Below are 72,089 nucleotides of genomic sequence, written 5' to 3'. Positions count from 1 at the left end.
TATTATTATTATTATTATTATTATTATTATTATTATTATTATTATGCAGAGTCTGCCAGGTAGTGGCCTAATCATTTATTCATTGGAGATGATGGGACTTGGATAGGCAAGGGACTTGGGCAAGGGACATAGGCAATGTTTGGCTGTGTCAGAGAGACTATATATCTGCAGCCAAGAGATGTTTAATCTATTAACTCCCACTCCCAATCATGAGTCATTGCGATGTAGGCTATGCAACAACATACAGTCTATGGCAAATATCCTTTCAGTGATGTGCCATGTCTACATTCAGCCCTCTTCAACCTCCAATATGTCTGTGATACAGTAGACCAGGAGATAGGACTAACTGTAGAAAACAGTATAATAAGTAGTAACAAACATGTTATTACTCAACTGTACTACTGTGCAACACTGTCATTGCAGGTAATGTACATGTACATAAAACAGTGATTGCATGTAATTTCTAGACATTACCCGTTGGCTACAAACTACCCACTAGGCCTACTACAGTAAATGTACTTCTATTCATGTTCTAGGCTCAATCAATTAAATAAAAACTGTTAAAACCTACTTTTATAGACTCAAGAAAGTATGAGGTAGTAGTAGGCTACTGATGGTGGCGGTGATGCTGACGATGATGTGATATGAAATATGAATAATTGACTTGAAACAAGCCAGAGCAAACACTAAACTGGTCTACTAAAGTGTGCCAATCACATTTGACCTCAAATAATCAATAGAAATGAGCAAACAGACTTTCAAGTGTCCATCAAGGGTCTATCGCAATGATCGCAGGTGAACAAAACTCTGACAGGGGTAGTCGGATTATATGAAATTTAATCCGTTAATTTGCGCACAACGTAAACACTCACCTTCCCTCCACGATTGCGTATGTATTTTCTCCACAGCACAGATACAACGGCTAGCATACACGGCTATATTCCCAGGTCATGAAGCAATTTTGACGCCGTTATGAAGTTAGTGCGTGGATTGTCCGAGACCGATTGACAAAGTTTGGTTTGGGATGATTTCGTAAAACCATCTAAACACCAACACCGGACTACAACCTCCAAGGATATAATAGTGTCCAAACTGAAATTTCCTAAAATTGACTCAACGGATTGTGACTCACCGAGGGTTTACACTTTGTAGAACAGGAGAGAACCTTAATCCGTCCAACACGGTGTGGGTGGAGCTGCGGTAGGCTAGATCCTTTGCCCCGCGCTGGTTAGTAGAGGGCGATCTACGCAAGTGATTGACATCATCGCCCGGCATTGGATAGGTAAATAACGGTCCATCATCACAGCATACGTACTGTACAACAATACATTGTACAGTGGAGGAGGAGAGAAAACAAACCATCAAACCAAACACTGAAGAAATGTCAAGAATGTATCCATTGTTTTGCTCAGAGGATAGTATTTCACTTATGGTATTATATTTAAATAGATAAAATAAATAGTATTGCCATTTAGAATGGTGTGTCCTCCATGTTTAGGACCTACAGTATACAACAGCCTAGATGACTGAGCTACTATATCAGAGGCCACACATATCACTACCACTGCATCCAGCTATCAGCTCTGAACCAACACCAGCGAATGACATCCACCAGATCTATTCCAGGCAATACGGTCAGAGATTAACTCCTGGCTTGGGAGATGATTGCGTCAACTCCAACTAATCTTGTGCAACCTACAGTAGCCTAACTAGTGGAGTTAATTGACTTCAACAAAGATGACCAGTGGAGGTCGCTTTCTACAAGTGCCAAACTGTAGCCCTGTGAAGTGAACGTCTATCACATTGTCTGTTGTGGGCAGCAGTCAGTTGTAGACCACTGTATGCTTAAGAAACTAGTGCAATGATGACATCTGAGTAGGCCTAGTGTAATCTTAAATCAAAAGAATCATACAGCACACTGTAATGCCACATTCTATGATATGGATATTTGGTTGGTCAACATTAGCGACAAATCACATTTGAAATTCACACGGATGGGAATTGGGAAGCGTATTATTTGCAGAATTATATGAAGACAATGGTGTGATTGACATGGCATGGCTGTGTTCGAAATGGCATACTAGCATACTATTCATACTAGGTATCACGTAGATTTGGAGTATGCAGTGCGTTCACACTGTATGGTATGTGGAATTTGAGTATGCGAGAAATCTAGTATGCATACTAGATTATCCAGAATGTCTGAGTATGCCTCGAGAGCATACTATTCCTACTCAACGTCCCCAAAATGCATTGCAGGTCTCTTCAGTCTCATCAAACAGCGTCATACAAAGTCATCATACAGCTGTTGTTACATGGTCCGAGAGCCTGGAGACCGAAAACTTGCAATAAACAAAAATGTTTGTATAGCTTTGAGTGCACTCTATTTGATGCTCTTCAGCTGCAGCACCTCAGCTAAGTCTGATCACGGATGAGCGGAGGTATTTTCACTATATTGGGAATTTACATGGTGTATTGATATGCACGCAGACTAGAGTTCACCATTTCAACAACTGGCCCCTTTATTACACGTCACATCCAATATATGGGATGGTGAGCTAACAGCGCCCCCTGCAGGCTACAATCGGTATACATGGTGAAATGCATTCTTAGATGTCTACGCCGTCATGATTACAAATGCCATTTGAAATGCATAAAATCCAAGTTTATTCGTGTCTTACACACACGCGCACACACACACACACACACACACACACACACACACACACACACACACACGAATGGTCCCAGTATTGTAGCTTCAGAAGGAACAAGTTGTTTTTTATTGTGCATGCTGTAGCAAGCCACACTATGGCCCAATCCCGATTCTCTTTTTTACCACTTCGGCTCGTTTTGGAGTCACTCATTTTGGAGTCACTCGTTTTGGAGTCACTCGTTTTGGAGCCAGAGCCGTAGTGGTTCCCCGGGGGAAATAGGACAACCCTTCATGGGACAACCCTAATACGTCATCCGTAGTGTAATGAATGGGTTAATTCATAGTCAGGACAGCGCATGCGCCTTAGAGCGAGTTAATGATATACCACTAGGTGACTGACAGGTGTCGAGAGAACCGATGTAAACTGGTTATACCTTTGTTGAACCCAGACTCAAGTGTCTTATTATTCTATGTCCAAGTGACATTACACATAGTATCATAGAAAAGCATTGACGCTCGCGATTCATTCACAACTTGAATGAACTTGAACGCTATCAATCGATCAAACAAGTCATCAAATAAAAAAGAATAATGCTTCATTATCATGGGGGAGAGAAGTTCTACCCGGGATTTGTGTCGTATCGACACCATTCAAATGGTTTCAGATTCCCTGTCCTCTCCCCTATCCGGACACGTTTGAATTGTTATCCTAACCCACGGTAAACCACAGCTATTAACCCGCAAAGGGTGCCTCCGGGCACCGTGTTTGTCCGTGAATAACACCGGCTATGAAGGTGGTACAAACACAATACTACTTTGCTAACTTCACCATCGGTATACGGTCATTTTGAGCCATCAACCAACCCGCTGGCACCCCGGGAAGTTATGTTTCGAACCCCGAGAGCATGCATAAATGTCTATCCGGAAAGAGTACACTCTCCTCGGCCGCTGCACGCGCCTCTCCTCGGTAACGCGGAGGAACGAAAAGCTTACAGCAGGCGGTCTCCCATCCAAGTTCTAACACGGCCCAACCCTGCTTGATTTAGGACAACAGTGCAACAACTTCGAGGCTGAACTTTAGTTACATTTACGGCGTCATATGCCATCAAAGGGAAACATGGAAAAATGCATGACTTACAGATTTCATTTTATGACGTTACGAAATCCGATGTGACAGGAACGCCTATCATGCTGTCAAACACCACAGGTAATAATTTATTTCCAAATAAACATGATTGTACATCTCTGAAATGTGAATCGCGCACCGATTTATTTCTATTGGGAGTCAGACATTAGACATTAGACATCAGACATGGAAATATGTCAATGCACGGCTGTCATGCACAAATCAGCTTGTAACGTTAGACACAGCACCGACATAAAAGCGATTTTTGGGTTATGCTTGTTATAAATAAAAGGTCTATAATGCATTGTAATGACATTAAACTAAGATAATACGATGGTTATCATATTTTTTCAAGTCTTTAATTACAAGTAATTCCAGAAAAAGTAAATGACATTTCAGGCTCGCTTCCGTATTACGAGAGCGAAAAGAACATTTCTGTAGATGTTTCGCAATGCATGCCGGAAGGGAGTCTCATGGCTCCGAATCGAACGAGGGTCAAGATTTTCTCCGAACGGAGCCAACCCTAACCCTAAACCTAACCCTAACCCTAAATGAGTAATGAATTGGGACGCCACTACGGCTACACGTGAACGCGCAAAACGGAGATTAGGGTTGAAAACAGAGCCAGAGTGGTGAATTGGGATTCACCCCAAATGTTATTGCTTATATATTTTAATCCTGTTCTTTTGCAAACTGCTAAGACAACATTATAGTAAGCTAGTTACTTTAGCTATCTAGCTAAAGATATTGGCCCCCAAGCTATTATGTTACGATGTTTCTGTCAAACCCCGCAATGAAGGTATCATGAAGCAATGAAGCAACGGGAAAAAACGTCAAATCATATATATAAACGGGATAAACTGGCCGGGAATATTCATGGTTACTTTCCCGCCTGAAAACATAATTAACTTCATAAAATGACATGTTAACACTTAGAGCCAAAATGACAACAGCTTTTAGCCCATGGAGGTCTAAACGTCTGAACGGTCGGCTGGTATTGGCATACTTATTATGAATTTAGAAGGAAGTATGCAGTACAGGGGCGGCGCTAGGGGGTGGCTACTGGGGCTCAAGCCCCGGATGTTTTCTGAAAAGCCCCGAATGTTTTACTTTAAAAAAAAAAAAAAAAAAAAAAAAAAAAAACTCTCGTGAGTAACGTGCAGTACCGGAGTCTAACAGAGAGGCAGCAGCTGCGCGACATTAGCCTGCATACTGCGTAGCCTGCCCTGCCCTGAAGAAGAAGTGATCTCAATCAGTGCCTGACTTGCACAATTGTAAGGATGGATACCCCAAAGTTGTTTTCAACAAAACAAGCGCCAAGAACTGTTGCAGCAGCCGTATCAGCAGCTGACAACAATGACTTCACCAGCAGTGATGACATAGATGATGTTTCAGGTTTGTGAATCTTATTAGAAAGGTGACTGACTCACTGACACTACTTTTCCGGTTTGCTAATGCTAGCTGGCTATCATAACATAACGTTATGTTATAATGAAAATGAAACATAGTAAGGTACTGTTACGGTACATGGTAAGAAATCAAACAAAGGATAATACTTATTCAAATAAAGTAATATTATACTTATAATACTTATTCAAATAAAGTGAATAACAGGCTGATAGTCTTTGATATCTGCACTCTGGTTGACTGAGTAACAAGTGAAAAAGAATGATGTAACGTTAATGTTACAGCTAGTAAACATGGAGTAACCACATTAAGTATGCCCTTATGGTAGTATGTATGTATACAGAACATGACTCAAATCTATCCTAAGATGTAACTCTAACTAACTAAGTTTGTTTAATGTCCCAGGGGGGATTTGATTTCACAGTACTATACACAGGCCAACAATACATGTAATATATCGTCATATAACACATAGTAAGGGAAACATATGAAAATCTGCGAAGTAAATTGTTACCAAAACATTTCTTCACCAATGTGTTTCTAAAGGTGTGTAATAACATGTACTAAAAGGTTGAAATTCAACTTCTGTGGGAAACCTCATAAAAAACTGCTCAAAGTTGGGGTACCAATAACCGATTTTTGAAAATTCGAAAATGCTTAAATTGGACTTGAGTAACTTTTGAGGGGTGAAACTAGGCATTTTTCATGATTCTGAGTTGATTGCAAGCATTTATTTGTCACCAAGACCACTTCCTGGTAGAGAAACTGCCACGCCCTTTTTTTTAGAGAGACACTCTGCTGGGCAGTAACTTACCTGTTATGGAGGCCTAAAAAAAGGGAGATGAAAGTGAAGCTGAATAGCTTCACTCTCACCTCCCATTGTGGAAGAGATGTACCAACATGAGATGTACCAAGGACTACCAGAGGTGTTCAGCTAGACACACAGCCCAGAGACAACACACCTTCCACGGGTGCTGTGACTAGGCCTGTGGCCCTATGCTGGAGGTCACATGAGCTCCAGGGCCTCAGGTCCTGCACTACCAGGCCGAGTAGGAGAGCCCTCACTGGGCCTAGCTGTCTACCAGTCACCCCTCTTCTGGTGCTCTGACCTCCAGGGCCTATGTCATACACTATCAGTCCGATTAGGAGTAACCTCACTGGGCCTAGCTGTCTACCAGTCACCCCTCTCCTGGAGCTCTGACCTCCAGGTACTATGTGATACACTGCCAGTCCGATTAGGAGAGCCCTCACTGGGCCTTGCTGTCTACCAGTCACCCCTCTTCTGGAGCTCTGACCTCCAGGCTATGTGATACACTGCCAGTCCGATTAGGAGTGACCTCACTGGGCCTAGATGTCTACCAGTCACCCCTCTTCTGGAGCTCTGACATCCAGGCTCTATGTGATACACTGCCAGTCCGATTAGGAGAGCCCTCACTGGGCCTAGCTGTCTACCAGTCACCCCTCTTCTGGAGCTCTGACCTCCAGGACCTATGTGATACACTGCCAGTCCAATTAGGAGAGCCATCACTGGGCCTAGCTGTGTACCAGTCACCCCTCTTCTGGAGCTCTGACCTCCAGAGCCTATGTGATACACTGCCAGTCCGATTAGGAGTGACCTCACTGGGCCTAGCTGTCTACCATTCAACCCTCCTCTGGAGCTCTGACCTCCAGAGCCTATGTGATACACTGCCAGTCTGATTAGGAGTGACCTCACTGGGCCTAGCTGTCTACCATTCAACCCTCCTCTGGAGCTCTGACCTTCAGGGCCTATGACCTACCCTATAGTGCCCGGTCTAAGTGCCTCATCATCGGACTCCTTTCCTCCATAACACCCCCTGGTTCCTCCACACCCTACCACGTGCACCAGGCGGTCCCGGGCCCCCACACTTAAGCACCCCCCCACTGATAAGGACAGCCATCCGCGACTTCCAGAAGAATGCATCCCTGGTATCCTAAAAACTTTTTTAGTTACTAGTAGTACTGGCAGGACCAGTACTACAACACATGTCCTACAACACTAGGCCCAGTCTCAGAACCTCTTACTCAGCCACTCTACCTACCAGCCTCCCTGCCCTGGAGCTTAGACTCTAGTGTCCACAGACTAAGTCCCATTAAGTACCAGGCCTAGTAATACTTCCAGTACTTACATTTCATGAAAAATGCCTAGTTTGACCCCTCAAAAGTTACTCAAGTCCAATTTAAGCATTTTCGAATTTTCGAAAATCGGTTATCGGTACCCCAACTTTGAGCAGTTTTTTATGAGGTTTCCCACAGGAGTTGAATTTCAACCTTTTAGGACATGTTATTACACACCTTTAGAAACACATTGGTGAAGAAATTTCTTGGTAACGATTTACTTCGCAGATTGGTCAAATATCTGGTAAAATGCCCTTACTAACAGGACAAGACTCTAAATACAATATAAGTGGTGAGCACAGAGTCTGCCCTGATATACATACTGTAACATAACTAGCCTCAGCCCATCAATTATGTAATTCTATACAAATATAAATGATGGTGACTGACAGGGGGAGCTACGTGTGCTGACCTCCCTCTGTGCCCAGAACCACCACAATTAGTTTGCTTCATTAAAGGGTGTGAATGTATATGTGTTCTCCAGTGCCTTTTGTCCGCTTTAAGGTGGTGGTAAGTTGAAGGTTGAAGGCAAAAAATGTCACATTATATTCTCCCTCTGGGCTAAGCCCCGGATCTCCTACGATCCTAAATCCGCCCCTGATGCAGTATATACTCATTGAGTATGTAGTATGCTAGTATGCTAGTATGCCATTTCGAACACAGCCCATCTGTTCTCTGAGCTCCATTAAGATCAATATAGCTCCATTAAAACACATTTTCGCGACTTCAAAATAAAAGCGCGAGATAAGAGAATAATGGAAAGTTTCTCTTCTTGCTGAAATCAAATTAACGAATAGAAAGTATATAAATTTCGAAAAAGTTATTTTGATCTTTCCAACTTACGTATTGATGCAAACATGTAATTGAACTTGAACTAATTGTCCATATGGCTATTATATTTGTATCAACTGGACTCTCATTTTATATTTTTGGCATTTAGCAGACGCCTTTATCCAAAGGGACTTAAACAAATACATTTGTCCAAGTAAGTGAATCATATATCCATCAGTCATAGTAAAAAAAAAAAAAGTAATCTATGCTATGACCAGGGGCCATTGGCAGTTACCATGCTAGAAGAAATTAATCAGTTTTGTTCTTCAATGTAGTTCTGTGCTTGAATCCGCTTCTACATTTCAAACGATAAAACTTATTTTCCTCAGAGAGTGTCTGACTGTGTGTACACACTTCCATCCTTGCTGACCAGACCTGGTCACCCCAACTGCAGATCATGTCTGAATGTTAAAGATAGGCTCAATATTGGGCTGCAGGTAGCCTAGAGGTTAGAGAAGCCAGCTAGCAATTGGAAGGTTTCTGGCTCGATTCCCGCCTCAGGAGGGACATCTGTGAAGTCAATGCACTTCCCTTGATAACATCCTATTCCTGAGTTGATCTTTTAACATTTTCACTTTCCTATCAATACTGGCACAACTTTACTGTACAGAAATATTCCAATCATTTCAATTCATCTCTGGTACTCTACTCTGACTGCAACACTTCTAGAATGCAGAACAGGTGAGTTTGAGTCTAAAGCGATGTCTTAGTATAATGTTGCTGCTCTTTACTCGGGTCATACACCTCAAAGTACCCGATCTGCAATGTGTAGGACAGAATTGTACAGAACAATTTTTTCAATACATCTCATGTAGCACTGTACTCTGGAACACTTCTAGAATGCAATTCAGGTGAGATTGAATTGGAAGCGATGTCATTGCAAATGTTGCTGGCTATTTACTGTGGCACTACATCTAACCTTTCAACTACCTAGGATCATCCTTTCTTCCTTTCACCAGTCACTACTGCTTCACTCAGTATAATCCATACTGATTAACCTCTTTTATCTTCTAGAGGTTAGTTTCAAATCTAAATCTAAGAAGCTTTACTTTAACCTCATAGTAATTGTTTGATTTTAAATACTAAACTTTTGGAGTATAGTGCTAAAAGAAGACAAAATGCTTCCTCTTTCCAATATATATGGAGGGCACTGTAGTACTGATACTGAGCCCAGCGCCAGGGGAAATCACCAAGTGCCTGCGTGTGTGTACAATATTTGGAATCTTCCATGAATGTGGCCCCAAACCGCCACTTAACTATGACCTTCAGGGTGTTATACCAATAATTGATTGATTGATTGATTGATTGATTGAAAACCTTTATTGTCCCCAATGGGGAAATTTTGTTGTCAAACAGCTCAGTTAGGGCAGGAAACATTCAGTACAGAAAACAGAAAAACATTCAATAAAATACATAAAACAGTGCAGGCTCAATAAGTAAAAAGTTCCAAAAGTTCCATCTCCAGGTCTCCCCCACCCTGCAGGGCCTGGTTGTAGAGTCGGAGTGCAGCTGGAATAAAGGACTGTCCAAATCTTTTTGTACTTTGACGGGGGAGAACAAATCTGTGGCTGAACTTGCTCCTCATCCCTGCCAGCTCGCAGTACATCGGGTGGGAGGGATTGGCCAGCATGGCCGCCAGTTTTTTCCCCATCCTCTGTTCTGCCACCACCTCTAGGCTGTCCAGCCCGGTCCCCACCACAGAGCTGGCCTTCTTCACCAGTTTGTTTAGCTTCGCAGCATCCCTGGCACAGATGTTTCCACCCCAGCAGGCCACGGCGAAGAACAGAACGCTGGCAACCACCGACTGATAAAACATTTGCAGCAGCTTGTTGCAGACACCGAAAGACCTCAGCCTTCTCAGGAAAAACAGTCTGCTCTGCCCTTTCCTGAGAAGAGCCTCGGTGTTGTCAGTCCAGTCCAGTTTGTTATTAATTTGTACTCCCAGGTACCTGTAGGAGTCCACCCTCTCGACTTCCACCCCCTTGATGGTGATGGGGGCTGGGGTCCTTCTCTTCCTCCTAAAATCCACCACCAACTCCTTTGTTTTGCTGGTGTTAAGCAAAAGGTAGTTGGTGTCGCACCACTGCACGAAGCTCTCCACCAGGGCCCTGTACTCCTCATCCCTGTCGTCTGTGATGTAACCGACGATAGAGGAGTCATCCGAAAACTTCTGCAGGTGGCACTGGTCGGAGCTAAACTGGAAGTCGGAGGTATAGAGGGTGAAGAGAAAGGGTGACAGAACAGTTCCCTGGGGGGCACCGGTGTTGCACACCACCACCTCAGACTGACAGCCCTGCAGTCTCACATACTGACGCCTGTCTGTGAGGTAGTTGTGGATCCAAGCCGTCAGGGAGTCCTCCACACACATCACTGCTAGTTTGTCAGCCAGCAGTGATGGCTTGATAGTGTTAAATGCACTGGAGAAGTCGAAGAACATGGTCCTCAATAAAACAAGAATGATCATTTTAAAAGGTTCGTTTTTATGATACTTGATGACATGACACCATGTCTGAGGAATTATTGCTTAGGCATATGCCAAACACCTAGTTTCACCAGTCACTACTGCTTCACTTAGTATAACCCATGCGGATTAGCCTCTGAATTGTTTTGGTCTTTCTATACCTCCCCTCTCTCATCTATCCATCCTCTCTTTCAATGGTGGCTGTGGCGCAGGAGGTAGAGCTATCGGCTAATGATCGCAAAGGTCAGCAGATCGGTTGTTCGAACCCCAGCACATGTCATACTCATGTTGAGGTGTCCTTGGGCAAGACACTTAACCCCAAATTTCTCCCAATGAGCGGGCCGGTGCCTTGCATGGTAGCTTGCCGCCATTGGTGTGTGAATGGGTGAATGAGAGGCTGTTGTAATGCGCTTTGGAATAAGGTGCTATATAGCCTAAGTCAGTCCATTTATCTATCCATACAGTCAACTAACCTAACCAACTACCCAGAGAATCTTTATCAACCATGATAAAAGCTTTCGAATACCTTTTAAACTATTCATCTTTTTGTAATCCAAAAAGCTCACATCCAGTTAACCAACCAACACTACCACTCAATCAACCAACTCTATACCCTCTCCACTGAAGTACCTCTGATTTGTCCTATCGATTTAACAATTTATCCATCATGGACCTGTATGCCTCCAGGACCCGGAGGCGTGCAGGAAAGATTGTGGCCGACCCCTCTCACACACAATCTGTTTGAAACACTTCCCTCTGGCAGGAGGCTGCGGTCCATGAGGACCAAAACCTCTCGCCAAAAAACAGTTTCTTTCCCTCTGCAGTCAGCCTCACCAACAAGGCCCGGGACCCCCACTGACACTGACTCTTACCCCGCCCCCATAGACACTATATATATTGTAAATATCCATTCATTCATATTTATATCTTACTTTATCTTGTTTTTGCACTACTTGTTTTTTTCCCATTATTATTATTATTATTATTATTATTATTATTATTATGCTGCCTGTTTGCACCAATCTACCACAGCAAATTCATTGTATGTGAAAACCTACTTGGCGAATAAAGTCATTCTGATTCTGATTCTGATTTTAAGTCATTCTGATCCATCCAACCAACCAAACTATCTCTAACTTTATCCTGTACCATAAGACTATCTCTTTCTTTCGATTACTCAGGAAATCTATCTATTGACACAAAGTATCTTCTGGAACATTTTTTCTAGTTTGTAGTGGGCTTGTGAGAGGGGAGAGAGAAATTGTTATTAACTTAAGCCTGAAATCGGAGGATGGGCTCATTCCTCATGCATCAAGGACCCCAATTGAAATAAGCCAGTGGCTTTCTTGGGTTTTTATCCTGTTAGTTGACCTTGTATGTAATATGTACTCTCATGTACCTACTTCTGCAAATCTTCTAATAAAGTTTTCAATCAATCAAAAATCTCTCCAGTGGAGGCTATGGATAGCCAAGAGGGGGGTCATACAAACAATTATCGGCACATAAAATATTTTGAGTACAGTCCATTATGTGTAGAGGTAGAACTTTTAACTGTTGGGACACAGTTAAAAGTGCCAAAAATTGTTTGTACGACAGCCCTCAACTCAGTTGATATGTGTCCTAGAAGTGTTGTAGTAAAAATCATGTTTAGCCTTGGAAGATATTTTGTGTACAGTCTATTATGTGTGTTCCATGCAGTGCAGATAGGGCACTTTGAGGTGTATGGCCAGAGTAAATAGCCAACAACATTTGCAACAACATCACTTTAGACTCAAACTCATCTGATCTATATTCTAAAAGTGTTGTCGAGTACAGTGGGAGTAAAAATCATGTTTAGCCTTGGAACATACAGTCCATTATGTGTCCACTATACAGTGCAGCAAGGGTCATTTGGATATTAGAATTACAAACCCTTCAAAACACAAATAATACATTAAGAGGAATACATCTTTATTCCCAGGTATAGTTAACCATTAATTTGTGGTTAGTTTATCCATATGTAATATTTTTAAACGCTTAAACAAGTTTAACGTGGGCGCTTTTATTTTGAAGAAAAAATGTATATTGTCCGGAAGTAGGTGGGCGGAGTTCCACTATTGGAGCTCAGAGAACAGAGATGCACATAGCAGGCTTTCTGAATAATTAGCCTAGTCTTTTTTTTAAACATATTTTGAGGTATGTTTTTCTCTGCTCAGCGGCCCTGCTTTGTCATAGATTTGGGATGAAAGCACAGTGTAGTGTGAGATTAAGATCCAATTTGCTTCCTCTTGCTATTTTCTGGTGCATACAAAATTAAAGTTAAACTGTATATTCAAATACTTTATAGAACTCAGAATACTGCAAAGTGGAATACACAACTGAGCTTTGTTGAATAAACCTTTGGCCACCCTGGCCCCTGGTGGTGAGTCATAAATGGTTCCTCTCAAACTATCTTTCTGCTATTAGAACACATTCTTGAGAAATGCTCTGTTTTATCCAGCGGAGGGTGCCATTGCCTCCTGTAGCTCACTCAAATGCCTCTCTCATTTGCTTGTGCTCAGAATGGTCTACCATGAGGTAGGCCTGGGCCAGGGATCCCATTCAGAGTGCTGTTGTCTGGCAGAACCATTACATATCTACATTTAATTTAATAAACAATAATTCATTAATTAATTAATAACTGTCCTGCCACATTTGTCATTAACTATAATTTATCTTATTTTGTAATCAATCTCAATTCATATTCACCTTCCTGATGTTGGCAGCAAAAACAAAACAAAACCCCAAATGTATTATCTTTTAAGACTCTTTATAATTATATAATCATTATACCGCAAACCTTATTTGTGAGTAGGACCTGAATGAGCTGCAGTGCTGAACTTCTAGATTTTTCAAATTACATCGACAGAGGTTTGGCCAGCACCACAGCTGGAGGTTGCATCAGCATGACCACCATGAGTTAACCTCTTAAACTCCATGTCCTATTTCACTAATGTCCGCCTAATAACCAGACACAAACTAGACACAAACACAAACTGCTTCTACAGTAACATTAGAAATATGATGATCAGATGCAAAAAAGTAAACAATAATCAAATTAATATGGGTCTATGGAGCTTAAGAGGTTTTAAGTCTTACATCATGAGATCACTAACACCAACTCCTTGACTTCTTCTTATAGGCTACAGTGATTAGCATAGATTGCTTTAAGAAAAAGTTATGAATAGCTGAAATGCTTTGTTTAAAATAGTAGTTGTAGTTGATATTGCAAAGAATATAAAGCGCTTTGGCTTGAATAAATTAGAATTGTGACCAATGGGTGACCATTGTGATCAAAACATATAACAGGTCCTTCGTCCATTTCTAAACAGGGGATACTTTCACATAAAATCACTTAGTTTGATACGGCTGTAGCCAGAATGTCAAAAAGTAGTTCATTCTAAACTGCTGGAGGAGCATGGTTACTCAACGCCAGATGTCTTTGGAATGCCCCCCCCTCACCCCCATCCCCATCCTCCCTGTGTCTCCACCCTTTTGCTTCCGTGTTCGTCTGGATTTGAATCATGGCAGGCAGTGATAGGAGGTTGGACACACTGAGACGGATGCACATCCTGTTTCACTGGCTCTTTTCCTAGTGTGTTAATATGATTCCCACGCTGCTATATTGGCCATTGATACATACCTCTTGTAATGTACAGTATATCTCAAAAGTGAGTACACCCTTTAGATTTTTGCAAATATTCTGTTATATCCTTTCAAGGGATAACATTATCCTACTGAAACTTTGATATAACTTAAAGTAGTCAGTGTGCTGCTTGAATAACAGTATAGATTTATTGTCCTTTGAAAATTACTCAGTACACAGCTGTTAATGTCTAAACAGCTGGCAACAAAAGTGAGTACACCCCATAGTGAACATGTCCTAATTGTGCCCAATGATGTTGTTTTCCCGCCCTGGTGTCATGTGACTCGTTAGTGTTACAAGGATTCAGGTGTAAATGATAAGCAGGGCTGTTAAATTTGGTGTTTTGGGCACAATTCTCTCTGAATGCTGGACAACATGGCACCTCATGGCAAGGAACTCTCTGAGCGGCTGAAAAAAATGATTATTGCGCTTCACAAGGATGGCCTTGGCTATAAGAAGATTGCCAACACCCTGAAAATGAGTTGCAGCACAGTGGCTAAGATCATACAGCGGTTTTCCAGGACAGGTTCCACTCGGAAAAGGCCTCGCCAGGGTCGACCAAAGAAGTTGAGTCCACGTGCTCAGCGTCATATCCAGAGGTTGGTTTCCAAAAATAGACGTGCGAGTGCTTCCAGCATTGCTGCAGAGGTTGCAGAAGTGGGATGTCAGCCTGTCAGTGCCCAGATCATACGCCGCACACTGCATCAAATCGGTTTGTATGGCCGTCGCCCCAGACAGAAGCCTCTTCTGAAACCGATGCATAAGAAAGCCCGCAAACAGTTTGCTGAAGACAATGAATCCAAGAACATGAGTTACTGGAACCATGTCCTGTGGTCTGGAATGAGACCAAAATAAACCTGTTTGGGTCAGATGGTGTCCGGCGTGTGTGGCGGCACCCTGGTGAGGAGTACCAAGACAAATGTGTTTTGCCTACAGTCAAGCATGGTGGTGGCAGCATCATGGTCTGGGGCTGCATGAGTAATGCCGGCACTGGGGAGCTGCATTTCATTGAGGGACACATGAATTCCAATATATACTGTGACATCCTGCAGCAGAGCATGATCCCCTCTCTTCGGAAACTGGGCCGTAGGGCAGTTTTCCAACATGATAATGAATAAAACACACCTCCAAGATGACAACGGCCTTGCTGAAGAAGCTGAAGGTTAAGGTGATGGACTGGCCAAGTATGTCTCCAGACCTAAACCCAATTGAGCACATGTGGGGCATCCTCAAGAGGAAGGTGGAGGAGTGCAAGGTGTCCAACATCCGTGGGCTCCGTGATGTCGTCATGGAGGAGTGGAAGAAGATTCCAGAAGCAACCTGTGCAGCTCTGGTGAATTCCATGCCCAGGAGGGTTAAAGCAGTGCTAGATAACAATGGTGGTCACACAAAATATTGACACTTTGGGCACAATTTAGACATGTTCACTATGGGGTGTACTCACTTTTGTTGCCAGCTGTTTAGACATTAACAGCTGTGTACTGAGTAATTTTCAATGGACAATAAATCTATACTGTTATTCAAGCAGCACACTACTTTAAGTTATATCAAAGTTTCATTAAGATAGTGTTATCCCCTGAAATGATATGACAGAATATTTGCAAAAATCTAAAGGGTGTACTCACTTTTGAGATATAATGTATATACTTTGATGGTAATTGTTATATTGTGTTAATTTATGACCCTGTGAAACTGATCTGCGCGCGTGCGAAGTTAATATCTGCGCGTGGGAAACTTATATTCGCGCGTGCGACACTTATTTTCGTGCGCGTGAGATATAACACATTCCTGATTCCAGTTTATAAACTGGTAGGAGTAGAGGGGGAGAGTACCCTCATAGCTAGTTGTAACAGGACACCGTGGGAGGACCCAGCTAGCTCACTGTGCAGGAAAATCACTGTACCTCATTTAAATATTCCTTTCCCAACTTCCAGAAAGTTCTTTTCCACGGTTTATAAACCGGCTGAAGGATCTGTCCGTCTGTAAACCGAGGGGACAGACAACTTGAGTAAAACTGCTAAAAGAGACCAATAAGGTAAGAGAGATGAGGGCATAGATAAGATAGATAAGACGGGGGAGGGTGGGTTCACAAAACACTGTTTACTGCAGGAAAACTGACCCGGCATGTGAAAAGTCCCTCCATTTTGCTTCTTCCATCAATTAAAACAGAAATTAGTGTTGATTTATAATACAGCATGTAAAGCCCTAGTAGGTCATACCAAAGTTGTTTGTAATTGCAAAGTGAAGTTTAAGTATGTTATTTGTCTTCATACTTCAATGAATGAATGTTATGGTCTGGTCATAGCTGCTGCTTAACTAACGGTCCCACCCAGCCAGTTTATTTCTGTTCTGTTTTTCAGCCTGATCTGATTCAGTTGCCAGGGGCATCTCATTTTACTTTGTCAATCTAACACATACTGTCTGGTAGTGTCATTTCCCAGGGCAGATAATAGTTCATGATCTGTTAATACAAATGTTAACAATGTAACTGAATGCAACTGCACTGAATCGTGAACAACGCTATTTTTCGTCGTCCGAACTTTCGTTCTTACGCTGGGTGCACACAGGGCCATTGGGTTGCGTCGTTCTGGCGCAACCTGTTGGGATGGACTTGACGTACTTCAACGTGCGATGCAGACCAGTGGCGGCTGGTGCTAAAATGTTTGGGTGGGGCACAGGTTATGGGGGCATGCTCCACGGGGAAGAATATCAACTTTAAAATCTGGATTTACAGTCAATTTTAGCATGAGAATAGCTCTACCCCCCTGTACAGACCTCGCCATCCCCTCTACCCCCCTGTACAGACCTCTTCATCCCCTCTACCCCCCTGTACAGACCTTTTCATCCCCTCTACCCACCTCTACAGACCTCTTCATCCCCTCTACCCACCTCTACAGACCTCTCCATCCCCTCTACCCACCTCTACAGACCTCTCCATCCCCTCTACCCCCCTGTACAGACCTCTTCATCCCCTCTACCCCCCTGTACAGACCTCTTCATCCCCTCTACCCCTCTGTACAGACCTCTTCATCCCCTCTACCCCTCTGTACAGACCTCTTCATCCCCTGTACAGACCTCTTCATCCCCTGTACAGACCTCTTCATCCCCTCTACCCCCTGTACAGACCTCTTCATCCCCTCTACCCCCCCTGTACAGACCTCTTCATCCCCTCTACCCCCCTGTACAGACCTCTTCATCCCCTCTACCCCCCTGTACAGACCTCTCCATCCCCTCTACCCCCCCCTGTACAGACCTCTTCATCACCTCTACCCCCCCAGTTTTCTCTACAATTTCTACAATTTTCTCTCTACAGTTTCTACACGTCAACGTGTACCGAAACACTTGTTTCCAACGTGGTCCTACGTTTCTCCTACACCAAGACACATACAAAGAGCATAGAAACATACAAAGAGCATAGAAACATACAAAGAGCATAGAAGATACAATCAGAATACAGTCTGCCATTCCTTCTCCCAGCATCGATTTGGTTTTCCTATCATGACTGAAGGACAGATGATTCACTTACTTACACAAGTTTGACTTCGGTAATAGGTCCAGTTGCAATATCATCAAGTTGGGAACAAAAGATGCCTCCTTCTAATCCATTTGTTCAATTTGTTTACAAAGTCCGGTAGTGGTTTGCTGTGTGATTTGCTGTATAGTTCCATATTCCCCCTGCGTGTTGGTCGCACGGCAGCGGAGACGGTCGCTGATAATTAAGACCAGCAGTAGAATGTTGCCAATAGACATATTACACAAAACACAAAACGAACAAAACAAATAAAAACACGAAGCAAACATTACTAGCCGCCATAGCCATGGTGAAGCAGGTGAACGAACGTGATCTGAAAGCTACGCCGGCCGTATGACATGACGTAAGCACGTACGATTCTTTGTGCATGTCCCAAAACCCCATAGACAAATGACCGAATGGCCTGAAGTTACCAAAATAGATTTTACATGCAAGTCTACGAGAACAGCCTAGTGCAATTTCGAGTAGATTGAAAGTTGCCCTGAAAGGGGCGGGACTTGAAGCTGATTGGAACATACTCCACAGAACACTAGCTGATTGGACTATGATATACTCCACAGAACACTAGCTGATTGGACTATACTCCACAGAACACTAGCTGATTGGACTATGATATTCAGAAGCAACACTGTCTAGAAGTCATAGGAAAAAAATCTCTCTCTTCTCCCTTTGGTGGGGCATTGTCCAATTGCCCCTAATGAACCAGCCTCCCCTGATGCAGACGCAACAACTCTACTCGTGTTGCTAGCGAAGTTTCCCACAGAAGTGGGGAAAAAAACGTCAGATCAGATATATAAACGGGTTATTTTGATCAACTGGACACATTTTGTGAATATATAAGGTTACTTGCTCGCCTGAAAACATATAAAAACTTCATAAAATGACATATTAACACTTGTAGAGCCAAATTACAGATTTTAGCCAATGGCGGCCAAAATTGAGGATTTAAAATCTGAGGCGAGAGCTCCGGGCAAGAAACTACTTCCGGTTTACTTCCGGATCCAACGCAACGCAAAAAGCTGAATTTTTTTGACTGATTGCCGCACCCTGACGGTCAAGAAACGCAATGCAGAGCAAGGCAACTGATCAACGCAACGGCCCCATTGAGATGAATGACTTCCGGTGCAACGCAATGGCCCTGTGTGCACGCAGCTTTACTGTGGCAATGCAGATTACTCTTTGCAGACATTCATACGTGCGTGGGTGTTTTAATATATATATATATATAGCTCATTAACTTATTAAAAGTGTTAAGTTAGTAGTTAAAATGTCGGGAGACTGTAAAAATGACAAATGTGTGGAGGGTCTTTAGAAGTCATCTCTTTCGACTTCAACATCATCTAAACGCATAATCCCATTGTAAGACGTTTATAGCCTGTTGTCTGCTGAGACATTATATTAAGCCTCTGAAAAATGTTTTTTCAAAAAAACTTTTTTCAACTCACTTCGAAGGTCACTTATTCCATGCCGCAGCAGGACACATACCACCTTTGTGTTTAGACTCTGGTTCAGTACACGCCTGTTGCTACTTGTCGGCTAGATCTCAAGAGAGATCTCATGGGAGAATCAACCACAGAGAAAATCCTACTCACAGGCACTCACTCATGGCCACTAATTCAATCTATAGATTACTGCATTATAAATACTTATACCACATCATTGTGTGCAACACTCCCACTACACGTTTCTTGATTCTCGAAACCCAACTGGTGATTTGTGAGTAACTTTAGAAAATCCTCTGTATCATCTGTACATGTTAATCCACAGCTTCCCAACCATTTTCAAATCCCCTTTCAGGTCTCTACTCTGCTAACAACATGTGGATGACAAACCTGGTAGCCCTGGCCCTGCTGGCCACCACCACCTCCGCTGCAACAGCCAAGTCAACAGAGAAGTCAACAGCCAAGTCAACAGAGAAGTCAACAGACAACTCCACAGAGAAGTCAACAGCCAACTCCACAGAGAAGTCAACAGCCAACTCCACAGAGAAGTCAACAGCCAAGTCAACAGAGAAGCCCATCAGCAAGCACGCCACTCTCCTGGCCGACAATAGTGCCAACCTGGCTATCAGCCTCTACCAGAACATGGCCAAGGAGAAGGGCCTGCAGAACATCCTCTTCTCCCCAGTGGTGGTCGCCTCCTCCCTGGGCCTAGTGGCCCTGGGGGGCAAGGACTCCACCGCCTCTCAGGTCAAGACTGTGCTGAACGCTGGTGAAGTGAAGGACGAGCTGCTGCACGAGGGCCTGGCAGAGCTCCTGACAGAGGTGAGTGACTCCAAGGCCCGCAATGTCACCTGGAAGATCAGCAATCGCCTCTACGGGCCCAGCTCTGTCACCTTCTCTGACGACTTCATCAAGAGCAGCAAGAAGCACTACAATTGTGACCACTCCAAGATCAACTTCAGGGACAAGAAGAGCGCTGTGAAGTCCATCAACGAGTGGGCAGCCAAGTCCACCGACGGAAAACTACCAGAGGTCACCAAGGACGTGCAGCAGACTGATGGGGCTATGATCGTTAATGCCATGTTCTTCAAACGTAAGATCACCTTCCATGCATTAGATGCATTTCTTAGATGCATTTCATGTATATTATCTTTAGCTCCATTATTACCATACATTCATTCATTAGTATACTGTAGTGCAATAATAATCCACATGTGATTTCTCTCTGAGCAGCTCATTGGGATGAAGCGTTTCATCATAAAATGGTGGATGACCGTGTCTTCCTGGTTTCCCGATCCTTCACCGTGTCTGTACCCATGATGCACCGCACAGGTGAGTCACTTATGGTGCTTTTCCACTACAGGGCTAGCCCGGGTCGACTTTGTATCCGAGCCGTGCCGAGCCGTGCCGTACTTTCAGAAACGCTTCTCCATTATACGGAGCGACCCGGGACAAGGAGGAGTTACGTGTCATAAGATGCATTTGAAATGACATTAAACTAAGATAATACGATGGTTATCATATTTTTTCAAATCTTTATTAATACGTTATTACAGAAACAGTAAGTGACATTTTCCTAGAGCGAAATCTGTTGTGGTATTTAAAAATGGCGGTTAGTGATGAAATCTATGAACATGGGATGACGATTTCCATTGACCAATCAACGGTGTGCAGCGTCACAGGTCACACGCAGCCTGGCAAAAAAGTACCTTTCGGCCCTGTAGTTCCTGCTCTTGAAGGGTAGCTAAAAAAGTACCTTTCGGCCCGGTTCGGCTCGCTTCGGGCCAGCTCGGTTGGCAATGGAAAAAGGATAATAAACCGGGCCAGCCCGGGCTGACCCGGACTGGCCCTGTAGTGGAAAAGCACCATTACATGGACTGCTTTGGGGGAGAAACATGTAGCAAACATGTCTTATATTACCCAAAATAACTTACTGGTGTGAATCCACAGGTATTTATGACTTCCATGAGGACACAAAAAATAAGCTGTATATCCTGAGCATGCCTCTGGCCCATAAGAAGTCCAGCTTGGTGCTCTTGATGCCCTACCATGTGGAGCCCCTGGGGAGGCTGGAGAAGTTGCTGACCAAGGAGCAGGTGGACACCTGGATGGGCAAGCTGGAGAAGAAGGGTGTGGCTTTGTCTCTGCCCAAAGTCAGCATGGAAGTCAGCCACAACCTGCAGGTACCATCACCAGCAAACACATAACTGGCCGTAGTTAGCAGACCATTCATCATCAATGACTACTTTTTATGATTTTGAAAAGCAGATTAATATACAGACAAGATCAGAGATTCCCTTGTGATGACCTTCAGGTCTCAAGATACTTAACATTTGTGACAGGGTCTGGTGAAAAAGTCCTCAAGTAGGGCATGGTCATTTCTAGGGGTGTAACGGATCACCTAACTCACGGATCGGATCGTGTCACGGTTTTTGAGTCACGGATCGGATCATTTTTCGGATCAACACAAAACAGTTTTATTTTTATAAAAACAGATTTTTTTCTTGAATTCTGTAAAAACACCATTTTTATTATGTGAAAAAAACCAACAACATTCAAGATGTCAAAACGGGTAATATATATACTGTACATATTACCAGTTTTATAATATATAACATATTCTACACTCAAACATTACATATACATATACTGAAATACACAAATACTGAAATACACATTCAACTTAAATGATATGAGAGAGGGAGGCGCCTGGTTGCAGCAGTGAATCACTGCTCTTTAAAGCAGACGAATAAACATGTGTTATGCCACTTTTAACCAGTGGTGTAGTCTAGTTTTTTCTAGTGGGTATACTGTGATTTTTCCCTCCCAGCCTCATATCGTTCATTTAGGAACGCCATAAAAATAAATATGCGCTCCCTGTCTAACGTTATATATCTAACATTACATGTTATAAGGCTGATCTGTGCATGATAGTGGTGCATTTTGACATATTTCATGTCGCATCTCCCCCCGTTGATGGTATATGACGCTATAGTCAGTCCCAATGGTCCAAAAGTCAAGTGCTTCGTAACACAGACGGGGTGAATTTTATGAATGAAAGTGAAAGTTCTATCACAAAACACTGTTACGTATCCTCACACATTTTTAAGTGGGTATATGGAAATCCTTGGCCTTTCCTAGTGGGTATACAGCGTAGTCCTGCGTAACACGTAGACTACACCACTGCTTTTAACTAAGTAATAAAGTGAACCCTTCCCTTGAACATGGTATGAAAAAAATGCCTACATTATCAGAAGTTGTCGAGGTACCTTTTTCGTGCCTCCCGTCATAATTGACGAGGGAGGCATTTCGAGTCCTTCTCCGCCGAACAACGTAACGAGCTCGCCATGATGCACTTGGGCCGCGTTCGTAAATTCCTTTTGAGAGCGCCGGAGCGCACACTGGGTCCGACGTCATAAAGGGACCAAGTAATTTGATTGGACAAGAGGCGTTCCTTGAACGCTGATGAGATTCCAGAGCAAATTTACGAACGCAGCCTTGTTGTTGTGGATTTCCAGTTTCACGTGTAGTGAGTAAACAACGGATTCTTTTTTTTTCGCATTATCAACCTATCATTGCGCTTTAGAGTAAAACAAAGCACGCAACTGTCTCGTCTATCTTTTCATGGCAACTCTACATTGTGATTTACAAGAGATATTAACTAATATTAAGTAATATTATTACTTGTTAAAATGTTGCAATTGATCCGCGGTACACATGCGTGCCGTACCGTGGAGGGCGATCGATCCGTTACACCCCTAGTCATTTCTCAGTTTTTCCAGATTATGGACATGCAGCTTTCAAATGGTATGTCATACACTGAAATCTGAAAATAGTTGAAGAAGATATGCTTCGATTTGAATGTTGGTACACCTCAAACCAAATACCGGAGAATCTTGCTCTATGTATCAAAACACACGCAAAACAGTTGCTAGTAGCTATCAGCTAAGATGGTATATCGCTATGAACATCTAACTGCATGTTTAGCACATAACAACATGCTGATAGAACATCAACATGCTAAAAACACATAACTACACATAATTAGATGATCACACAGTCCTTGCTTTTGTTTATAAGCCATGTATCACTTACCCAGTAGCCTACAGCACACGATACAGTGTATCCAATTAAGTATTTATTGATCCTAACACTGTTGTTTGTTATATCGAGTGGGCTCTTCAACACTTAAACTATCATAACATGCAACAAAAAAATAAATAAATGTAAGAAGCTTTTTGGTCATTTGCACTTGATAATTGCCGACATGCGGACCGTTTCACCAGACCGTGTCACATTCAAGATCTCACGTTTTCTCTCCTTTGTAGAAACACCTTGGGGAGCTGGGTCTGACTGAGGCCGTTGACAAAACCAAGGCTGATCTGTCCAACATCTCTGGGAAGAAGGACCTGTACCTGTCCAATGTCTTCCATGCATCTGCCATGGAGTGGAACACAGATGGGAACCCTATTGACACCAGCGTCTTCGGCTCTGATAAACTGAAAAACCCCAAACTCTTCTATGCTGATCATCCCTTCATCTTCCTGGTGAAGGACAACAAAACCAAATCCATCCTCTTCATCGGCAGGCTGGTCCGGCCTAAAGGAGACAAGATGAGAGATGAATTATAACCTTGAGCCTTATGTCTTACTTTATAACCTTAAGCCTTAAGTCTTACGCTTAGTATTTGTATGTGTGCATGTTCAAGTGTGTTTGTGTGTATTTACCTATGCAAAGAAAAGAGAGGGAGAAAATTAAGTGTATTGTCTAATAACTCAAGACTACATTCCTTTTAATCTTAAATGAGCCAACATTATGTGGCAGTTGTTCACAATACATCTTCCAGATGTATATATATAGATATTTTTGTGTCTTCTGTCCTGTGACAAAGTAACTTTCACCATTTCCGTGTGGCATGTTTGAGTATGTAACGGTAGATCACAGGATAGCCTGCATACTTACATTAAGTATGATCTCCCAGATTATTGCCTTAAAAGTAAGCTAGCTAGTAAGCTAGTAACCAGCATTGCTCTCAGGGTTCCATTTCCTGTATCTTTGTTCACAGCAGTTAACTTGAACTGTACAGTACAGTCAAAAGTCATGTGCTGTCACATATTCGTCTGGTCCATTGTGTGACGTATACGAAGAGTTACAGTAGTTGGGTAGTGAACAACTGCTTACCAATGCTATGTTAATAGATTGTCGTGTCAACTGTCATGAATGTACCGTAATAGCCATTAGTTCAAGTGAATTGTCTGTTATTACAAATTGTGTTTCCTTTCTGTCTTTTCACAGGTTTTGCTATGCTTACGGTATAGGCAAAAGTGTGAGTTTGTGAAATGTATGTGGATGCTTACAATATTTTTATATGGTTTCACGTAAAATGCTTGTTTGTTTTTTTTGCAAACTTGCTTGGTGCTATTGTTCACTCCTCCCACTAGAGGCTGTGAGTTGTTACTGATCTGCACTGAAAGCACTGCTCTGCACTAGTTAAAGACCTAACCTCTGAGTGAAAGGTAATAGTCTGTGGAAGGCTTTTGACTAATCAGCCTTACCCGGTTTCCAACACTGTCTGGTCATGTTTTGCCACAAAAATAAACAAATAATGGAACAACGGAATGGTATGACACTGCTACACATTTCCTTTTCCCCCAAATAAAATGCTAAACCAAAAGGATATTGTGATGTGACCTTATGTGACTACCTTTAGGGTCGTTGGCCATTTCTTTCTCCTGAATTATTAATTATTATTATTAGGAGTCATGGTGATTGTAAATGCTACATTTCAGGCTTGTTTTAGAGGTGGCTTATTGGTTCCATTCATCACTTTTAATGACTACACCAATGTCTGATTGTATAAGCAGTAGTGGAATTGGTTGGGAACCCACTGCAACCGGGTTATGGGAATTAGCTTATTGTTAGTGTCAAAATACTTCCATTTCACCATTCAATTTGCTCCGAGACCCACCAAGGTTCCCCTAGTGAAATCATTCCATTTAACCACTGGGTATAAGTGGTGATAATCTTATGTTCAGGCTGTCCTTGGAGGGCATGGCAGTCTAGCCTTGGGTAGCGTTTGTGAGGTCAAGCACATGAGCCAAAAGGATTTTTTCCGTCTGACTGGCGTGAGAGAATTCCAATTGTTCCAGGGTTAGGGACAGATACATGCTCTAAGAGAGGAGTAACATACCTCAAATATTATGAACATAATTATTGTAAACAGACCATGCACCGTGTATGGGTTTACCAATGCTTATGTTATGGGTTCGAATCCCGCTGAAAAAGGTATGCACTCATTGCAATATAAGTAGCTTTGAATAAAAGCGTCTTTGCTTTAAGTCGTTAATCAGTGACAGTGAGTCTGAATTGAATAAAAGTATATCACTTTCCCAGTGCTGTTCAAAGTCCCATCTCTTGGATATCTAGAGAGAGTTGCAAGGAACTGTCAGCATGGAAAGCCAAGTGCCTCTAGGCATAAATGAGGACAACCCATTCTTCTGAGACATGAGAAGCCACCAAGGAATGTTGTGATGTAATGAAATGGTACTAAACGTGTAGCTAGAGGCTATGTTTTTCATGTAGAGGTAAAAGGTTCACCAGAGCATGGTTCTTCTCACACATGGGATTGTAATGTTCACTATTAGTCTGTTGGTTGTGTAGCCAGTGTAATGTGATATCATTTCTAACATGATACAAAAATCACAAATTCTTTTGCTATGCTATTCTGGCATGTTGAGTGATTTCCAAACCTTATTGCTGCCCATTATCTAACTACCTTTTAGAGTGCCAACATAAGTTCTTACATTGAGCACTCTGATATGCTAACGACAGAACGTTTTCCATCCATGGTGTCCATTTTAGGAAAAAGAGAGGCAAATTGTCTGCAGTTAGACATCAGGTCATAAGTCAACTGGGTAGGGCCAGACAGGGGGGCTTCTGAGCATCCTGCATCTCCCACTATCAGCCTTTCAGATCAGACAGACAGACAGACAGACAGACAGACAGACAGACAGACAGACAGACAGACAGACATACAGCTGCAAACGTGAAAGACGGTGAAACCTTCACATCTAGCAGCAAACATTATGATAATGAAATGTATTATAAACATAACATCATCTCCATTTAGAAACTGTGAGTATTCTGTCCTATAAAAACCTGAGAGTTTAAATGTTAGAGAGGGGATCAACAACCAATATAAAAAAATAAAAAGTGAGCATGCAGAACAAGTGGTCAAAATGATAAACGTGGCAAATGTGGGACTAGGCCTACTCACGTTCAACAGTCCGGTTCAGGCTAGTTGTAACAGGACACCATGGGAAATCACAGCACCTCATTTAAATACTCCGTTCCCCAACTTCCAGAAATTTATTTTCCACGGATTATAAACTGGCTGAAAGGGGGGGAGAGTAGGCTACCCTCTAGTTGTAACAGGACACCATAGGAGGACCCAGCTAGCTCACTGTGCAGGAAAATCACTGTACCTCATTTAAATATTCCTTTCCCAACTTCCAGAAAGTTCTTTTCCACGGTTTATAAACCGGCTGAAGGATCTGTTCGTCTGTAAACCGAGGGGACAGACAACTTGAGTAAAACTGCTAAAAGAGACCAGTAAGGTAAGAGAGATGAGGGCATAGAGGTAGATAAGACGGGGGAGGGTGGGTTCACAAAACACTGTTTACTGCAGGAAAACGTATGACCAGAAATGTGAAGTCCCTCCATTTTAGATGCTTCTTCTATAAATTAAAACAGAAATGAGTGTTGAATTAAAATACAGCATGTAAAGCACTTTATAGGTCATACCAAAGTTGTTTGTAATTGCAAGTTAAAGCACAAGTGAGGCTGAAATATATATTTTTTCTTCACACTTCAATGAATGAATGTTATGGTCTGGTCATAACAATACTTCAAACATGCCATTGCTGCTGCTTAACTAACGGTCCCACCCAACAACAGTTTATTTCTGTTCTGCTTTTCAGACTGACCTGATTCAGTTGCCAGGGGCATCTTATTTTACTTTGTCAATCTAACACATACTGTCTGGTAGTGTCATTTACAAGATAATAGTTTATGAACTGTTATTTGTTAAAGATATATTTGATAACTATGATGTACTGAACTGTGAAAACTGATATTTTTAGGCACAATCCCATAGTAATAAGTTTACCTGTGTCTGCTGAGACAATCTACACTGAAAATGTAGGTCACTCATTCCATGCCACTGCAGGACACATACCATCTTTGTGTTTAGACTGTGTGGTTCAGTACAAGCCTGTTGCTACTTGTCGGCTAGATCTCTTGAAAGGGGAGAATCCACCAGAGAGAAAATCCTACTCACAACAGAGTGAGTGATAGGGAATGCTTGTCCTCCAGCCATAGCAAGAACCTAATACTTCATTTAATTTCCTCTAAATAGTCATGTGTACTTCATTCATACTTCATTCTGTAATGACACTCATGTGTTGCTGAAGAATGAGCCACTCAGACAGTCTCTGTTTTGGCTTGAATGCATTCAGTAGCTGCCGACGTGGCCGTAAAAAAGTATGCCCCAAAGGCTTCTTGGCAACTCACCATTGGGATTACCAACCCTGCTCTCATATTCTCCACCAATTACAATGTACATTTCATACTGCATTATAAATACTTATACCACATCATCGTGTGCAACACTCCCACTACAAGTTTCTCGATTCTCGAAATCCAACTGGTGATTTGTGAGTAACATTGGAAAATCCTCTGTATCATCTGTACATGTTAATCCACAGCTTCCCAACCATTTTCAAATCCCCTTTCAGGTCTCTACTCTGCTAACAACATGTGGATGACAAACCTGGTAGCCCTGGCCCTGCTGGCCACCACCACCTCCGCTGCAACAGCCAAGTCAACAGAGAAGTCAACAGCCAACTCCACAGAGAACTCAACAGCCAAGTCAACAGCCAAGTCAACAGCCAACTCCACAGACAAGCCCATCAGCAAGCACGCCACCCTCCTGGCTGACAATAGTGCCAACCTGGCTATCAGCCTCTACCAGAACATGGCCAAGGAGAAGGGCCTGCAGAACATCCTCTTCTCCCCAGTGGTGGTCGCCTCCTCCCTGGGCCTAGTGGCCCTGGGGGGCAAGGACTCCACCGCCTCTCAGGTCAAGACTGTGCTGAACGCTGGTAAAGTGAAGGACAAGCTGCTGCACGAGGGCCTGGCAGAGCTCCTGAAAGAGGTGAGTGACTCCAAGGCCCGCAATGTCACCTGGAAGATCAGCAATCGCCTCTACGGGCCCAGCTCTGTCACCTTCTCTGACGACTTTATCAAGAGCAGCAAGAAGCACTACAATTGTGACCACTCCAAGATCAACTTCAGGGACAAGAAGAGCGCTGTGAAGTCCATCAACGAGTGGGCGGCCAAGTCCACCGACGGAAAACTACCAGAGGTCACCAAGGACGTGCAGCAGACTGATGGGGCTATGATCGTTAATGCCATGTTCTTCAAACGTAAGATCACCTTAACATAGATGCATTTCATGTATATTATCTTTAGCTCCATTATTACCATAAATCTATTCATTCATTAGTATACTGTAGTGCAATAATGATCCACATGTGATTTCTCTCTGAACAGCTCATTGGGATGAAGCGTTTCATCATAAGCTGGTGGATGACCGTGTCTTCCTGGTTTCCCGATCCTTCAGCGTGTCAGTACCCATGATGCACCGCACAGGTGAGTCACTTACATGGACTGCTTTGGGGGAGAAACATGTAGCACAAATGTCTTATATTACCCAAAATAACTTTACTGGTGTGAATCCACAGGTATTTATGACTTCTATGAGGACACAAAAAATAAGCTGAATATCCTAAGCATGCCTCTGGCCCATAAGAAGTCCAGCTTGGTGCTCTTGATGCCCTACCATGTGGAGCCCCTGGGGAGGCTGGAGAAGTTGCTGACCAAGGAGCAGGTGGACACCTGGATGGGCAAGCTGGAGAAGAAGGGTGTGGCTTTGTCTCTGCCCAAAGTCAGCATGGAAGTCAGCCACAACCTGCAGGTACCATCACCAGCAAACACCTAACTGGCCGTAGTTAGAAGACCATTCATAAACCTAACTACTTTTTATGATTTTGAAAAGCAGATTAATATACAGACAAGATCAGAGATTCCCTTGCGATGACCTTCAGGATTCAAGATACTTTTTACATTTATACACAAAAAGTCCTCAAGTAGGGCATGGTAATTTTTCAGATTATGGAAAAGCATATTTACTTTCAAATGATGTGTCATACATTGAAATCTGAAAATAGTTGAAGAGGATAAGCTCATTTGAATGTTGGTACATCTCAAACCAAATACCAGAGAATCTTGGAAAACATTTAAAAAATTAAGAAGCTTTTTGGTCACTTGCATTAGAATTGCCAACATGCAGATTTTTTCACCAGACCATGTCACATTCAAGAGCTCACTTTTTCTCTCCTGTAGAAACACCTTGGGGAGCTGGGTCTGACTGAGGCCATTGACAAAACCAAGGCTGATCTGTCCAACATCTCTGGGAAGAAGGACCTGTACCTGTCCAATGTCTTCCATGCATCTGCCATGGAGTGGAACACAGATGGGAACCCTGTTGACACCAGCGTCTTCAGCTCTGATAAACTGAAAAACCCCAAACTCTTCTATGCTGATCATCCCTTCATCTTCCTGGTGAAGGACAACAAGACCAAATCCATCCTCTTCATCGGCAGGCTGGTCCGGCCTAAAGGCGACAAGATGAGAGATGAATTATAACCTTGAGTTTATATAACCTTGAGTCTTAAGTCTTACGTTTAGTATTTGTATTTGTGCATGTTCAATTGTGTTTGTGTGTATTTACCTATGCAAAGAGAATAGAAAGGGAGAAAATTAAGTGTATTGTCTAATTACCTCAAGACTACATTCCTTTTCATCTTAAATGAGCCAACATTATGTGGCAGTTGTTCACAATAAGATCTTTGTGTGTATTGTGTCCTGATGTAGTGAATAAAGTAACATGTGCTCTTTAAAAAAAAGAAGAAAACTTTCACCATTTCCGTGTGGCATGTTTGAGTATTTAACGGCAGATCACAGGATAGCCTGCATACTTACATTAAGTATGATCTCCCAGATTATTGCCTTAAAAGTAAGCTAGCTAGTAAGATAGTAATCAGCATTGCTCTCAGGGTTCCCTTTCCTGTATCTTTGTTCACAGCAGTTAACTTGAACTGTACAGTACAGTCAAAAGTCATGTGCTGTCACATATTCGTCTGGTCCATTGTGTGATGTATAAGAAGAGCGACTGTAGTTGGGTAGTGAACAACTGCTTACCACTGCTAAGTTATACTTATACCACTGTTAAGAGATTGTCATGTATCAAGTGTCATGAATGTACCGTAATAGCCATTAGTTCAAGTGAATTGTCTGTTATTAGAAAGTTTCCTTTCTTTCTTTTTACAGGTTTTTCTATGCTTACGGTGTAGGCAAATGTATGAGTTTGTGAAATGTGTGTGGATGCTTATAATATCGTTCTAAGGTTTCACATAAAATGCTTGTTTGTTTGTTTGCACGCTTGCCTTTTTCTATTGTTCACTCCTCCCCCATCCAAAGTTACTTCCTCTCCAGCCTAACCGCTGTGAGTCACTTTAGCTTGTTACTGATCTGCACTGAAAGCACTGCTCTGCACTAGTTAAAGAACTAACCTCTGAGTGAAAGGTAATAGTCTGTGGAAGTCTTTTGACTAATCAGCCATACCCTGTTTCCAACACTGTGTCTGGTCATGTTTTGCCACAAAACAATTATAAATGGAACAATTGAATGGTATGAAACTGCTACACATTTCCTCCTTTCCCCCAAATAAAATGGTAAAACAAAAATATATTGTGATGTGACCTTAATTCCCCTGAATTATGTGAGGAGTCATGGTGATTGTACATTTCTAGGTTGCTTATTGGTTCCATTCATGACTTTTAATGACCACCAATTTCTGATTGTATAAACAGTAGTGGAATTGGTTGGGAACCCACTGGAACCGGGTTCCGGGAATTAGCTTATTGTTAGTGTTGAAATACTTTAATTTCAGCATTCAATTTGCCCCGAGACCCACCAAGGTTCCCCTAGTGAAATCATTCAATTTAACCACTTGGTATGTGGTGATAATCTTATGTTCAGGCTGTCCTTGGAGGGCATGGCAGTCTAGCCTTGGGTAGCATTTGTGAGGTCAAGCACATGAGCCAAAAGGATTTTTTCCGTCTGACTGGCGTGAGAGAATTCCAATTGTTCCAGGGTTAGGGTTAGGGACAGATAAGAGAGGAGAAACATACCTTTCAAATATTATGAACACATTGTAAACAGACCATGCCCTGTGTATGGGTTTACATGCCGTACACATGTGATGTATAATATACACTAGTGTAGCCTACAGAGCACCAAATATTTAGACAGTTTTGCATTTAGGGTTAACCCCATCTCTTCCTTTAGAGAGATATTTCTGTATACAGATATATGTGTGTGTCCAAATTTTTGACTGGTATTGTATATATATATATTTAAATATATATATAGGAATATATTATAAAATATAAAATATTTGTTTGCAATAGGAAAACTGATGGAAGGCACAAGACTCAGGAACATTATGGAAGTCGTCTATGGCTTAAATGCTGTCCATTGATTGATTGATTGAAAACTTTATTAGAAGATTTGCAGAAGTAGGTACATGAAAGTACATATTACATACAAGGTCAACTAACAGGATAAAAACCCAAGAAAGCCACTGGCTTATTTCAATTGGGGTCCAGCATATGATGACTGAAAAATCAGTAGGCCTACAAAGAGCTTCACTATAATTGATATATGCTAATTGGATTCCTAGATCACCAAAACATGGGGTTAGGCACCAAAATGACTTGGATGAATAATGAAGGAGTAATGGTCTTTTAAGGAACTGGTGGCGTCCATCTTAACCTTTCTTGTGGTCAGATTTTGGTCGACTTTTGATATGTTATTAAGTACACCTGATACTACCATAAACCATTGAGAAATCTTTTGTTCCAATTGTACCTCTCATCCGGTTTACGGTTTCCAACATTGTTAAGCCCAATGCACACGGCGTGCGATTTTGTCGCACCGCCGAATTCGATTCCATTGTTTTGAATGAGATCCAATGAGACAATGCACACAGCGTGCGATGCGATATTGTCGCACAACAACATTCGATTCTCCATTCACATTCATTCATTCATCGATGTGAATTGAGAATCGAATGTTGTCGTGCAACAAAATCGCACGCCGTGTGCATTGGCCTTTAAGCCCAATGCACATGGCGTGCGATTCTGTCGCACAGCAGAATTCGATTCCATTGTTTTGAATGCATCTCAATGAGACAATGCACACGGCATGCAATGCGATATTGTCGCACGACAACATTCGATTCTCCATTCACATTGATTCATTCATTAGTGTGAATTGAGAATCGAATGTTGTCGTGCGACAAAATCGCACGCCGTGTGCATTGGCCTTTACTGCAATAGCTATGGAACTTACAAGATCTTTCAATAAAAACAACAGGAGCCTTGCAGAACACATTAACAATAGGGCTATTAAGGACTATTAATAATAGGGCTAGCTATGGCTTTAAGCGTTATGGAACGAGAAGCCGTGGTATATCGGCACAGCTAGCGGGTGGTTAGGCACGATGCGACCACCTAGCATCATCATTTCTTCCTTTCACCAGTCACTACTGGCTCACTCAGTATAACCACACTGGTTAACCTCTTAATTGTTTGTTTTGATCTTTCTATAATTCCCCACTCTCATCTGTCCATCCTCTCTTTCATGTATCCATTCATTCATCCATCTAATCAACCAACCAACCTAACCAACCTCTCACTTTCTCACCCAATCTTCATTAACCTGTATAAAAGCTTTCTGATACCTATCAAACTTTTTAAACTATTAAACTATTACGCTTTAAACTCCAAAAACGTAACCAACCAACTCTCTACCCACTCCAGTGAGATAATACATATTGCATAAGTAAGTATGTATGTATGTATGTATGTATGTATGTATGTATGTATGTATGTATGTATGTATGTATGTATGTATGTATGTACGTACCTACCTACAGTACCTATCAATCATTGTATCTATGACCTTCTAACATAAGCTACTATCTATCATTCCAACCTTATATCTATCTAACCTTTCAACTAGCCATCCTCCTTTCACCAGTCACTACTGCTTGACTTAGTATAACCCACACTGGTTAACCTCTTAATTATTAATTAAGTATAACTATCCTCTCTTTCATCTATCCATTAATTTATCCAGTCAACCAATCTAACCAACTTATCTAATTTTCTTTCAACTACCCACAATCTTCATCAACCCTGATAAATGCTTTCTGATACATATTAAAAACCTTTTCACTTTTTGTAACTCCAAAAACTCATCCGGTTAACCGACTAATGTTATTAACCCTACCACTCAATCAACCAACTCTACATTCTATCCAACCAACCAACCAAACCATCTCTAACTTTATCCGCTACCATAATAAGACAAGCAAATAGCTACCACTAGCAAAATAAGACTTTGCGAGCCCAAGAAGTTTGTTCTGGAACTTTGCCATCTAGTGGTTGAACGTGACATCCCACATTCACAGTGCCATCGATTTCACACTGCTTGGCCTGCACTCATGAACAGAATATTATCTCACACTGCCATGTTTAGGCTAAAAGTCCGTAAACGCCTTAGAAATATCATACATTTTGACAGTACTGTAGAATTATATCATAGACCAAACGTATTATGCATTATTACCCTGTAACCAATTGTTTATCCTATGATCATTTCTAAACATAACATACATTATCATTATTCTACTGTAACCTATTTTACACGCCACGTGTCGATATGTGTAGTTGCTTGTCCGTGGATACTGATATTGTCAATGGTTGATGGCTTCAGTATGCCCAATAGCATGAGCAGACTCTGAGCAGTAAACTAGTTAAAATGGGCGGTTCGGCTGATGATTGCGTGACAGTGGTGAGAAGGGAAGGGACTGGCGAAGTTTTATACAGCAGATGGGGGAAGCACAGAACTTTTCAAACATGTCCAGTACAGTCTGCTCAAACGCAAGACTGTCTTTGCCAATAGTGAGATACATATCGGCTACCTAAAGAAATCGACTGAAAAAGTTTCACAAATCCGTCAAAAAAGGTGAGCACTCTACATTCCTTGAAAACTAGAGGTTCTTATATAAGTTTTCCAGTTTTGCTGAAGGTCGTACGATTGAATGCAGCATTTTTGTAACATTGTAACGCATACGGCATACAAAGCATATCATTTCTATCAATTTGAACCTTTTATTTGATTCAATCTGTAGTAGGTGCTCAGTTAAGAGGTTTATCTTATTATTATGCTGGAATTCAGAATGGACAAAAGACACTTCTTGTCAGGCGAATAGATCATTTCATACTGTGATTTGTATTTGATCACCAAACTGTCACCCTCATTTAGAAAACAATGCCATTTGTAAAGGTAAGTCAACAATGCCTTCTGCTCGTCTAATGATATGTCGCAGCAATGCTGTTAACAGATGTGAGAGCAATGAGGGGGTGAAAGTAGCAAGACCCAGTGGAAAGCAGAGAAAGGAAACGGATGAGATCACTGAAGAAGGGGGGGGTAATAATGGGTGTACTTTAATTTGGTGAATTAATAATATTTTGATTAACTACTTTTAGCCATTTCCCTTCTGTCAAAGGTCTGATTTGTCTTGAAGCTCTAAATCTTGAGCCCCAATCCCAATTCCCCCCTTGGCTGAATGATGTTAGAAATGGGGGAAGTGTTCCTTTAAAGGCTTTCTTAAAGACCCTCTCTTAAATTACCTTAATAACCATGTAATCCTGAGTGTGAGTAAAAAGTGCCAAGGGTGAGTATAAACCTGTGATCATAAATCTGCTGCCAACATTCTCTTTACTGCTTATTCCTTGCTTGGAAATTGAATTTCTGTTGCTTAGTCATGCTTGCATCTACAATAATCGTAGTCTCCCCAACATTTTGAGCCAGACTTACTCACACCCTTCCCCCACTTTTATGTTCTCTTTAGCAAGTGTGCTGCCAATGGGCAGTGAAAGTATTCCAAGTATATCCTAAAAAAAGACAAGCCTTTGATGTTGCACTACAAGTTACACTTCAAAAGGCAATGGTGCTTTTTCTTTGTCCTACTGCTACAGAGCAACCATGATTTTCTCATGCACGGAAGATGTTATATGGAATCTGCAGTAAATTCATGGTTCATAGCCACTGCCAAGATGGGAATTTGGTAATAGAGATCGGATTGGGTTGGTTTACGGGGAAATCCAGTGTTTCATTAGCCTGTGCAGTGGTTCACATGCACACCTGGTGCCTCACCCTTCCCCCATGGGCAGGTATTTCTAACATGAAGTCTGTGTGCACTCACTGCTCACTGCACAGCTGATCCCACGGTGGGACCGGAGGTACTTCTCCAGCTGACAAGAAATATCAGAATAGTGAAATTAATTCCAAAGCAGACCAAAATACAATATTATACAGTCTGGTCTTTATTTCCCCAAATTAACTCACACTTTATCTTTATCTTTTTTTATGTGTAAACATAGATGTTGTTTTAAACAATGCTATATAAGCTATTTTGTACTTCTTAGGCCAATATTTTACAGTGACATCTGGCCTTTTTATGTGTTTATTTTTGCCTTATGTTTCTAATTGATGCTTTTAGATGAATATGTGTTTAGATTTTGTTGCTCAAAAAGTACTTTCTTTGCTTGACTGATAGATGCGTCATACATGGTGGATGAATGAACACAGAGACTCTTGTATGACTTAGACCCGTCAAGAACCTGCTTCTCCCACAGTCAGTTATTTACTCTCACCAAATACCATACTGTATCTCAATGTATACAGAAAACAGTTTTTTTCTTCATTTACATTTTAACCAGTTAGCAGACGCTTTTATCTAAAGCGATTTACAATTAGAGATTACAGGGACAGTCTCGCTACAGTAATTTATGGTTAAGTGCCTTACTCAATGATACACTAGTAGTGGTGTTCCCAGGTGGGATGATGACCTTCAGTCCAACTCACTATCCACTACTATCCCCAGGCAATAGCAGAAAGGAACAGGAGTCCGGACTATGACCAGTATGACCACATTTCTCACCTGTCTTGACAAGGGAGATAATGTTAATCGATGCATTTGAGTTTTGGATTACATTTGGATTGAAGGAAATACACTCTGGTACCCATCAGTAGGCACAGGAGAGAGAATTACAGCATGCAGATTTCAGTGAAAATGTGTCCACTTGTTTTAATCAATTAATAGGCCCTAATCAAACTGGGTTTCTTTTTTAATTTCTTTTTTTAATCTTCCTTAGGGTGCAATGTCCCGCGCAATGTCCTGTCTTCAGGGTGTGAGTATTTGGCTTTTTATGGTCCTCCATGTGGCTGCGGTGAAGGACTGCCACCCAAGCTGTCACTGTGAAGTGGAGAGCTTTGGCCTATTCGACAGCTTCAGTTTGACCAGGGTGGACTGTAGCGGGGTGGGACCAGGCCTAGCTCCCATCCCCATCCCTCTCGCCACCTCCTCCTTGAACCTGTCCTCCAATGCCATCCACACCATCACAGACTCCATTCTCTCTGGCCCGGGGTACACCACACTGGCCAGCCTGGACCTGAGCAACAACCTAATTTCCAGGCTTAATAGCAGCACCTTCTCCAGGCTGCGCTACCTGGAGACCCTAGACCTTAGCCACAATGTTCTGGAGGAGCTGGCACAAGGCTGCTTCTCAGGCCTGCCTCTCACTGAGATAGACCTGAGCAATAACAGGCTTCAGGCGATCAGACTGGATATGTTTACCAACAAAGGCCATAGAGGACCCATCAGTGTGGACCTGTCCCACAACTTTCTGACTTCTGTCGTCAGAAACCCACAGATGACTTCTCCCAACATCCAGAGCCTAAGCCTGTCAGGGAATAGGCTGGTATCTGTGCCCAAGCTACTAGGTCTCCCACTGAGGTCTCTATGTCTGGATGGCAACCCCATTCTCTGTATCGAGAGGGACAGCTTTGTAGGACTGAGGGATCTGGGGCATCTGTCTCTTAGTGGGCTGTCTGAGCTGGTAGCTATCCAACCACACAGTTTCAGTGACCTCAGCAGCCTTCAGGTCCTAGACCTGTCCCACAATGGCAAGCTGAGCTCACTGGATGTGGAGATGTTCAGTGGCCTGACTGCCTTACAGGAACTGAACCTGTCCAATTCAGGGGTGTTGTCTTTGCCCAGCAACATCCTGCACCTCTTACCCAGCATCAAAAGCATTGCTCTCAGAGAAAAGGTAAACTGTTGGAAGAGACAGAGACAGGCTCAATTCCACAGGCAGATAGGACAGTCAAAGAGGAGAGAGGAGCTGACCTGTGATGTCATAGACATTGTTTTATGAGTCTGCTACACCACCAAGCTGGACAAGTCAAATTGCCTGTGATGTTTCTCTGCACTCATTAATGTCACTCCAACCAATGTCCTACCCAGTGCTGATAGTGATCAATGATTCCCTCTCTGTAATGTGAAAGATATGTAAATAAACTGATTTATAAACTCCATTTAAGTTTTAAACAAGGCTGGCAACAAGTTGGGAATTGTTTTTATCATCATCAAAGAATGTTTGCTATTCATCAGATCTTCTTTGTTTACATATCTTTCTCAAAGTCAGATAGGTCCACCTTGATCTCAGTATTGTGATGATGACTTGAGCAAGTCTATGATGGACAGGCTTGGGGAACCTGAACTGTATGCAAGTACTTTGTACCAAGTTCAATTTCTCCCAGTGGAAGACTTATTTTTGGACTGAAATGGAACTAATTCATGATATGATTATTCATCACTAGTCATATTTGCCTTTTTGAATGAGTGTACTTCCACAGGGCCTAAGATTTTTTAAATGGTGGCAACGATTTCTGCTGGCAGAAAGAAACTTTTATGATTTATATATTATAGCATTATCATTTTTGTCGCTATGTTTAAAATATATATATATATTATTATTATTCAAAATGATGTTTGGTACTGTATATCATGTTATGTCATTTGAAATAAAATGTATGCAATCATGTGTTCTATTCTGTACATATTTGATCACTGAACAGAATAAAGTTTAAACCATACATGTCTAGACGTGTTACATCATTGAGCATCAACAACATCTGTTGCCACTGCTCATTATCAACTAAGGAGTGGCTCACACTTGTGTGCACTGTCAGTTGTGATCACTGTGAGGAGCTGTTTTGACAATTAAAAGCTGTAATTTCACACACCACACACACCAATCTGATGTCAACTTTTTTCATTAATGTGGTTTACTCACTGTATACAGTATGTTTTGTCTGAGGAAGCTAAATATACTGTTGAAATCTCTTAAAATGTTTGTATGCGTGCATGATTTAGGATGAGAGTCTGCACGATAGACCTTGACTGTCTTTTGGTTTCAGATACTAATTCTGTGATCTGTTAAGTACTTTGCTTAAGTTGCTTGGTGGTGTGACTTACAGTATGGGGAACTTTTGAAAAAGTTAACAAATTAAATTAACCTCTGACCCACTTGGCTCTGTGCCATGTTACGCCATTCACACAAATCATAGCCGTGGTCATCTGGGAATGCAAGACCGAGGCCTACGTAAAATGGCGAGAAAAACAAAGTATATATTGTATTTTGAAGTCATGATACTAGCTCAAATATTCAAATCAATCGTTTCCAATGAGTTGTTCACCAGATAATATGTTTGCTAAATAGTGCATTTAATTCACTAAGTATAATATGTATTTGTATGATAATCCAAAATACAGTTATGTGAAAGTGTGTTATAGCCTACAGTATGTCTAAAAATACCCAGATACTTATTTTATTACAATGATTCCCATACAAACACTGTGTGCATCATATCATGCAATGTTCCAAAGACTGTGTTTTATTCAACATAAGCAATTATTCACCATAAAAAACAATCATGCGTATGCATCCCCCCTCCTCCCTCCCTCCCTCCCACATGGCAGAGAATGATAGGAAACAGGGCAGACACAAATATTACAATAACTATAATAATACAATTAAATGTTAAATGTTAAATGTTAAATGTTAAATTAAATTAAATGAAATTAAATGAAATTAAATTGTATATGTTACATGTTTACGTGCCTATAATATATGCAGAACAATATAGGCTAATCTAACAAACAATCTGACGTTGTATGGCTTTAGTTATCCCCATCCTCTGGGACAACTGTCAGGGTCCAGATAGTCCAAATAGTCCAGATGTTGAAATAAGCAGCTGCAGAAGGTAAAGTAGATTAAGTAAATATTTTTACACACAGTTGTGCCGGTTTGCAGGTTGCAGTGACATCGAACCAAACCACACCTGTACAGTATTGTAGCCTACAGATTGAATGGGGCCATAAATCCGTTACTATAAAGATTCAACACTCCTCCCTCACTCTCAACTATCCCGTTCATTTCCCATCATGGCTCCCTCCGCAGACAGACTGGGCTACTGGGGCCGGCCGACCTCAACGCTGGACTGGTGTGAGGAGAATTATGTGGTCTCTTTCTACATCGCAGAATTCTGTAAGTAGGTGTACAGCTGATACCATGCCTATCGAAACGGACGTTTTGTGAATCCAAAATGAATGCAATAAATACAGACGGATGCGTGCGAATGGCCGTCTAGAATAGCGTAAACATGGCAATGCTCAAATGCATTCCCGTACGGTTGCTCCCCAATATGGATTTAAATGTAGCGATAATTCCGGAAAAACAACAACCTTATATTTATAACGTGGACTAAGTGCATTGGATTTTGTGTGACGTCTGGGTAGTGGGGCACGGCGTTTATGCACCAGCAATACCGTTTTAATAGCCAGTCAGAAAAGTTGACGGATCTATCAACATTTTATCATTCATTTATTGTTTTTCAAAATTACCTGTGGTGCCATCTCGTCGGACCGTGCGTTATGTTATTCTATAATTGAGGCTAGGTAAAACAGACCCTGTTATTTTACGAGTGGAATTTAACACGATAATGCACCAGCTCCTATTGTAATTAACCGACTGATTTACGGGCGTGTTACAGCCATTAAATCGCGTTCGGCACGAGTGCCACAAGAAGAGCTCGTGATAAGTCTACCTGGCACCACCGACTAACATCCGCAAAAATCCGCGATTTTTTTTATCGAATAGCTCCATTCCTTTGTGTCATTACGAGATAAACAACCGGCCTGTCAGGATTCGTGATTTGGTGGTCGATCAACTTTTTTGTTTGTTTGTGTGTGACCATTATGAGAGGTGTTTGGACTATTAATTCAATCTGAGCGGAGCATGTAGGCCTACAGTAGTTGATATTGATGGGATGATCTGGAACGGTCATTCTATGGGCCTGAGGCTCTGAAGATATCCCACGCCCACTCTTGATATTACTGTTAATTTCTTTAGTGTTGAATATTTGTATAGTGGTATGTATACACAACACAATGCTGGACATAATACTTGATGAAGAATAAGGTCCATATGCCTGTACACGTGTAAAAAAGCATGTACATTAATTTGTCCTCCATGGCAACGTGCATAATGGTCTGATGTTGCTTAAACGGGCACTGGCTATGATGCAGCAGTTTATTGAATTTGGAACTCTGCCAAGTAGGTCAGAGTTAGTTTTGTTGGACTAGTGCACTTTTCCTTCTGAGATTGTTCTGGTGTCCCAATAATAGTCCTCTCATCTTCCACCTTGCCTGCTGATAGATGCAAACTGGATGACGTGATTATTCACATATCAGTGGAACTGATATTTGAATGGATTATTCAGGTTCCCATAATGAGATATAGGCCTAGTGCTCATAGATATAAAACTACTGTTCCAAGTCTCGATGGTGACCTCATACCTCACCTCACATCACGCTTAGACCCACACAGTGATGTGAGTGGTACGCATGGTTTTGGTTTTAAATAGGGATCCAAGTTGTTGGATTGTAGAATAAAAGGCTGGAATGTGCTATGTTCAATCACCCTGATGTGGAAGACAAAGAACGAGGCCACAGTGATTGCCTGGTACTCTCATTGTTTGCCATTTGCTTTTGTGTACGCTAGATCTCAGTTTTCAAAACCTCAGCAGAGGAGAACAATGGTAGGCCTGCTTGCAGCATCAAGGTCACAGTTATTTACAGTTAAAGTTATGCAAAACATGAAATAGAGAAATCCAATGACAGAAAACTGAGGCCATCCATTCCCCATGTAATTTTATCTGAATTAATTTAGTGCTGCTGAACAATACACAACTATACTACAACCTCAACACATTCTACTGTAAAAACACATCTACAACACCACTATAGAAACAGACGCATTCCATTATTTTCGCATTCCACCCCAGCTTGCTAGGTCTGCGGGAGTAAGTGGAACTGGTGCCCAGAGGAAGAATGCCTCTCATTGGAGACGTGACCACAGGCAATGTCAGAGCCATCGCGGAGGCCTGCGGGTTAAACAACAACAATGCGAACCGACAACGGATTATCCTTGCTCAGTTTATTTCTCGCCAATGTCCACTCACTAGCAAACAAAATGGATGAACTCTGGATTACCTCCCAGACGAGATGAGGATTATGGATTGGATTATGATTCACTCTGAAACATGGCTTAATATCAGTGTACCGGTTAGCGTTACTACGTTAACAGGACAGAGCCTTTTTAGAGCAGACAGGACAATGGAGCTGTAGCTATACACCATACTATACATAGCTACCTTAACTGTACACCATTTACTGTATATCACTGTGCCATACTGTACCTATCACTATCATACTTTATATCACTATGTGGACTTCTGGTTAGATGCTAAACTGCATTACCAGTTTGGTACTTGCACTCTGCAATGACAATAAAGTGTAATCTAATTTAGAGAAGAGGTCACTGTCCAGAGTCTTGTAATTGGAACATGCTCATTGTAAACCTCATTCTGTCTCAGAACATTATCACCGGTTCAGCTGAAAGGCTGAGCCACTCAGGAATGCTCCGCTCATGGACATTCAATGAGTGTTGTTTTGCTGTATTACTGTTTTTTTTCCTTCCTCTGAACATGTCTCTGTTGTCTTGTTGTACAGGGAACACTGTCAGTAACCTGATTATGATCCTTCCTCCTATTTACGGTGCCATCCAGACGTATAAAGATGGCCTGGAGTTCCGCTATGTCTGTTCTTTCCTGGGGCTGGCAGGTAAGAGAAGTAGTCCCCATGTCTGTAAAGTATTTTGAAAGGAAAGATGACACAGGTGATGTACATCATCAGGATATACTGTTCTGTTTATGTGAGAATTGAGTTGGAATGTCTTTACTTCCTGTGTGACGGCATCTCTGCTTCTGTTACAGCTGTTGGCGTTGGATCCTGGTGCTTCCACATGACTCTGCAATACGAGATGCAGGTGAGCTAACGTGTACTATGTACAAATAAATCATGAGTTGTCAGCAGACACATTCACAATAGATCACTGTGTGCTGGTGTGTGTCACTTAAGGACGCACTGTTAACATCTTTGTCTCACCACCATATTCTGCTGAATGCACATTTGTGCGTACAGTACCTGTAGAAATATTTGCGATGGAATGCCAAATGTATTTTCTTGCAAGTTATATCAGGGTCACTGGTGTAATGACAAAGATTTTGGAACAATGATTCCTTCTTCGTTTGTGCTGTCCATCTCCTGGTACATCATTCTCTGTGTCTCCACTATCTCCTATAGCTGTTGGATGAGCTGCCAATGATCTACAGCACCTGTGTCTTTGTCTACTGTCTGTAAGTGCCCAATATTTTGGATTTACACCCTCATCTTTCACAATCAGTCATTCATTGCCACGTTGAACATATTTCTCCAGGCCCAAAACCCACTGAAAGCAATTGTCTGGTAAACAACGTGATAGATGAACAGATGAGTGTACTCTTAGAAGGTGCAACTCCTACTGTACTTGTGGATTAAAAGAATATGTATCATTTAGTTGTCTGTGGGTGCAGCATGTGTCCTTCCTCCATTTTAACAGGTGTTTCATATGCAGTACATGCATCGCTTTCCATTCTTTTCAAATGCCTTAGTATATAGCCCTTTTCACACATAGTTCCCTGTAAATTACGTGGAATCCCAACTCGGGACCGCCAGTGATTTTCGCCATTCACACATGAGCTGAATGCCCTAAGATTCCTGTGTTGTGACTTTTCACACATGTCAATGGCATTCCAGGGTTTGCACGAGCTACTTGAATCACGCATGGAAATGAAGTAGTATCCAGTTGTGGAATTATATTTATCACTACTTTGGCTGATGTGATGTGGGATAACTAGCCAACTCTGTAACATTAGTGGAGTGAACCAAAAGTACAAAGTGAGAAACTACTCGCTGTGATTGGAAAACGTCCTGCAGCAGACATACGTAACCCTTTACGTGCCGGACCAGGCAATGTTCATGCTTCTGTTCACACCTAAGCCTTCCCTGTAAATTCTATGGAATCACACAAGGTCCTGATCAGGGACACTGCCTGAGCGAATTTCCCTGTAAATCCTGTTCACACATGGCACAAATTCCATGGAATTTACTGGGAAAGCTCTTATGTGTGAATGGGGTTTATGTCTGTAATTACAATAACTACAGTATTGCATGCCTTTAAGAAGAAATGTTTCTTTTTTCTGTTGCAGATATGAAAGCTTCAAGCAGGAAAACAAGATCAGTTTATTTCCAATCACCTTGTTATTGATCTTCAGTGTCTCAGTCAGTGTGGTGAGTCATGTTTGCCTCATCACTGTTGCCTCTGTTGAAAATAAGCTTAGCAGTTCAAAATAGAATCTATAGAGATGGAGATTGTGCTGTGAAATGGTGTTGCATTCATTGACTTTTATCCTTTTCAGGTCTATTTACAATGGAAGGAGCCAGTCTTTCACCAGGTAAGGGAGTGTTGGTTCTATTGTTCAGTGGTCAAGCTCTTTGTTTGCTATAAGAGTTGAGTGTTTCATTAGTAGTCAATATTGTCCCAGTGGGCCAGCCGGATGTGAGATCCTGTTTGATACAGTTTGTTTGCTGCTGTGGCATTTTAATCCCAGATGTCCTAGTTCAAGAATGCAACATTTTAAAGCATTTGTGACGGCAGCTGGTGAAAGTCGACAACCAATTCAAATGTTCTGACTTTTATTGAGAAAAAAAAATAAAAAATGTCAACGTTTTTGAAAATCAATGACACACTCGCTTTCCCTTTCACCAGCTGCCGAGTCTCATCATTCCTGTCATGTTCACAGCTGTTTTTTTCATGATGTTGACTTTAACTTTTTTTACTTGATGTTCACTTTTTTAATGTTACTCAGTGTAGATGTAATATACCTTGGTTAGGTCATGTGGTCAGGAAAAAACCCCGGCCTTAAGTACAGTGTGATTTCTTCTCTAAGCCCCCATCATGCTACCCAGTGGTGCAGCAAATATTGAGAGTCTGGAGGTGTCCGTGTTGCTACATAACAACAGGCACAATGAGACAAAGCGTCGTTTGTTTACTCTTCAGAGCTGTCTTTGCTTACTAATCTCACTGTTCTATGTTTCTCATTGCTCGTTTGCTCAATGCTCATTTACATGTTTAGCTACATTATTGACATTTAGCAGACACTTTTATCGAAAGTGACTTACAACAAGTAGGCTACATTTCTCTAAAGTAAGGGAATCATCTATACATCAGTCACCATAAGAAACAAATCATATAGGTCCACGGCCCATTGCCAGTCACAATGCTAGAAGAAGGAAGAAGAATGATTATTATTGTATTTTATTATTATCACTAGAGGATAAGGATGTAGGCCTACCGAATATGAGTACGTTATTCGGAAAAGCACAAATAATGCGATGGAAACAGATACAGATTCTACCCCGAAGTTGCTCGTTATTATTCGGAAAGAAAGCAATGATTGACATGTCTGTGCGTCAGGCATTACGTTTCTTAAAATCGATTCACATCATTGTGGATGGCCACAAGATAAAATGCTGTTTGCAACATAGGACCTTGATTTCATTTTTGAAAAGTGATCGCTCTGTAGCCATGCCCACCGAGTCAGCGGGCTGAGAGCTACCTTGATTCGGAACTCTCGCATCGCAAGTAGGCTACTAGTAATTCCTGTTTACCTAGCGAACTGCAGTAATGTTAACACATCAAGAAATGTGAACCATCATTGGAATTCAAGGTTATTCCCTTAACTGAAGTATATTTTTAATATATGTTTACTGTAAATAGTTTGGACACAATGGAAGTGGAAGAGAAGGACATAGGTCCAAATGTTTCATATCAAATTGCTGCAAGTAGTTGTTTATCTCCCTTTAAAAAAAAGTTCCGAATTCATGCACTTACGTCGTTACAACACCAATGTGATTTATGTGGCTATTTTTTAAGAGTAGAAGCAGTCCTTTTATTTGAGTCCGGATTTAGCACAACCTGGTGGCTGGACCCTGGACATGCCAAAGCCTATAGTCAAACTAGATTTTCGGGTTAGGGTTAAGAAGACTGGTAGCAACAAGCCCATCATGATACTGGTATCTGCCTCATGCCTCATTTCATCTCTGCCATATAGTTTAAGCTTAAGATTTAGTTTTTGTGTGTTGGCAGGTCATGTACGGGGCACTGGTAGCCTGCCTAGTGCTGCGATCGATCTTCATTGTAACATGGTGAGTGGCAGTGTATGTGGCAGCAGTTGTGTGGCCTACACTAATAGAAATGATCAGATAACCTAAAAGCTCAAGAGTACATTGTGTCCTTCAAATCTATCATTGTACAGCCATTCCCCTTGCCTTGACTATTGTGGGATATATGAATCTGAAAGAACCATTTCAGAGGCCATAGTACCTACATATAGTTTGTAATCCACATCTATAAATGTATTATTATTATTATTATCATTATTATTATTATTATTATTATTATTATTATTTATGTTAGATATTGATAGCTGCCCCATGGAACACACAATCATATATTTGTAGTTACTAGTAGATGATATTGGTTTTGTTTCCATTGTAGGGTGTACCCCTGGCTCAGGCCTCTCTGTTACACTTCTCTAAGTGTCTTCCTGTTAGGATTCCTGCTGTGGAACATTGACAACATCTTCTGTGACTCACTGAGGTAAATAAATAAGTACACAACAACAACAAATAATAATAATAACAATTCTCTCTTGAGAATCTCCAACTCTGCTCATTCTGTAACATATTAGCATTTTAGAATATGATACTACTTTTGTAGATTAAGATTACATTCAAGATTTATCATCTATTCTTTGGTCTGCTTTGGGCAGTGCTCTCAAGCCTAGTAGTGTGTGTGATGTGATGGAGAATCCCCCTGTCTCCCAGATCCACTAGACAGAGACTGCCCTCTGGTGTTGGAACAGTGACACAGTTCCATGCCTGGTGGCACCTCCTCACAGGCCTGGGGTCCTACTTGCACATACTCCTCAGGTAGGGAACTGGTTCCTTGTACTGTGGCTAATGGTATCATCCACTATGCTTAGGGTCTGCTTTTACACCACTGAATTAAGAGCATTAACATTATCATTAGTGAAATGATTTGAGTAAGATGATTCCCTATGCTTGATTGGCACAAGGTATCACTGAAAATGCTCACGAATCCTATCATCATACAGCCTCCAGATCAGGTCAACCTACCTCAAGCACAGACCCAATGTAAAGGTAAGTGCACTCTCGTCATCGTCCGTCGATGCTACTTGAACACATCCTGGTGCTCTGATGGTTGGCCTCATGGCACCACTCTATAGAGGAAAGGCCTAACACCTGTCTGTCTGCACTGTGTTCAGTTTGCATGTGGAGTGTGGCCTACGTTGCACATCGAGGCTCAGAAAACGAGCTGAATGGATGGGAAAACACGGAGGATGGCGACTGTCATACACAGGCATCAGCACAGAGACCTGCCAAGGCCCCCACCACTCTGACCCTCTGCTGCAGCGGGACACAGCCCACAACCAGAGGGCAGGCATACCCCCAGTTATCATCCTGGGGACCCTTGGGATCTGCACTGTGAGGAATTGCCAAGTACAGTATAACGTTGAGAGTTGACATGGGATGGAATCATTTTTCTTTTTTAGATTTTTCTCTGTGATGTTGAAAATGACATTTTAAAAATTGCATATCATATACAGTATGATTTTTTTTTTTAAAGAATCATATAAGCGTATCTGTCATACAATGTAAAACCTTTGGACATTCAGGAACCGTACAATGTCAGTTGTTAGGCATGAGAAGACTGTATTTCTCATTGGTTACATCTAAGGAGATTTTAGAGTAGGAAACTACATACTACCTACTGGTTATCCACATCCGTCTCAGAAGGAGTTAGGCGTAGTACTGTACCTATGTGATGGTCACAAATGGGACTGATAAGGAACCAGCAGGAACAACCTACAGTACAGTAGTAGAAGTAGTAGTAGCAGTAGTAGTAGTAGTAGTAGTAGTAATAGTAGTAGTAGTAGTAGTAGTAGTAGTAGTAGTAGTAGTAGTAGTAGTAGTAGTAGTTCTACTGTGGTAGTAGTTGTCTTGGCCAGTATGCCCTCTGTAATGGCATGCCACAGGATTACTTCAATTACCTATGTTTAATGTATGCCAAGATCTGAAGTTGCTCTGAGATTCACTACAAATGTAACATTATTTATGTTTTACTTGAGTATTAACGACATGAAGGGAGATAACACTATTTCAGCTAAGGATTTGAAATCACCCAATGACATTGACACTTTAAACCATAGTGGGAAATGCAAGGTAGCAGGGTTATTATTCTTTTTTATATTCTTTTACAAAACCCTCTGCCAATAACAAATATCTCATATCAAGAAAGCTAACCTAAAATCTTGATATATGCACAAGCTACATTGCTGCCAAAAAAATTAAGATGAGGGATGAGAAAATGGTGTCCTGACACGCTGCTGTTCTTCTGACTACAACTTGTCTGGAAGGAACTAAATGTACTAGAGTTGGTGATGTTTTTGTGTAAGCCAACATTGATACCCATGTTTTAAATTATTTCTGTCATAGAAATGAAACGGGTACAGTAGCTTACCTTTGTGTCTTCCAGTGCTTACAGCATCTTGATACTATTATTAAATTATGATGATGTTGTTCAGGAAGTATTTTTTGGAAGGAATTGTCTCTGAGTTAGCTCATAACAACATTACTTATGACATTAAGGTTTGCCCATTTTCTTTGCTGTCTGTGTGTATGAACGTCTGAGAGCTTTACCTCCAGCTATCTGATCTGTTACTACAGTTACAGAACACCACGACATGTGTCCTCAATATTCATCTGTTGTCTGATTTGTTGTTGACCCTTGCCTCAAGAACAAGATTTCTTGTTTGTTTTAGTTTTTCTGTCAAGATTGTATACGGTCACATATCATGCATATCATTTCTTTTAGTAATCGATTTGGCCTCTTTCTAAATTCTTTTAGCCACTAGATGGCATCAGTTGCCATTTCATGTTCAAGTTATTTTTATTGCCATAAAGCATGCTACTGTATAGTTAGGGACACAGTTTTAACTTGTTGGTTTAATGTTATAAAATGAAATATTTTGAGATTCATCAATTTGTAACTTCATGTCACTTTGATGTTCAAATGTTAACATTGAAAATACTAGTAGAACTCATTAACTTCAATACGGTAGGTGTCAATAGATTAGTTATATGTGGACCATCTGGAGGGGAACATGCTGGATTGTCTGTCAAGACAAATGTTTCAGTCAGCTAGGCTGACATTGGAATTACAGTATGTTTCAACTGATTATCTGTTCCTCAAATGTAATTGGTTTAAAGAATGTGGGCACACATACTTTGAATGCTGATATGTTAAGCACAATATATGAAGGAGAAGATATGGCTCTAAGACCTACTGTACAATGTAATTTATTACCTTGAAGCCGCTGCTAGTTGGAGTGGTGAGCAGTTGTCGAGGAGGGTGCCTTATCTCTTTCCTTGTAGTTTAATCCAAGCTGCCTTGATGTTCATGATAAATAATTGTAAAAACTGATTAAAATCACCCTTTGTGTTCTTCATTATCCCCTTCATCCCCAGTGAATATTATTTGTTCACATTTTAAATTAGATAAACTCTAGGGTGAATGTCAAAGTAACAGTTATTTATACAAACCTGTGTCTGTGGCTTCTATTGTCTACTGTCTCTCATCATTAAGTGATGTTACTATGGATGGCATTAACAATGTCGGCTATGTTCTATACAACAAGAGCAACATGAAAGGAGTTGCCAAGGGGTTGAATTGGAAGATGTGGCCATGTATTCATTTCTCGTAATCTGTATTGTCTGATTAAAGATTATGTTACAATCTATCACTTCATCGGTCATAAACATCAGAATTTTGTTTTATGTGTTCCTCGTCTCTTAGGCCATTAGTTGCATCCATATAATTTATACTTATAACAGACAGGTGATAACTTTTTCAGAATTGAGCCGCAGGGTTTCAGAGTAGCAGAGTAGAAAAAGCTTGAACAAATATGCCACACACACCTTTACACTTCACCCTCTTGTAGAAGCGGATGTAATATCTATCTAAAAAGACAGACATGACTCATACTTTTGATACCATATCTACCTTTTGTTTAATATGTTATAATCGAGATGGATAACACTTAGTCAGTGATAAGGGTTAAGGTGTGTTAGATATTTACAGAGGCTTTCCTGTGTTTTGTGTCACTGGCTGGTTTACCACCAAAGCAACTGCACATGGCATTTCTCCTATGCTCCAGTGATTCTCGATTTTCTATTGAGATTAGGAGTTGTTGATGTACATTGACTAACCCTAACCCTGATTGAGGTGAACAACATTTATGGAGTTCATTCACAGTTTATGATGAATAAATGGCCCAAAACCAATCTCTGTTTGTGGGGAGATTTAAGAAACTGTCGGTCTGTGGTTAATCATATAAAAAAAGGACAAATATTTGCTCAAGTGTCTGAAAGCCTCTTGAAATTACACACGTATTGGAGATGCGCTTTTGCCTAGTCAACACATTTATCTTCCTGTTGCCCACTCCCACATGCACACACACACGCAAAACACACACACACACACACACACACACACTCTGCCTTCACTCGTAAAATGATGCTATCTGACACAGTGAGTCACTCCTATCCCTGTGTGACATGAGTAGTAGAGTGTGTAGGAGTATTTGATCCTGTCTGGTTGTGATTCCGTGAGACCATAACACCACCGGCCCCTGAAATCACCACGGAGCACTGGCCTACGTAAACAAAACAGACGGTTTGTGTTGGTCATAGGCCTACGTATGTATTATCAGTGTCAGCACAATGATTCATCTATAAAAAACAAAATGATAACTTAAGTCACCATCCTCTTTATCGACTCAGACACTTTTATTTAAAAATGTACCCCCTATTTCACAATAGGTTTGTCTGAAGCAGGCATACTGTCCAGGAATGCATAACAAGTGTGTGATGTACAGAGGCAAGTCAGGACAGAGTTACTTCACAGAGGAATAACAATGCAGTCCCTACATCTGTCTTTTAGTCAAATCACAAACTCACAATCTCTACAGCACATTTCCCCTTTGGGGTCTTCAGGATCAAATGCATTCGCTACCACGTTCAGTTATTGTTTTGTATGTTAGTCATAGTTAGGGATTATATAGGTCAGATGACTGATGATCTGAACACTCTACTTATTGATGTGGCTTTATATGGGGCCTTATTCAATCCAAAAGGTGTCTTCATTGAAAGAAAGAGAACATTCTTGTTTCTTGCAATTAGACAATGTAAACAGTATGAAACAAAAAAGAAACAGAACCTCACACTTATTTAAATAAAGCATGTAACCTGTTGGTAACCTGTGTTATTAGAGTAGACCACATGTTTGTATATACTTTTGCTCCATGAGAAATTAAATAACGTAATGAATGTTAGTTGGTAGTTTTAGTAGAGTATGAAAGGTGTAGCGTTGTGTAGAAAAGAGGGAAAACACCTCAGTATGTTGTTCTCCATGGTGAGTCCCTTTGCCACTCTTCCTGCATACTAAACACACCCTGCTCCAAGGCTAGTATCGATAGGGAGAGTGTGGGTGCACTATGAACATTGTATTTGGGTTAATATGTAATCTAGGGATGTGTTGGAAACAACCAGGCAATATAGCCTGTGACTCACAAATAAATCTAAATTAAATCAAACATTTTAATTGTTGTAATTCTCCACTTCTCCCTTCATTTGGTCTCTTGTTATTGCGCCCTTACTCCCTGGTTCATGTCACTTAATCCAAAGATCCTGTTCTATTGAATGGGGGTGAAAGATCGGTAAGTACAGTCTTAAGCAATCATTTCCAGTTAAATTAATCGCAGTCATAGGGAAAGAGCGTCACCAGCCTGTTATATCACACAGTACGTCTGTATCCTAAGGGAATATTGGAACAAGATCGAGAAGCCACCGCCAACATGTTATTCTGTGGAATGAATGCATTAATACAGCTATTAGCAAAGACTTGTGCCAATATTTCCTCTTCTGTATTGATTCATCATGAGTTGCACCAGCCAGTAAAGACTGCTACTGATTATGGCCTTGCCCCTGGTTTCCTGCTGAGTGACCAGGCCTGTGTGAAGCTGAGTGTGCAGGTATCACCCAGTCACTTATTGAGAACTGGGTCAATTAGGAACTGAGTCATGTGGGGAATAACCACTTTAGAGTTTAATGTGTTCTGGTCTATGTTTGGTTTCCCCCTGGTGTGCTGTCTTGTTCATGTACACTGTATCAATCTCACTAGAACCTAAACACTGGATATGACAGTCATATGATTGTAGGACAGGAGACCATGTCTTCTATTGACACTTACCATAACCATATTCTTAAGATTAAGCTCTTCTTAAGCTCCTGAAGACCTACAGTACTGCAGGTGTGAGATATGCAGTAAGAAGTCTTTTGTTCAGTAAATAGCAGAGATCAGTGCAGTATGAAATATGTATCTCCCTGGGGCTATGTTCTTTTGAGAAACAAAGACAAGGGAATTACAAGAGACTCCTATCTCTGGCTGTCTTACAAGTCTCTGACTTGCAGCAGAAGCATAAACAATAAAAATTATCTTTTCAATCCAACTCGGTGTGCTTTTCAATAATAATGGTAGTATGGTAGTAATGGTGGTATAATGTGTTGTATAATGTGTCGTTCCCAATGCAAACCAGTTAAGAAAGTCTAATCAGACGGTACTGTATATATGTTTTTCTTCATCATTCTGTTCATGATTATGAAATTACTTTTGGTCAAGTTCCAAATGAATGACGAATGTTGATTTGCATGTTGGCAGGGGGATTGAGTTTCAGAGTAACTCCATTAGTCTTCTCCTTTGTTTGTAGTGTTATGCAGGACATGATCTCATCGCTTTCCCAATACATTTCATTGAATTTGGGGAGTCCCAGAGACAATAGGTGCGTTTCCATAAACCATTCTGATTTGCATGCCAATAAACTCGACGCGAATCACCTCTAATTAAATGAGAGGCAGGGGATCCACTGCCATGGGGAAGAAACTGTTCAGGTGGTGTGAAGTGAATAAATTACCAGACTGTGTCACATTGGGGTAGGGGTGGTCTAGTGGATAGTGAGTTGGACTTGTGATCGGAAGGTTGTGAGTTCAAATCCCACCTGAAACCACACCACTAGTGTGCCCTTGACTAAGGCACTTAGCCCTCAGTTACTCCAGGGGGAATGTCCCTGTAATTCGTAATTGTAAATCGCTTTGGATTAAAAGCGTCTGCTAAATGGCAAAATTAATTAATTAAATTAACATTGTACTAACACCTGAAGCAGTAGTTACAATTAAAGTGATATATTGTCATAGTATGTCCATATTCTCATGTCTTAAGTCCATAGCTTTTTCAAAATTCATTTTTGTTTCCTTAGTCATTGTACACAATGTCAAGCTCTGTCATGTACATTGGAAACCTTGGTTCCATTTGACATTGAGTTGCCCTGTAAAATGTAACTACATAATAAAAATGTTAAACCCCCATAACCCCTTGTGTAATAACTCATACCGATAGACTGAAATTACATAGCAGTTGCATAGTAGTGACACTGTAAGTATTATGTTGATACCACAGATACCATAGTACATAGAATGTAACACATACCATGCAAAACAGTTGACACCTCAAGATTATAGCATTATAATCATTGATCATTTTATACCACCAATTGTAACTAACTATAATAGTATAATGTCAGGAGAGCCACATCCCGTTATTTATTATCATGTTTAATTGCTTAATTGCTTAAATTCATGCCTATTAAAATAACTTAATTTGGCAAGCCTAGTCTAGTAAATTACCAAACAAGGATGTTGCCAAAAGCAGCAGTCAATAGGATCCTGATACGAGCATTCATATTGTTCTGTATCCGCAGGCTATTACCCAATCTCAGTGTTCATCTGGGATTTTCACCCCACAATCATACACCATCATAACATACCTTCGCGATCAGCAGCACACCCCCTTGCATGCAAATCCACTCATAATAACCAGTTGTTGACGTGAGAGTGAGGAAACCAAACATTTGTGGGGTACCTGTACGTTTCTATTGTTGTTTGATGACTTCTGAAGAGACGTGTGAGAAGCCCCTCCACTGGTCCTGTTGGGACAGGAGCACTCACACATAATTAATACTTTGATCCAGGTGGCCCTGCTCCACATGCAAGGCTGCTGATGGTAACACAGAGCACAAGGTCTCAGAGTAGACTGGACTTGATACAACACTCACCTACAAGAGGCATGGGGACACTATGGCTGGGCCTCCTGGCTCTGATGCAGTTTGACCTGCTCATGACCTTTCCCCTCCGACCCCCTGGACAACCTGTGAGAGGACCCTCTGAGACTGAACTGGAGTTTGCAGAGGTATTTATGAGTGGATGCGTTGAATGTAAACCCTTATAAAAGGAGATGAGAGAGGGTTGTAGATTTGTTTTACTGGATTTATGAGAAATCAAGTTTCAGTCTCTTTTTGATAGTTTTATCTCTGTGGTTTGATAAAGGCTGTCTGGTTCAGTTATGTTAGTTCAATCATGCTGGTTTACCTAAAAGCCTAACCCTTCTGTATTCATGAGATGACCTGCCAGTGATGCAACATAGGTAAGAGCTGTACTAGCCAGAGTGCTCTGGAGAGCAGCAAATTATATGGCTGCAAATGACACCTCTTTGGGGTTTTACATTTGACCTTTGAACTGGATTTCGAAAGGTTTTCAGTCACTCTTTGAATATTTCCCAAATGCATACTTACAGTACAGTACAGTACACCTCAGATTGATCCAGTATATCTCTAATATTGTTATACTTCTAGAATTGTGACTGCCAATGGCACCTGGTCCTAACATAGATTTTTGCTTATGATGACTGATGTATAGATAATTCGTAAATGTACTTTGCTTTGGATAAAAGCTAAATGTAAAAAACGTAGTCAGCTGTCATATAGTTGGTGACATGCTCAATTACAGGAGAACACTGACTTCTTTCTGCAGATGTTTGTTTTAAAGTTTAAAGGCTTTTGGAGAATGTCTGGAATGTTAACAGAAAGGTGTACCTTTCGGAACAAAGACATTTGGGCAAATTGTGCACAGAAGAATTGAGCAAATAATGACCACATGGTCCATTCGTGTCTTAATGTTTGATATCCATGTATTAAGCTATGATTATCTCTTGCTCTTGCTCTTACTTATCTTTTACTCTTAGTTTGATCTGCTCTAATTCCATAGAAAGAACCTCAACACACAACATCACAATAAAATGTTGAATACCTCAGGGGACTTGGCGGAGACTGTGATTGTTAGTCTTGAATATGATACCAAGTTCTGACTTCCAGTGAACTTGTTATCTCTAATTAAATCTGTGAACTTGCTACCTTTAATAATCTATATCTCTCTATATCTATAAAGTACACAGTATCTTATGATACATCAGTTTACTCCCATAAATCTTTCCCTTCACTGCATCTGTGTTGACTGCAGCCAACATTCATTCTGCAAGCTGAATGAAGGGATCTATTTCCAGGCATACTTGAAAAACTTCTATGGCTACAAATCCAAGCCAGAGAGACAGAGGCGGGCTGCAGAGTGCGATACGTCCCAGCCAGCAGAGATCAAGGACAAAGTGCGGGAGATGCAGCGCTTCTTTGGTCTGAGAGAGAGCGGGGAGCTGACAGGGCACACCCTGGCTGTCATGAAGAAGCCTCGCTGTGGCCTGTCTGACGTGGAGGAGTTCGGAAAGACTGTGCGCTGGAGAAACAGAACACTGAGTTACAGGTGAGGAACAGAACACTGAGTTACAGGTGAGGAACAGAACACTGAGTTACAGGTGAGGAACAGAACACTGAGTTACAGGTGAGAGACAATAAACCACCTTGTTCAACTTGCGATGGCTGCACTTTTCAGACACCTCCTCTCAGTCTCAGGCTCTGCACCGTGACTAATGTTAAGACTCCTTGAACTCAAGAACAAGAAGACTCAAGGAACTCCTTGTAACCCAGGATTAGTGACGCCAACAGTGGCCATTGTGTCTTTGTGTTTCAGTTGAGCTCAAATGTGACACGGTCTGGTGAAGTCACGCAAATGACAAAAAAAAAAGTGTTTTCCGGTTTCTTTCATATTACGTGGTGAAGAGCCCACTCGATACAACAAACAACAGTTTTAGGATCACTAAATACTCATAACTCATAACAAATGGATTCACTGTATAGTCTGCCATAAGCTACTGGGTAAGTGTTACATGGCTTGTAAACAAACGTACATTTTAGGACATTAGGTGGCTGTTGTCTGGTGTTAAAAACCATGGGTTCCTCTTGTAAACCAGCTCCTTTCCCTTCTTGTTTTTGTTTTTGTTTTTTTTCTTTCCTAGCACCAGGGGAGCCCCCCCTCCCAAATTTCGTTGTTTGGTACCTGTACTATATCAATGACAATAAAGACCATTCATTCATCATTCATACACAGTTGTCCAAGTGTGTCAGAATCAAGATAGTTCACTCCACCATCAAGGAGAAGGCTACAAAAAACTCTTGCAACGTTTCAAACTACCCATTTCCACTGTCAGAAACATAATCAGAAAATGGAAAATAAATGGAACAATTGAAGTCAAGGCAAGATCTGGAAGACCAAGAAAAAGTTCAGATAGAATGGCCAGAGAGCTGGTGAGAAATGCTCAGAAGAACCCACACATCACTGCAAAAGAGCTCAGAGCTCTATACAGCATACCGGCTTAAACAACAAAGACCTACATGGCAGAGTTGCCAGAAAGAAGCCTTTCCTACTACCTCAACACAAAATTAACCGTCTGAAGTATTCAAAAGAAAACCGTGAAAACCCTGAAGCCAATTGGAACAATGTGCTTTGGACTGAAGAAACCAAAATTGAACTTTTTGGCCACAACCAAAGAAGGTATGTTTGGAGAAAAAAGGGTGAAGCATTTGTAGAGAAGAACACCTTGCCAACTGTTAAGCATGGATCCATTATGCTTTGGGGTTGTGTAGCAGCTGGGGGCACAGGCAATATTGTGGAAGAATGGATTCCACCAAATATCAAGACATTCTAGAGGCTAATGTTCAAAGGTCAGTCCAGAAATTGAAGTTGAAGAGAGGTTGGGTATTCCAGGACAATGACCAGAAGCATAATCAAAATCAACCATGAAGTACCTCCAGGAAAGACGGATGAAGGTTTTGGAATGGCCATCACAGTCCCCAGACTTGAATATTATTGAAAATCTGTGGAGGGATCTCAAACATGCCGTGCATGAAAGAAGGCCGAAGAATATTTCTGAGCTAGACGTGTTCTGCCAGAAAGAATGGGGTTTTGAAACTGTAAAAACATAAAAATTAAAATGTATCTTGCTAATCTTACACTTACACTTACACTTACACTTACACTTTCATAATCTGGAAAAAAACTGAAAAATGGCCGTGCCCTGCTTGAGGACTTTTTTCACCAGACCCTGTCACAAATAGAAAGGTTAAAGGGATAGTTCACTATTTTGCAACCTATAGTCAATGTTTCCTTACCTAGAAAGTAGTCTATTGGAGGAGAAACTGTAATCCACACAAACTGTAATCCAGTTGTTTGAATAGCCAAATCACCTCAAAATAACTTATCCAATCAATAACCAATCAAATTCATTTCAGGTGATTTGGCCAGAGGTTGAGATGCTGAACTTTGGTACTTTTTTTTGTTAGCAGTGGTTAATTTAGCTGAATTTAGTAGTAGCTATTTAAACAAATTTGAATCATGAACTCCTAGCCCATGGACTACTTTCAAAGTCAGGAACCATCACATTGTTTTTTAAAGTTATTTTTTCTGAGTGGGGCAGTCCTACTCATATTTTTTATTTTTATTGACAGTTACAGTGAAGTTTTAGACAGGAAGGATGGGTGAGAGAGAGAGAGGAGGGATGACATGCAGGATATGTCCCCGGCCGGAATCGAACCGGGGACCCTGCGGTTACATGGTCAGCGCTTAACCCGCTACGCCACCTAAGCGCCCAGGAACCATCTAACTTTAAAGTGTAAAATATTGAACTATCCCTGAAGGATGAAAGATGAGAGACATATTCCCCTCACACCCAGGATCTCCAGCTACAGCCCTGTCATCAGGTCCACCTGGGTCAGGAGGATCTTCAGGAAGGCGTGGAACATCTGGGCAGAGGTCGCCACCATCAGATTCCGCCGGAGGAACAAGAGGGACGCTGATATCAACATCTGCTTCAGGGGTGGTGGTGAGCTCTATGGAGGCAGACCAGTGCTGTTCCTATTGTGCATACACTGTAAATGTCCTGTTGGGGAAAGCCATGGATACATTTTGATGTGCTGGGCATTTTTCAAGTTTTAAGGTTGAGTTGTTTGTCCCAGAACATGAGGATGGTTCGCCGTTTGATGGTGTGGGTGGCATCTTGGCCCATGCCTTCCTGCCTGGAGACGGCATCGGTGGGGACGTACACTTTGACGTTGAGGAAGACTGGACTCTCAACGCCACAGGTAGGCCCCGATATTGAGAGCGCAAAGGAACCTGATTATTATTATATGAACATTGTCTTATTTTGGTTCTGTATAAAGCATATAAACCTGATATGGACAGTTACTTACTGTGTCTCTCCTGTAGGCTACAGCCTGTTTGCTGTAGCAGTGCACGAGTTTGGACATGCTCTCGGCCTTCCGCATTCACCTGACCCAGGAGCCATCATGTACCCGGTGTACAGCTTTATCCCTCAAGCTGAGTTTCAGCTCTCTTTCCAAGATGTGAAAGATGTCCAAGATATGTATGGTAAGTCTTGTTGGGAGTTGGGTGCCTTTTTGATGAGTATTCTATCAACAACCACACTTAGGTATTTTACTGGTATTTGTTTTAATATACAGTAGTTTGCTTACATTATAGCATGTCACTGAAAGATGTGAATTATAGACAAATGACAAAGTTGCGGCCCTTTTATCTAATTCATGCCTGTTTAGGCATCAATCCTGGTTTCTATTCCATGTCCTTGAAGAGGCCTCCTCCAAGAACACCCAACAAATGTGACCTTGATTTGTCACTTGATGCTGTGATGGAACTGCAACAAGAGCTTCTCTTTTTTAAGGACAGGTGTGAACAAAATGCATGAATGAATGAATAGATTCATTTATTAATGACCCATTACTTATGGGATCATCAACATGTATCGTAGTCAATCGTTTTATACATGAATCCCTAATGTTGACAGACATCAACGATGACAAAATCAATTAGATTATTGAGTTATTAGGATGTTGAAATGCTAAATGTCTTTGCAGATTTATGTGGCGTCGACATCCTCAGTTTGAGGAAACAAAGATCAGTCTGATAACCGGCCTGTGGTCAGATCTTCCCACTCACATCGATGCTGCCTATCAGAATGTGGAGATGAACCATATGCTGTTCTTCAAAGGTAGTATATGACTTTAATGGAGCAGCTCATTTTACATTCAATACTGACAACTACAATCTAGAAGGAGATTAATGATCTGTTGGATATCAGATGACTCCAAATTATATTTGACCGATAAAAGCCAATTCCACCTGTTGTGTATGTTTCAGGCTCTCAGTACTGGGTGGTGCAGAATGTAGATCTCCTCCAGGGCTACCCCAGAAACATCTCAGACTTTGGCTTCCCTTCCTGGGTGCAGTCTATAGATGCTGCTCTTCACCTCCGCAGTGCCCGCCTCACTGTGTTCTTCACTGGGCACGTGTGCTGGAGGTACAGTACTCCCAGGGTAGGCTGGTTAGGTAGAACTGGGAGAATGGGCTCATTTTAATGCATGAAATGGAATGGAATAAGGTACCATATACCATTCATCATTACATTCCATGCATTACAATGAGCATGTCCTCCTCAGGTGTCTAGAAGCCTAGGAGTACTCCTATGACTCATCTGAGACTCACCTTAGACTTCCATACAGTAAGAATCCACTTTAAGAACAGACCTTCTTCCCTAACACTGACACCTCATGGTGAGTCATGTGGTGAGGGGGATGTGGTCATGTACAATGTTTTCATTGGTCATGCTGTATGAGCATGTCAAGATACAGAGAGTATATCTATTCTATCAACTGGGGCCTCCTGTCCTGTTCAAAGGTATGATCAGGCTGTGGTTGAATTAAACTAGAATGGAGAGTCCGTCTTACATGTTTATCACCACCTGAGGGTTGTTCTAAATGTTCTCCAGGTATGATGAGAGGCGGGGCAGGATGGAGAATGGTTCTCCTGAACTCACAGCCCAGCAGTGGCCAGGTGTTCACACACCCCTGGATGCAGCTGTCTCACATGAGGGTAGATACTCTGATCCCTTCTTAGGAAACAAATTCATCCCTCAGTCCTTAATGAATCTCATGACGCATGAATGCATAGAATAAAACGTGACTTTCATAAGGACTAGACAAACCTTTTGAATGTCATCACATTCCACATCTTCAACTGTCTTTTTCATTCTGAACAGGATTTGTCTACTTCTTCAACGGGAATGTCCAGTACAAATATGACCCTCAACTAAAATACATCGTCAGAGCAGGCCCTGCAAATGAGTTGCTGGACTGCAAAGGACAGCTTCATAGGGACTGGCTGAAGAGGGGGAAGAGCTGATGATCCAGTAGACTTCCTCTGCTCAAAGTCTCTAAGTCTTCTGCAACACATGTGTCCAAACTTAGGGCAAATGTAATCAAAGGCAGGCAAACTCGTCTGGGAAAGACAATGTTGTCATCTGTCCGGCAACCACCGCAACATGATGGTTTAAGCGGAAACGTACAAGGACAATCTTCATGATGCATGAAAAGTTGAAATCATTAGTTTAATATTGGTAGGTGCTTGGGGAAGTGGTGAACATTGTTGCGTGTTTATGTGACGGAACTTACTGTGTTATGATGACATTTTTATGACACCATTTTGATGATGACACCAAAACTGGTGTATTTGTCTATTGTCAATTATTCTATATTTTGCAAGAAATCTCTCTTTACATTGACGTGTTCAAGACAAAACAAATAGTTGGCAAGTGAGTGACATTCTCGTATAGTATAATACACTTTTGTTTACAAGCTGAAAGGGACGGCAAACTCCAAAATCAAAGTTTGTCAGTTGTTATTGTTATTGTGTCTTCAAAAGAGGTTAATTTGTTAATTTGTGATCTGCACTCTAACAATAGCTATTGGCCTCAAGCCCAATTATATGGCTGCACAGCAATTGAATGAAGAAGATACACTCAATCAAATCAGGTTTTCACTCCCATGTGCATGTGTCATTCTAAACAGGAAATACATGTAGAAAAACATTTACAGATCCATATTGACTGAATCAATGTCACTCAATAACTCAACTGTCATTCAGTGGCATTGGGAAAGGCAGTAGCAGTAACAGTAACAGTACTCTCTTGTTTCTCAAGTTGCAGATGCTGTTGTCTGTCGCCCTTACTGTACCAGAAAAAAACATTAGACATTTCATTGCCCAATATTAAGAAAGACTGTGGGAACTGACTGAAATCTAAAAGTACTTCTCCATTTCCACAACTGTATTTCATAGCTTATCAGCAACAATGACAGGAAAAGTACAGCTGGTTGTTGAAAACATTGCGTAAATTCAACTTCAATATTTCTCATTAGAGACTGTCGAGCAAGTTTACATGATACCAAACCAAGTACATTAAAAAAACGTGTTTTGTGTGCTTGATCTTTCAGCAACATGTACATTAACCATGCAATACATTTAAAACATCTTCAAATAAAATGTTAAACTCAATGTTCATGTCCTTATTGAGAAGGGTGAAATGAGAATCCAGAGCAGTGAAAAAGCTAACTTTTTAAATCCCTACATATGATTCACCTTCATCACCTCGCCCACTATGATGACAAAGTTACTGTGGAATCATGGGGTTTCCCAGGTGATGCCAATGTAGCATAATGTATGCCATTTAAATGACCATCATTTTACTGTTATTGTACATATGCTACTATAATATAAACATTTTCACAAGTTTCACAAGCTTATCATCAATGTATTCCAGTTCTATGGACAATAGGAAAAAGTACCGCGCTTTACGAAATCATGTTACAAAGTTGAACAAGGTGAAAAAGAGGGAGTACTTCAAACAAAAGTTATATAATGCAAGACATGAAGGTAAATACCTATGGAATGTTTTAAATGAAATCATGGGTAGGGAAAAGTCCAATGTCCTTACACCTGTAGTTGAATCAAATTATATTGTACTAACCAAACCATGTGATATTGCTAACCATTTTAATGACATTTATGTGGATAAGATAACCAAGCTCAGGGAGAGTACGCAAGTCTCAAAGAACACAATATCTACAGACATCATTAAGAGCATCATTATGAAAGACAAATGCTGTAAATTTGAATTTGAACAGGTTGAAGTTGGTAAGATTGAAAGTCTCCTCCATGCTCTTCCTGGGAGTAAGTTAGCTGGCACTGACAACATGGATAGCAAATTGTTACAGATGACGGCTAGCATTATAGCTATTCCTGTCTGTCATATCATAAATAGATGTTTACAAGAGGGACGATGTCCAAAGATATGGAAAGAGGCCAAGGTTACACCCATACCAAAAGATACCAAATCAGTCTTCAATGAAGGAAACTCCAGACCTATAAGCATCTTGCCTGTATTATGCAAAATCATGGAGAGGTGTGTTTTTGTGCAGATTAAGGATTATTTTCAGGTCAACGGACTGGCAACTGAGTCACAACATGCATATAGAGATGGCTATTCTACGTCCACTGCTCTGATACAGATGACGGATGCCTGGCTCGGAGCCATTGATAACACCATGTTGGTTGGAGCTGTATTTTTGGACTTCAGTGCTGCATTCGATGTGTTAGACCATTCTCTTCTGCTTGAGAAACTTGAATGTTATGGCTATCTGTCCTCCAGGTCACAGCAGGTGTATTGGAATGGCAGTCTGTCCAAGAGCAGGAGTCTGGAGTGTGGGGTTCCACAGGGAAGTTCCCTGGGGCCTCTGCTCTACTCTGTCTTCACCAATGACCTGCCATGGGCCACTCAGCAGGCCAAATTGGTTCAATACGCAGACGATTCCACCTTACATTATGCTGCACAGTCATGCAAGCAGCTAAATGAGGTCCTGAGTAGTGAACTTAACATAGTAAATGACTGGATAGTATCGAACAGACTTGTCCTAAATATCTCTAAGACAAAATGCATGGTGTTTGGGTCAAAGCTCAGGTTGGCTTGCAACCCAAAGCTCATCTTGGGTTTATGTAACTCAACCGTTGAACAAGCGGATAGTGCCAAGCTCCTGGGGGTGACGCTAGATGGTTCTCTAGCTTGGAAGAAGCACATCAATAACACTGTGTCAAAGATGGGTAGAGCTATCGGCATTTCCAGGAAATGTGCATCCCTTGTAGATCGTCCTCTTTTACGTCAGATTGTGCAGAGTTTAGTATTTTGTCATCTTGATTATTGCTCTCCAGTCTGGTCTTCGGCTGCCAGAGGTGAGATTAGGAGGCTCCAGGTGGCCCAGAACAGGGCGGCGCGGTTGGTTCTGGGTTGCTCAGTCCGAACTAATGTGAACAGCATGCATGTTGATCTCTCCTGGCTTACAGTGGCTCACTCGTGCTGTTGAAGACTGTTGAGTTGAGTAAAAATCCATATTTTTTGTGTAAACAGCTAGTCCACAGAAAAAGTATACAGGACCACAACACAAGAGGTGCCAGAAATGGTCAGCTGGTACTTCCTCGGCCTAGAACAAATGCATTAAAACGGTCATTTATTTATAGGTCAATAGCTTTCTGGAACAACCTGCCTAGGAACCTCCACACCACCCACAGTAAATTGTGTTTTAAAACCAAACTTAAATCTTATTTTCTAAAAGGAGGTTAGATGTATTTGTATATTTATGTATTGTTGGCCCTGTTATGTCGGTTCTTTTTATACGTTACACTTTTGTATTTTCTTTTTCATCTATCACTTAGTTTGGTTATATTCATTGCACAATGCTGAATTATGTATAATTTTTGTAGTACAGACTGATTCTATGATTGTTACTTATGTGTTTTATGTGTGGACCCCAGGAAGACTAGCTAGTTGCTACGGCACTAGCTAATGGGGATCCTTAATAAAATATAAAAAATATCAAAATATGTATATGGCAATACTGTATGTGCATCAGTTGGTTGAGGGATGAGCCTTCCATAAGAATCAAAGCACCTGTCGTGGTCAAGGACAATGTTCAATGTTATAGTGTATTCTGCATGACTAAAATACTTTTCAGAGGGAGAAATACATTATAGCATACATAGAGCCAAATTAATAAAAAATATTTTTTCTTTTAAAAATTGTTTCTTTTCACATAAACTTGAAATGAGACGTAAAAATAAAATTATACAATTATACATAAAACAAATAACTAAAGCTATCTAAATGTATCACAGATTTTATAATATGTCTGACATGCCATGGCAGTACATTTTTTTTTTTTTTTTGTCATTTTAAATTTATACTGTATGTTTTGTCTGAAGAGTTGCTTTATTTTACCATACGGTTTACAAAACAATGACGACACGAATAGCCTACAATGTAGAACAAACATGATATCATAGCATAATTGTAATACATACTGTAGGGCAGTATTTCTTTTAGTATGCTCTGTATGGAAAATTCATTGTTCATTCACTGATGACATGTCAAAACCCGATTTCCTTCCAGTGTTTTTCACACAGTAAGTCACTGTGTTTACAACCCACTGTGCGTGAGTCACTGTGTTGTTGCTCAACATCCTGGCCTTTAGTGTATATAAGACCTCGGCCACCATACAAACAGAAAGAAAGACGGACTTGAGGAAGAAGCATCATGAAGACTTTCAATCTGTGCATACTAGTCAGCCTGGCAGTAGCCGTTTACGCTAAGCCAATATCGCCATCTACTGAACAAGATGAAGCTCTCGCAGAGGTATGTTTTTTTCTTACATCTTGAGGCAGGGATTTAATGTGAAGACAATGTGGTTCTATTTAAAACACATACTGAAAAACAATGTGGTTCTATTGAGAGTTTAAATATCCCTCTATGTGCCTCCCGTACACTTACAGTACCTCAAGAGGGTCTACATGAATGGCACAATTGTGTACAGGTTGCTGTAGCTGAATCTCTTGCTGTGTGTCTTCTGTAGACGTACCTGAAGAAGTTCTTCAACCTGACGGAGCAGAAGGGGCCGTTCCTCAGACGCGGCGGGGTCAGTCAGCAGAGTCTGAAGCTCAGTGAGATGCAGAGGTTCTTCGGCCTCCAGGTGACCGGGACTCTGGACTCAGAGACCATTGACATGATGAAGAAGCCACGCTGTGGTGTACCAGACGTTGCCAGCTACACCGTCTTTGACGCGGACGTGGGGAAGTGGAAGACCAACAAGCTCACCTACAGGTGAGAGTTCAATCAGACTCAGAACCATCTGGTGGTATATGAGTTAGATAAGACTGATCCATACAGTGTAATGGTTAGGTTAAGGAGACTGGGGTAAGATGATAGTTCCAATACCAGCCAGTTGGTCAGACGTTTGAGTAAAATAAGCTACTCCATTAAAGGTCCAGTTGTGCAGATGAACAATGAATGAGACATCATGATATGCTGGATATGGATATGATGGATTTGTAATGTTGACTGATGCTGTGTCCCTCAGGATTACGAACTACACCCCTGATATGACCAAGGCAGAGGTGGATGACTCCATAGAGAGAGCGCTGCAGGTGTGGGCCAAGGTCACGCCCCTGAGATTCACACGCATCTACAGCGGTACCGCTGACATCATGATCTCCTTTGGTGGTGGAGGTAACCACCAATTACCATCTACTTAAACAGACATATAAAAAGCCATAAACACACATTCTGAATGCCATCAGTGGAATACTAGTGCTTGCCAAGTAGTTAAGCGGTTGTGATTTGAGGCCCTCTGCATTGTCTTAATTCACCCTCTGGGTTATGATTGACACTTGTAAATGCACAAGAAGATAAGCTAACGCGAGTATTACCAACACATTTCCTGTGTTATGGAAGTTAACAGATATGCAGGTATAATATTCACGGATGGCTCATAGTAAGGTTTGTCCTGTCTGTAGAACATGGTGACTTCTACCCCTTTGACGGCCCTGATGGCACCCTGGCCCATGCCTTCTTCCCATCCCCTGGCATTGGTGGTGACGCCCACTTTGACGAAGACGAGGATTTCACCTTTAAATCATCCAAAGGTGAGACTTCCTATCCAACTATTGAACATCATTTCTGCCACTAAACTTTTACTTACTGTTTTTCTACTAGTTTCATTGTAGGGCAATGCTTTGATAAATGGTAACTGCTTGTCATAAAAAAGAACAGGTGTAATCATGTATTTTCTATTCATGACAGGGTACAACCTGTTCCTGGTGGCAGCCCATGAGTTTGGACACTCCATGGGCCTGTCCCACTCCAACGACCCTGGAGCTCTGATGTACCCTGTGTACAGCTACAAGGAGCCCAGCTCCTTCTCTCTGCCCCAGGACGACATCAATGGCATTCAGTCCCTCTATGGTCAGTATCCAATTATCTATTCTGACAGATGCTTTTGAGTGAATATTTTAAAAAAACGTCGGCCAATTGTATGATCTTGAAATAGTTATGAACATGGTAGACATATTTGTCACAGAAGCTAATACTGTAAGTGTTTCTGTCTTCCAGGCCCAAACCCAGATGTGGACACAAGCAAGCCTCAACCTACAGCCCCCAGCACCCCTAATGCCTGCGACTCCACTCTGGTCCTGGATGCTGTCACCACTCTGCGTGGAGAGAAGATGTTCTTTAAGGACAAGTAGGCTACAGTTACTATTGATCTATGATAATCTGTCTCACCAACAGCCACTGAACAATACAAGAAAAAGCTGGCCTGTGTTCTATGATAGACTTCTCACTGTATGTGTCTTGATGTTCTATCCATTCTCAGATTCTTCTGGCGAAGCTACCCTCAGAGCAGAAATATAGAGCAGAACCTCATCACAGCCTTCTGGCCCGACATCACTAGCAACATTGATGCAGCATATGAGAGCCAGGAATCTGACAGAATGTTCCTCTTCAAAGGTATGAGAGTCCCCAAATGGCTCATAAATCTCTGCATAACAACGTGTGAATATCTATCCCTGTTCCAGTGAACATACATTCATACCTCAGTGTTTCCATGATTCTGCAGATCGTCAGGTCTGGGCTATCTATGGCTATGACATCGTCAGAGGCTATCCCAAAAGCCTCAAGAGTGTGGGTCTGCCCAGTAGTGTGAACAAAGTTGACGCTGCCCTCTATGATGAAGAATCTCGCAAGACATTGTTCTTTGTTGGCGACTACTACTATAGGTATGTGTGCAGTCCTTCATTACAAAGTCTTGAATTAATAATTTGCTTTTCTATGAGCTGTACATTGCCATTAGATATTGAATTAGCTGACAGAAAAGCAAAGAATGGTTGGGAGAGTTTGTGGCAAACAGAGAATAACAATCTCCCTTATGGTCCTGTGCTTTCTGTAGTTATGACGAGGCCAGGAAAAGGATGGACAAAGGTTTCCCCAAGCTGGTCGACGAAGGCTTCCCAGGCATGACAGGGAAAGTCACTGCAGCAGTCCAAGTCCGAGGTGAGTCTGAAAACAGCTCTGGAATATTTACATTAATTACAGGGTGTAAGCCAAACATGCTGAAATACACCTTTATACCATATAGAGTTCCTCGGGTCTCCATTGATTTCTATATTTTACCGTGTTGTATTTTTTATGCGTTGTCTTGTAATTGTCTAATATGATATTGTGTATTATTGTTTCACCTGTATAAATAAAGGTTTGAAAGAAAACAACATGTCCCTAATCTCTACTTGATGCTGTTTTACAGGTTTCACCTACCTCTATAGTGGACCCTACATGTTTGAGTACAGTCTGAGATCCAAGAGGCTGTTCCGTGTCCTGGGAAATAATTACTTCCTGCGCTGCTAAACCGTTTACTCTCAAAGGCCGTATAAGTAGCCACAGTGAACAACTATGAATGTAGCCAAATGGCAAAAAAGTGTTTTTTATTCATGTGATGAGATTTCAGTTGACTCTTTTCTTTTTACTGATCAAGTATTATTTTAATATATATATATTTATGAATGTATCTAAATTATTTATTTGTTTGCTAAGAGCGTAACCTACAGTATATTAAAACATTAATGTACTATGTTGAGTGAATGCATATGAATGTGTGAATGAAGTTACATGTCTGCACTTTCTGTATATCTATTAAAATAAATGCTTTATAAATGTGAATTCTATGTTTTGACTCACATTGCCTTACTTATTATGAAAAAGTTGAATACAGTAAACTGGTAGACTGCCAATCACATTCTCAGTAGAGAGAACAAATCATTCTGAATACTATTACCTAAACTTTGCAACTCCAAAAATCCCATTGTCTAATTTGGATGGATGACATTTACAGAAACATTTAACTTATAGCAACGTCAAGGCCATAATAGCCTAACAACCAGTTTGTAAAGTATACATATAACTTATGACAAATGTATTGTCATATGACAAATATAACACTTTGTCAAAACCTAGATCTTTAAATGTCTGTCACTGATAGATCAATAGTTCTAGTGCAATTTAAGCTAGTCAGTTATCTTGCTGGCTAGCAGTGTTTGTCTCTAGGTAGCTAGTTCTTGTCATTTACAATAAAGAATCCACCACATTACCCCCAGGCTTTTTTTTCGAGAACCCCACTGTTCTTATACTGTTGAAGCTACAAACACAACCGACAAGCAATGTTACAGAATACTGATATTGCAAACTCATGTTGGGTTCTAATGGTCACCAACATAATGTAAATTTTACATGAAGATGTCTCAGACAATTTCACTATGTAAATGTGGACAAACGTGTAACATTCAACAGAAAACTCAACCTGCAAGAAAAGATAATAAGATAATGAATAATAATAATACATGTTATTTATGGGCGCCTTTCAAGGCTCTCAAGGACACCTTACAAGACATAGTTAAAACCACATATAAAAACTATAAAATCAACAAAGCAACAAAGCAAAGTAGCAAACGAAGATTACGATGTTAGGTCGGAGCTTTAGACAGCTAGACTGACTTACTGTTACCCCTCTTCCAGTTTCTGATCATTATTTTGTATCGTTCTCCCTTCCCTCAAATCCACCCCCTCCCAGTCAGTCTCTACCCACATTGTATCTTCTCATCGCAACTGACGTACCCTCTCCCCCACTGCTTTATCTTCCTCTGTCTTATCCTCCCTACCTTCTATTGAATCTTTCTCCCGTCTATCCACTGATACAACATCCTCCACCCTCCTGTCCACCACTCTGTCCTCATCCTTCGACTCTCTCTGTCCACTGACCTCAAGGCCAGCATGATCCTCTCCACATGCTCCTTGGCTCTCTGAAACCCTGCAAGCATGTAGAATTGAGCTCCAAGCAGCTGAGAGGAAATGGAGAAAAACAGGCCTCCCTAATGACCTAAACTCTTACCTCTCTTTCCTCCTCAACTTCACCTCCAACTTCACCAAAAACCCTTGAATGTGCTGTATCTAACTAACAATCTCACTTCATCAGAATATCAGAATAACCCCCTTGGCTCTCACCAATCCGGCTTTAAGGCTGGGCATTCTAACAAAACTGCCCTCCTTGCTGTCATGGAGGCCCTCCACTCTGCTTGACCTGTCTGCTTCCTTTGACAGAGTAAACCACCAGATCCTTCTCTCCATCCTCTCAGAATTGGGCATCTCTGGCTCTGCACTCCTGGTTTACATCCTACCTGGCCGATCACTCTTACCAGGTGACGTGGAGAGGATCGCTGTCCTCTGAACAAGCCCTTACCACTGGGGTCCCTCTAAAAGTTCGGGATACATCATCTGCCACTACATGTCCTATTTTCATTAACCACCTGGTAGTCCCATGCAGTAACTCCATCCTTCCTGCTTCCCCAGACGAGGAGCCCCCTGCGACGAAAGGACCCTCCCACATGGTTGTGGCTAATACCGGGGTGACAAATGTGATGACAGACAATGCTGTCACTAAAGATGTTCTCATCACAAGTGAGGTCCAAACTGAGTCCCCCACTGACATTGTTGGCAACCAGCCATGTGGAGAGGGAGTTCCCGGTTGCTGGGAGCCTCTTAGACACCAACAAATAAATAGAAAGACTCTTGAATGGAGTCTTGAGGTTTACAAACCAGTTTTGATAGTAGCTGACTATAAACCTGTCACGCATCCCTCTCTTTCAAGATGAGAGAATTCAAATAGATAGCTTCCCGGGAGCAAAATTCCACCACCTCAGAGATGTCTTGGAGAAACTGGACCCCAATCCTGTAGTAGAGATGATAGTTATAGCAGGAGGCTTAAATGACTGTTTTGCCAGACAACAGTGGGCCGCCATCTTGAAGCAGTTACAACAAGTAGTGAAAATTTGTGAACAAAAGTTCCCATATGCCATATGCTACATCCCTCTAATACATATTTCCAACAGACTAGACAAACAACAACAGTCCCTATTGAAACAGCTCAATTAACAGGTGAAGGCGAGATATAATTACTTACCGGGCCTAAAACGAGACCTTCAGGCCTACCATAGGAGACTTAAATTACTAGATTATTTCCAATATGAAAGGAATTTCTCTCATGTTCCCTTCACAGACCCTTCTATTTGGGAACCCAGATTGGAGACTCTCAGACCCTGTCCAAAATTTAATCAGGAAGGATCTGAATACACTGTCCAAATTTAGACCCAGGAGACCTGATAAATTGAATTTCACTAAACAGCAATGGCAGGCTATTTAATCCCTCAGTAACAATGAGTCTATGGTAGGAGGCAAATAGACAGCTCAATAATGTTAAACATTACGCTCCTTTGCCTCACTCCAAAAAGTGAGGTCAAACAGATATTTGTGGATCAGGGTTCCTATCAGAGACACCAATGGCGCTTTTCCACTACCGGGCCGGTCCTGTTCTTTTTCCTTTCTCCATTGCCAACCGAGCCGTACCAGGCCATAGTACTCGTGCCATTTTTAGTTCCCGTTCGGGAGGGGCAGCAAAAGGTACCTTTTTGCCAGGCTGCGTGTGACATGTGACGCTGCACACCGTTGATTGGTCAATGGAAATCGTCACAACATTGTCATCTTATGTTTATACAGTTCACTGTTAACCGCCGTTTTTAAATATCACAACAGCGTTGAACAACAGTAGAGAATTACTTCTTCTTGTTACTACTACTTGTTACTACTATGGACAAAGAAAGTTCTTCGAGTTGGACAGTCAACATGGTCCAGGCCCTCATCTCTATTTGGTCGGAAGAACAAATTCAGCTAGACCTGGATTCCAGCGTATGCAACGAGAAAATCTTCCAAGCAATCTCTCGCCGTTTGCTGGAGATTGGGGTTCACAGGACACCCAGGCAGTGTAGAGAAAAACTCAAGAAGCGGACCACAACAACAGCAGTGGAGTGGATTGGAAAAGCTCGCGGTGGTACGACGCTATCGATGCGGTTATCGGACTCAGACCGGCAAACTGCGGGAGAACTGGAACGAGGGGGTCGGCTGTTTCGTTGTTGGAGGCAACGATGGGCGATAATATCCAGGAGGAGCAAGGTATGATATGATACAATAGACGTATGATACCAATCTACTACTAACTAGCTAGCTACTTTATTTGTTGTAGCTGCTAGCTAGCTAACAACAACAACCATTGTTTGTCTACGTCCTAGTTGCTAGCTAGCTAACAACAACCAATGTTTGTCTACGTCCTAGCTGCTAGCTAGCTAACAACAACCATTGTTTGTCTACATCCTAGCTGCTAGATAGCTAACAACAACCATTGTTTGTCTAGGTTCTAGCTGTAGCTAGCTAACAACAAACATTGTTTGTCTACGTTATAGCTGCTAGCTAGCTTCATATAAGTCATTGTTTGGCTAGCAGCTCGTCTTAACTCTATTTGTCCTGCTTAACGGGATCTTTTATTAATCAGTGTTGATGGAATGTGCTTTTCAGAGGATACACAGACAGAGGAGAGTTGTTGGGACGATGAGTGCATCCCGAATACTCAGAGTACTGTGTTGTTCGTGTCGTTCAATGAGAAACAGTTCAATGAGAATCTTTTTATAACTTTTATTCACGTGCTCTGGTTACATCAACTCCATCTACCTAGTACCTATTAGTTCCTGTCCTGTCACTACCACTAC

The 72,089-nt window shown here is 41.4% G+C and overlaps 7 protein-coding genes across 9 annotated transcripts in view; 6 read left to right on the top strand and 1 right to left on the bottom strand.

Moving 5' to 3' along the window:
• gdpd5a (glycerophosphodiester phosphodiesterase domain containing 5a) overlaps positions 1-1,171 on the bottom strand; it is a 24,012-nt gene extending 22,841 nt beyond the window's left edge. Inside the window, exon 1 of one of the 2 annotated variants that reach the window (XM_080528217.1) lies at positions 1,133-1,171. The gene's annotated coding sequence lies outside the window, so the exon portion shown is untranslated. Of the gene's footprint in view, positions 1-872; positions 1,005-1,132 lie in introns of those variants that run through there. The other variant, XM_080528216.1, reaches the window with a different exon arrangement.
• Positions 1,172-16,227: 15,056 nt separating this feature from the next.
• LOC308155880 (serpin H1-like) lies at positions 16,228-23,886 on the top strand (the record flags this gene model as incomplete). Its single annotated transcript, XM_080529246.1, has 5 exons — positions 16,228-16,316; positions 19,611-20,348; positions 20,489-20,587; positions 21,206-21,438; positions 23,584-23,886. The coding sequence occupies exons 2-5, from the start codon at positions 19,631-19,633 to the stop codon at positions 23,884-23,886; spliced, it is 1,353 nt and encodes a 450-aa protein (XP_080385372.1). The 5' UTR covers positions 16,228-16,316; positions 19,611-19,630.
• Positions 23,887-26,775: 2,889 nt separating this feature from the next.
• LOC308155339 (serpin H1-like) lies at positions 26,776-30,022 on the top strand (the record flags this gene model as incomplete). Its single annotated transcript, XM_080528648.1, has 5 exons — positions 26,776-26,871; positions 28,051-28,740; positions 28,868-28,966; positions 29,059-29,291; positions 29,720-30,022. The coding sequence occupies exons 2-5, from the start codon at positions 28,071-28,073 to the stop codon at positions 30,020-30,022; spliced, it is 1,305 nt and encodes a 434-aa protein (XP_080384774.1). The 5' UTR covers positions 26,776-26,871; positions 28,051-28,070.
• Positions 30,023-34,343: 4,321 nt separating this feature from the next.
• LOC308156616 (tsukushi-like) lies at positions 34,344-38,422 on the top strand. The gene is made up of 2 exons (XM_080529995.1): positions 34,344-34,471; positions 36,667-38,422. Exon 2 carries the CDS (start codon positions 36,673-36,675, stop codon positions 37,726-37,728), a length of 1,056 nt encoding a protein of 351 aa, XP_080386121.1. The 5' UTR covers positions 34,344-34,471; positions 36,667-36,672; the 3' UTR covers positions 37,729-38,422.
• Positions 38,423-39,682: 1,260 nt separating this feature from the next.
• acer3 (alkaline ceramidase 3) lies at positions 39,683-47,496 on the top strand. 2 transcript variants are annotated; one of them, XM_080528549.1, is made up of 11 exons: positions 39,683-39,903; positions 42,429-42,539; positions 42,692-42,744; positions 43,062-43,114; positions 44,006-44,087; positions 44,216-44,251; positions 45,946-46,004; positions 46,357-46,458; positions 46,686-46,790; positions 46,976-47,021; positions 47,147-47,496. In XM_080528549.1, the coding sequence occupies exons 1-11, from the start codon at positions 39,801-39,803 to the stop codon at positions 47,198-47,200; spliced, it is 804 nt and encodes a 267-aa protein (XP_080384675.1). In that variant the 5' UTR covers positions 39,683-39,800; the 3' UTR covers positions 47,201-47,496. The 2 variants fall into 2 exon arrangements, with proteins under 2 accessions (XP_080384675.1, XP_080384676.1); XM_080528550.1 differs by having other exon boundaries at positions 39,730-39,903; positions 42,485-42,539.
• A 6,624-nt stretch (positions 47,497-54,120) lies between these two features.
• LOC308155879 (collagenase 3) lies at positions 54,121-60,470 on the top strand (the record flags this gene model as incomplete). Its single annotated transcript, XM_080529245.1, has 10 exons — positions 54,121-54,243; positions 55,393-55,643; positions 57,950-58,098; positions 58,232-58,357; positions 58,482-58,643; positions 58,829-58,958; positions 59,147-59,280; positions 59,430-59,589; positions 60,058-60,161; positions 60,328-60,470. 10 exons carry the CDS (start codon positions 54,121-54,123, stop codon positions 60,468-60,470), a joined length of 1,482 nt encoding a protein of 493 aa, XP_080385371.1.
• Positions 60,471-64,707: 4,237 nt separating this feature from the next.
• LOC308156867 (collagenase 3-like) lies at positions 64,708-67,848 on the top strand (the record flags this gene model as incomplete). Its single annotated transcript, XM_080530314.1, has 10 exons — positions 64,708-64,806; positions 65,024-65,271; positions 65,528-65,676; positions 65,964-66,092; positions 66,250-66,411; positions 66,559-66,688; positions 66,821-66,954; positions 67,064-67,223; positions 67,394-67,497; positions 67,748-67,848. 10 exons carry the CDS (start codon positions 64,708-64,710, stop codon positions 67,846-67,848), a joined length of 1,416 nt encoding a protein of 471 aa, XP_080386440.1.
• Positions 67,849-72,089: the final 4,241 nt, after the last annotated feature.

This window comes from Nansenia antarctica (genome assembly GCF_963989245.1).
Source record: "Nansenia antarctica genome assembly, chromosome: 4".
NCBI lineage: Eukaryota > Metazoa > Chordata > Actinopteri > Argentiniformes > Microstomatidae > Nansenia > Nansenia antarctica.
The sequence above is the reverse complement of the archived record's forward strand: the minus strand, read 5'-3'. Positions and strand labels throughout refer to the sequence as shown.

Excerpts from the sequence above, each read along its gene's own strand:
- LOC308156616 (XM_080529995.1), top strand. The coding sequence starts at position 36,673 with ATGTCCCGCGCAATGTCCTGTCTTCAGGGTGTGAGTATTTGGCTTTTT.
- acer3 (XM_080528549.1), top strand. The coding sequence starts at position 39,801 with ATGGCTCCCTCCGCAGACAGACTGGGCTACTGGGGCCGGCCGACCTCA. Across the intron at positions 43,115-44,005 it reads TGTGTCTTTGTCTACTGTCT|ATATGAAAGCTTCAAGCAGG; the intron begins GTAAGTGCCCAA and ends TTTCTGTTGCAG. Across the intron at positions 47,022-47,146 it reads AGCACAGACCCAATGTAAAG|TTTGCATGTGGAGTGTGGCC; the intron begins GTAAGTGCACTC and ends CACTGTGTTCAG.